The 72,089-nt window shown below is 31.3% G+C and overlaps 4 long non-coding RNA genes and 2 pseudogenes across 10 annotated transcripts; 2 read left to right on the top strand and 4 right to left on the bottom strand.

The window, feature by feature from the left end:
• The window catches only part of LOC114180614, a 10,903-nt pseudogene extending 9,801 nt beyond the window's left edge, over nucleotides 1–1,102 (top strand).
• Nucleotides 1,103–21,911: 20,809 nt separating this feature from the next.
• Nucleotides 21,912–32,303, bottom strand: LOC114180613 (annotated as a pseudogene).
• A 2,665-nt stretch (nucleotides 32,304–34,968) lies between these two features.
• On the top strand, nucleotides 34,969–40,090 carry LOC114181679. Of its 6 annotated transcripts, none has more exons than XR_003603893.1 (12): nucleotides 34,969–35,116; nucleotides 35,194–35,275; nucleotides 36,529–36,630; nucleotides 37,066–37,163; nucleotides 37,305–37,526; nucleotides 37,690–37,787; nucleotides 38,197–38,274; nucleotides 38,374–38,521; nucleotides 39,148–39,258; nucleotides 39,357–39,398; nucleotides 39,654–39,808; nucleotides 39,921–40,090. It is a non-coding gene; the product is annotated as an uncharacterized LOC114181679 (long non-coding RNA). The 6 variants fall into 6 exon arrangements; XR_003603896.1 differs by having other exon boundaries at nucleotides 36,514–36,630; nucleotides 37,120–37,163; XR_003603892.1 differs by having other exon boundaries at nucleotides 36,514–36,630.
• A 17,074-nt stretch (nucleotides 40,091–57,164) lies between these two features.
• On the bottom strand, nucleotides 57,165–58,078 carry LOC114180382. Its single transcript, XR_003603684.1, has 4 exons — nucleotides 57,982–58,078; nucleotides 57,523–57,903; nucleotides 57,354–57,421; nucleotides 57,165–57,258 (listed from the first exon to the last, which is right to left on the bottom strand). It is a non-coding gene; the product is annotated as an uncharacterized LOC114180382 (long non-coding RNA).
• A 3,999-nt stretch (nucleotides 58,079–62,077) lies between these two features.
• LOC114181666 lies at nucleotides 62,078–65,357 on the bottom strand. Of its 2 annotated transcripts, XR_003603890.1 has the most exons (3): nucleotides 65,168–65,357; nucleotides 62,649–63,024; nucleotides 62,078–62,554 (listed from the first exon to the last, which is right to left on the bottom strand). It is a non-coding gene; the product is annotated as an uncharacterized LOC114181666 (long non-coding RNA). The 2 variants fall into 2 exon arrangements; XR_003603889.1 differs by lacking the exon at nucleotides 65,168–65,357 and having other exon boundaries at nucleotides 62,649–64,738.
• A 3,091-nt stretch (nucleotides 65,358–68,448) lies between these two features.
• LOC114180302 lies at nucleotides 68,449–68,778 on the bottom strand. The gene is made up of 2 exons (XR_003603664.1): nucleotides 68,733–68,778; nucleotides 68,449–68,655 (listed from the first exon to the last, which is right to left on the bottom strand). It is a non-coding gene; the product is annotated as an uncharacterized LOC114180302 (long non-coding RNA).
• Nucleotides 68,779–72,089: the final 3,311 nt, after the last annotated feature.

Below are 72,089 nucleotides of genomic sequence, written 5' to 3'. Positions count from 1 at the left end.
ATATGTCAGGAGAAATTGGTACAAGCAGCCTGGATACACTTCTTGATAATGGAATCCGCGGACAACCGATGAGGGACGGTCATAATAAGGTTTACAAATCTTTTTCTGATATAATCGAGGGTAAAGAGGGAAGATTTCGCGAGACCCAACTTGGGAAACGGGTTGATTATTCAGGTCGTTCTGTCATTATTGTAGGTCCATCACTTTCATTACATAGATGTGGATTGCCCGGCGAAATAACAATAGAACTTTTCCAGACATTTCTAATTCGTGGTCTAATTCGAAAACATTTTGCTTCCAACATAGGAATTGCTAAGAGTAAAATTCGGCAAAAAGAACAGATTGTATGGGAAATACTTCAAGAAGTTATGCACAGACATCCCGTATTGCTAAATAGAGCACCTACTCTGCATAGATTAGGTATACATGCATTCCAACCCATTTTAGTAGAGGGGCGTGCTATTTGTTTGCATCCATTAGTTTGTAAGGGATTCAATGCAGACTTTGATGGCGATCAAATGGCTGTTCATATGCCTTTATCTTTAGAAGCTCAAGCAGAAGCACGTTTACTTATGTTTTCTCATACAAACCTCTTGTCTCCAGTTATCGCGGATCCAATTTCTGTACCAACTCAAGATATGCTTATTGGACTTTACATATTAACGAATGGGAATCGTCGGGGTATTTCTTCAAATAGGTATAATCCACGTAATTGCAGAAATTTGAAAAATGAAAGAATTCCCCCAAAAAGCTATAGGTATACGAAAAAAAAGAACCTTTTTTTTGGAATTCCTATGATGCAATTGGAGCTTATCAACAGAAAAGAATAACCTTCGATAGTCCTTTGTGGCTCCGGTGGCGACTAGATCTACGCATTATTTCGTCAAGAGAAGTTCCTATCGAAGTTCACTATGAATCTTTAGGCACCTATCATGAAATTTATGGGCATTATCTAGTAGTAAGAAGTACAAAAAAACAAATTCGTTCTATCTACATTCAAACCAACGTAGGTCATATTTCTTTTTATCGAGAAATCGAAGAAGCTGTACAAGGTTTTTGCCGAGCCTATTCATATGGTATCTAATCATATAGATGGTTGTATCTAAGATAAACAAATTTATGATACTGGTGTAAATTCAAATCTTCATGATTTAACATTTAACAAGGATCTTAGTTTTTTAATTTCTCAATTTCTACACAAATTAAGATAAAGAAAAGGCAGTTTTTCAATCATTGACTCAAATCCATTGTTGAACTGAATGAATCCCACTGAGTGGAATAGGGAGGTACTTATGGCAGAACGGACCAATCTAATGCTTCACAATAAAGTGATAGGTGGAACTGCCATTAAACGACTTATTAGCAGATTAATAGATCACTTCGGAATGGCATATACATCACATATCCTGGATCAAGTCAAGACTCTGGGATTCCGCCAAGCTACGGCTACATCCATTTCATTAGGAATTGATGACCTTTTAACAATACCTTCAAAAGGATGGCTAGTCCGAGATGCTGAACACCAAAATTTGATTTTGGAAAAACAACATCATTATGGAAATGTACATGCAGTAGAAAAATTATGCCAATCCATTGAGATATGGTATGCTACAAGTGAATATTTTCGACAAGAAATGAATCCTAATTTTAGAATGACCGATCCTTTTAATCCAGTCCATATAATGTCCTTTTCGGGAGCTAGAGGAAATGCATCTCAAGTACACCAATTAGTAGGTATGAGAGGATTAATGTCGGATCCACATAGACAAATGATTGATTTACCTATTCAAAGTAATTTACGCGAAGGGCTATCTTTAACAAAATATATAATTTCTTGCTACGGAGCTCGTAAAGGGGTTGTAGATACTGTTGTACGAACATCAGATGCTGGATATCTTACACGTAGACTTGTTGAAGTGGTTTAACATATTGTTATACGTCGAACAAATTGTGGTACCATTCGAGGAATTTTAGTAAATACCCAGAATGATACGATGCCGGAAAGTAGTTGGACACAAACATTAATTGGTTGTGTATTAGCAGACGATATATACAGAGGTTCACGATGCATTGCCATTAGAAATCAAGATATTGGAATTGGACTTTTCAATCGATTGAAAACCTTTCAAACACAACTAATATCTATACGAACTCCTTTTACCTGTAGGAATACATCTTGGATCTCTCGATTATGTTATGGTCAAAGTCCTACTCAAGGTCACTTGGTGGAATTAGGAGAAGCTGTAGGTATTATTGCGGGCCAATCCATTGGAGAACCGGGCACTCAATTAACATTAAGAACTTTTCATACTGGCGGAGTATTCACAGGGTGGACTGCAGAACAGGTGCGAGCACCTTATAATGGAAAAATTAAATTCAATGAGCATTTGGTTCATCCTACACGTACACGTCACGGGCATCCTGCTTTTCTATGTTATATAGACTTGTATGTTAGTATTGAAAATGGTGACATTATACATAATGTGACTATTCCACCAAAAAGTTTTCTATTAGTTCAAAATAATCAATATGTAAAATCAGAACAAGTGATTGTCGAGATTCTCGCAGGAACATATACTTTGAATTTAAAAGAAAAAGTTCGAAAACATGTTTATTCTAACTTAGAAGGAGAAATGCATTGGAGTACGGATGTGTATCATGCATCAGAATTTAAATATAGTAATGTCCATATCTTACCAAAAACAAGTCATTTATGGATTTTATCAGGAAAATCAGACAGATCCGCTTCAGTCTCTTTTCTAACCCGAAAAGATCAAGATCAATTGAACATTCATTATCTTTCTACAGGAGAAAGAGATATTTGTAACCATTTAGCAAGTAATAATAAAGTAAGACATAATTTGTTTCGTTTCACTCCTTCTGAAAAAAAAGAAAGAAGGATTTCAGATTATTCAAAAAATAATCAAATCTTATGTAAAGATCATTGTCATTTTACACATCCTGCTATTTTTCACGATACTACAGATTTATTAGCAAAGAGGCGGAGAAATCGATTCATTATTCCATTTCAATTCCAATCGATTCAAGAACGAGACAAAGCATTAATGTTAGCTTCCATGGTATTTTTCGTAGAAATAGTATTTTTGCTTATTTCGATGATCCTCAATACCGAACACAGAGCTCAGGTATCACTAAATATAGGACTATTGATATAAATTACATTTTTAAAAAAGAGGATTTTTTAATCGAGTATCCAGGAATTCAAGAATTTAAGACAAAATACCAAATTAAAGTAGATCAATTTTTTTTCATTCCCGAAGAAGTGTATATTTTACCAGAATTTTCTTCCATAATGGTACTGAACAATAGTATTATTGAAGTAGATACACCAATCACTGTAAATATAAGAAGTCAAGTAAGCGGGTTGGTTCGATTGGAGAAAAAAAAAGATTCAATTAAAAATATTTTCCGGGAATATCTATTTTCTCGGAGAAATGGATAAGATATCCCGACACAGTGCCATGATGATACCACCGAGAACGGTAAAAAAAAATTCAAAAGGATAAAAAAAAATGAAAAATTGGATCTATGCTCAATGGATCACAATTATGAAAAAAAAGTATTTTGTTTTGGTTCGACCAGTCATTTTATATGAAATAGAAGATAGGATCAATTTAATCCAATTTTTTTCCCAAGATATGTTACAAGAAAGAGATTCATTATATTCTTTCTGGAAATGGAAAATCAATTCGGGGAATTTATAATTCTAATACAAGTATTCAATTAGTTCGGACTTGTTTAGTCTTAAATTGGGATCAAGACAAAAAATTGTCTTCTATCGAAAAAGGGCATGCTTCTTTTGTTGAACTAAGTATAAAAGGTTTGGTTAGATATTTCTTAAAAATGGACTTAGGAAAATCCCATATTTCATATATAAGAAAAAGGAAAGATCCGCTCGGTTCAAGATTTATCTTGGATAATGAGTCGGACTGGACCAACATCAATCCATTTTGTTTTATAGATCCGAGGGAAAAAGTTCAACAATCACTTAGTCAAAATCATGGAACTATTCATATGTTTTTGAATAGAAATGAGAAATGCCGATCTTTAATAATTTTGTCATCAACGAATTGTTTTCAAATACGATCATTCCACGATGGAAAATATTACAATGGGATAAAAGAAGAAATCAATCCAATTCAAAGAGATCCTCTGATTCCAATTCAAAATTCGTTAGGTCCTTTAGGAATAGCCCTTCAAGTTGCCCATTTTTATTTTTACCTTTTAATTACTAATAATCAGATTTCGATAAATAAAAACGGGCAACTTGACAAATTAAAAGAAACATTTCAAGTATTAAAATATTATTTAATAGACGAAAACGAGATCATTTATAAATCTGATTTATCTAGTAACATCCTTTTAAATCCATTCTATTTGAATTGGCATTTTTTCCATCATAATTATTGTGAAAAAAAAAATGTTTCCCATAATAAGTCTTGGTCAATTTATTTGCGAAAATGTATGTATAGTTCAAACGAAAAATGAACCACACCTTAAATCGGGTCAAATTCTAACTGTTCAAATGGATTCTATAGGAATAAGATCGGCTAACCCTTATTTGGCGACTCATGGAACAACTCTTTATGGTCATTATGGAGAAATACTTTCTGAAGGAGATATATTAGTTACATTTATATATCAAAAATCGAGATCAGGTGATATAACACAAGGTCTTCCAAAAGTAGAACAGGTATTGGAAGTTCGTTCGATTGATTCAATATCCATAAACCTAGAAAAGAGAGTGGATACTTGGAATGGGCGTATAATAAGAATTCTTGGCATTCCTTGGGGATTCTTCATTAGTGCTGAGCTAACTATAGCGCAAAGTCGTATTTCTTTGGTTAATCAAATTCAAAAAGTTTATCGATCCCAGAGAGTTCACATTCATAATAGACATATAGAAATTATTGTGCGTCAAATAACATCAAAAGTATTGGTTTCAGAAGATGGAATGTCTAATGTTTTTTTGCCTGGCGAACTAATTAGATTGTTGCGGACCAAACGAGCTGGACGTTCCTTAGAAGAGTCGATCTGCTATCGAGTTCTATTATTGGGGATAACAAAAACATCTTTGAATACTCAAAGTTTCATATCTGAAGCAAGTTTTCAAGAAACTGCTAGAGTTTTATCAAAAGCCGCTCTCCGAGGTCGCATAGATTGGTTGAAAGGTCTGAAAGAGAACGTTGTTTTAGGGGGAATGATGCCAGTTGGTACTGGATTCAAAAGAATAATATACCGTTCAAAGCAAAGACAATATAACAAGATTACCCGTGAAACAAAAAAAAAGAATTTGTGATACATCAAAATAATTTAGGATTTAAGAATTCCTAAAATAATGATTCTTGAGGTCGTATTCATCTCCGTTCACTTTATTTTGTATATATTTTGTATAATAAAAGAAACATAATAAATAAACGAATCATATTAAATGAAATAGAAAAAATGGCCCGATCTTTTTTTTATCAACGACAATTTTTTAGTAGAAGAGAAGATTCCTTCGGAACACTTATTTTTTTCTATTTCAGTATACTGGGTCTCTTTCTTTCATTTCAAAAAATTGATCTAATTTCTATTTGGAAATGAAAGAAAAGTGTGGGGATAATTATAAATGACAAAAAGATATTGGAACATAATTTTGGAAGAGATGATGGAAGCTGGTGTTCATTTTGGCCACGGTACTAGAAAATGGAATCCTAAAATGTCACCTTATATTTCTGCAAAGCGTAAGGGTATTCATATTACAAATCTTATTAGAACTGCTCAATTTTTATCAGAATCTTGTGATTTAGTTTTTGATGCAACAAGTGGGGGAAAACAATTCTTAATTGTTGGTACAAAAAAAAAGCAGCTGATTCAGTAGTGCGGGCTGCAATAAGAGCTCGGTGTCATTATGTTAATAAAAAATGGCTCGGCGGTATGTTAACGAATTGGTATACTACAAAAACATGACTTCAAAAGTTCAGGGATTTGAGAATGCAACAAAAGACGGGGAGATTTCATAGTTTTCCAAAAAAAGATGTCGCTATATTGAAGATACAATTAGCTGAATTGGAAACATATCTTGGCGGCATTAAATATATGAAGGGCTTACCAGATATTGTAATAATCGTCGATCAACAAGAAGAATATACGGCTCTTCGAGAATGTATAACTTTGGAAATTCCAACAATTTGTTTAATTGATACAAATAGTGACCCGGACCTCGTTGATATTTCAATTCCAGCTAATGATGATGCTATAGCCTCAATTCGATTAATTCTTAACAAATTAGTTTTTGCAATTTGTGAGGGTCGGTCTAGATATATACGAAATTCTTGATTAATAATAAGATAAAAAATTCTTGAATTTTCTTTGAGGGGTTCATAGATTTATGGAATCGCTTACTATACTAGTAAGAAATTGCACAAAAATGAAAATAGAAAACAAACAAAAATTTTATGTAATTAGTATCGGTATTCAAAATAAAAAATGAAAGTAGACAAATCAAAAGGGAAAGGAGATGTTTGAATAAAAATAATTCCCTTTTTTCAACTTCTTTTTTTAGAGGATAGGACAATATGAATGTTTTATTCTGCTCTATCAACGCATTAAAAAGATTATACGATATATTTGTTGTGGAAGTAGGTCAACATTTCTATTGGCAAATAGGGGGTTTCCTAGTACATGCCTAAGTACTTATTACTTCTTGGGTTATAATTGCTATCTTATTGGTTTCAGCCATTCTAGTTATTCGAAATCTGCAAACCATTCCTACTTTCGGTTAGAATTTATTTGAATATGTTCTTGAATTCATTCGAGACGTGAGCAAAACTCAGATTGGAGAAGAATATGGTCCGTGGGTTCCTTTTATTGGAACTTTGTTTCTATTTATTTTTGTTTCTAATTGGTCAGGGGCTCTTTTACCTTGGAAAATCATCGAATTACCTCATGGGGAGTTAGCTGCACCCACAAATGATATAAATACTACCGTTGCATTAGCTTTACTTACATCAGTTGCATATTTCTATGCGGGTCTTTCAAAAAAAGGATTAGCTTATTTTAGTAAATACATCCAACCAACTCCAATCCTTTTACCGATTAACATATTAGAAGATTTCACAAAACCCTTATCCCTTAGTTTTCGACTTTCCAAAAATATATTAGCTGATGAATTAGTAGTTGTTGTTCTTGTTTCTTTAGTACCTTTAGTAGTTCCTATACCTGTCATGTTCCTTGGATTATTCACAAGCGGTATTCAAGCTCTCCTTTTTGCTACTTTAGCTGTGGCTTATATAGGTGAATCCATTGAAGGCCATCATTGACTAGTTTTCTCAAAAATAGTCTTTTTTGTTTAGCTTGCCACACATATATTGTGGCTCAATAGAATCTACAAAATAAAAATCTATCTATAGATATATAGATAGATATAGATAGATCTATTCGATTAGTATATATTAGTTTGGATATTCAAAAAAAAATGAATAGCTAAAATTAGAATTCTGTATGATATTTACGTTTACAATGTGTGATAAAAAGATACTATATAGAATGATAGTAGATTCTCGTTTGATTCACATTTAATTCAACGATTGATCAAAATATAATTAAAAACATTTAGATCACCCAATTTCCTATATTATTTTGAAACATTAATGAAATCGAATGAATTTATTTAGATTGATTGTATCCATATGGGATAAGAGAATAAGAAAAGAGGGAAGGGGAGCTTAAAAAAAACATGATAAAAAAAATAGAAGTGAGGGGATCAGTCAAGGTTTTTTAGGTTTCAAAGAATGAATTTCAATTTCGATTGAATCTAAAACACAAAGAAAATTAGTTTACAGCATAGAAGAAACCTATGTATATGTGATATGATATTATAGATGAACTAGTTTTATATGAACTAACCATATATCTGAAATAACTAATCTTTTCTATATAAAAAAGGCCTCGCTATTATTGTCAATTTCTATAGGGATTGAAAAGCAAAGTCCTTGCGTTTAAGCTCTAATTGTGAATTGAAAATTAAAAAACTAAAGAAATTGTATAAAAAAATGAAGAATTCAAAGAATGATTCCAAAATTAAGGTAAGAGAAGAACAAAGATTATACAGATTCACCCCCAAAACTATGTAGTTCGAGACAAAAAAAGAAATCTCGAAGTAATTCGTTTAATAACTATTATTTTCAATTTTTAATTCTTATTTTTATTAATTACTTTAACTGAAAAAGTCTTGGTAATTGAAAAATGAAGTCAGAATTTATTAGTCGATTATATCATTAACTATTTCTTTCTTTTATATGTAGGTTACAAGGAAATTCTCACGAATCCAATTTTTTCTGCCGCTTCTGTTATTGCTGCTGGATTGGCCGTAGGGCTTGCTTCTATTGGACCTGGGGTTGGTCAAGGCACTGCCGCAGGGCAAGCTGCAGAGGGGATTGCATGACAACCAGAGGCAAAGGGAAAAATACGGGGTACTTTATTACTTAGTCTGGCTTTTATGGAAGCTTTAACAATTTACAGTCTGGTTGTAGCATTAGCACTTTTATTTGCTAATCCTTTTGTTTAATCCTAAAAAGATAAAAATACATATGTGGACTTCCTTTTCGAATTATATTAATAATTCACTCCTACAATTCTTTATCTGTTCGGATAAGAACACAGGAGAAGGACTAATTGAAAGGTATTCACATACTTATTCACCATCTTTCTTCTTTTTGTTTAGTCCAATGAACCCCTCTTTTATTTCTTTTAAGATAATTTTTTGAAAGTGTTCAAACTAGATAGATTTTGCAATTGATAAAAGAATTGGTATCTAATTCTAAGAAGTATCATTCTTTTAGGGAATCTTCCAATTGATTGACCAATCCAAATTATATCAAATTCTATAATTATATATTCCAATTAGATTATTATATTATCTATCTAATAGGAATATTAGAAAGATAATTAGTCTATTCATAAGAGGAGATGAGATCATATGAAAAATATAACCGATTCTTTCCTTTGTTTGGGCTCCTGGCCATCCGCCGTGCCTTGAAAGTAAGTAGTATGTTATGAAAAAATTTGTCTGTGATCATTGTGCCTTAGTAGTAAAACATTATAGTACTGATTGGGGTCCCAAACCTTTTCGATATATAGATGCTAGGCATACTGATAGGGGTTTCTCAGATTTTGTTAAAAAATCATGGGATAAGCATAACGTAGAACGAAATAAAATTTGAAGTTTAAAGGAAAAACTCAAATCATTAAAACATGAGTTAAGAAAGAGTTTTTTGGATATGTTGATAGTACCAAGGAAAAGATCATGTTAACCATAAGTGAGCTTGACAAAAAGGATGAAGAGTTGGGCTTAGACGAAGAAGAATGAATAAAAAGAAAACATTTTTTTGCCCAATTAAAGTTGATGAATTTTAGATAGGAGATGATAGAAAAACAAAAATCAAGGTCAAAGTGGTTGCAAGAAGGGGATCTAAATACAAAGTATTTTCATAGGTTAATCAATTGGAGGATAATGCAAAATATGATCAAAGGCATTAAGATAGGAGGTGTATGGAATGAGGATCCAGTTAAAGTTAAGGAAGAAGTAAAAAATTTCTACAAAAATAGGTTTACAAAAAAAGGGGATATAAAAGTTAGGATAGACAATATTGACTTCTCATCAATTAGCAGGGAGGATAATGTTCTACTAATAAAGAGATTTTCATAGGATGAGATCAAGGTAGCAGTTTGGGATTGCAAAAATAATAAAAGTCCAAGGCCAGATGGTTTTAATTTTAACTTTGTTACATAATTTTGGGATACCATTAAAGTAGACATAATAAAGGCAGCTAATTTTTTCCATAGTTGTGGGAGGTGGCCAAAAGGATGTAATGCATCTTTCGTCACTTTAATACCTAAAGTACAACATCCACAAGGGTTGGAAGAAGGGTTGGAAGAATGCAGGCCTATATCTTTAGTGGGGTTGGTGTATAAGATAATATCAAAAATTCTATCTAAGAGATTGTTGCAACTTTTACACAAAGTAATTGATAATAAACAAGTTGCATTTTTAAAGGGGAGGGGTTTATTAGATAGTGTGGTGGTAGCAAATGAAGTTGTTGAGGAGGTGAGGAGGAAAAAAGGAAGATGCATCATAGTAAAAGTAGACTTTGAGAAAGCATATCATTCGGTCAACTAGGACTTCCTCATATACATGCTAGAAAGATTAGGTTTTTGTTCCAAATGGAATAAATGGATTAGGGCATGCTTAGAATCGTCATCTATCTCAATTTATAGTTAATGGTAGCCCAACAGACTAGTTTGTACCTAGCAAAGGATTAAGGCAAGGGGCTCCCCTATCTCCTTTTTTGTTTCTCATACTAGCAGAAGAATTAGCAGGGGCAGTTAGACAGGTTGAAAGTAAAGGTATGTTAGTAGGTATTAGCGTGGGAAACAAAAATATTGTGGTGAGTATGATCCAATTTGTTGATGACACTATTTATTTTTTTGCAAAGATGAAACTAAAAACATAGTGGCTATCAAGAGTATTCTCAAGTGTTTTGAGCTAGCATATGGACTTAAAGTGAATTTTTACAAAAGTAAGCTAGGGAGTATAGGAGTTTCTCTTGTCATGGTTAAAAGATTTTATGTAGTTCTTAATTGTAGAACTACGAACATACCATTTACATACTTGGGCTTACCAGCAAATCATAAGAAGAAAGAATTTTGGATGGGCACGATCATAAGTATTAGGAAGAGACTGGCAAGATGGAAAGGAAGATATATATCGTTCGCAATGAGGGTTAAATTAATAAAATTGGTGATATCTTCTATTTCATTGTATTATATGTCTTTATTCAAGATGCCAATGAGTGTGAACAATATTATTACAAGAATACAAAGAGAGATTTTATGGGGTTGGGGCCACGAAGGAAGGAGGATTGCATGGGTTAAGTGCGGAAATATATTTAAAACCAAGGAAGAAGGTGGGCTAGGTATAAAGGATTTGAAAATGTTTAACATGGCTTTATTGGGAAACGGGAAGTGGAGGTTAGGAAAGGATGAACTAGGATTATGGAAAGAAGTATTATTGTCAAAGTATGGTTCTTGGAGAGCACTAGACAAAGGAATAGATGGATGTTGACATGTGAAGTCAAGGTGGTTTGCTTCTTGAAGATTTGATGAAGATTTCTTCTGAACTATCTTAAAGCCATTACCATTGGAATAAAGTCTACATTGATGAAGAAAAGGAGATTTGATGATATCCATGTTGATCAAGGCTAGAACGTGTGCTCTCCATGTAGTTACATCAATAAGAAAGTGTATTTGTAGTTTGTAATTCATTTTGTAGACCATGTAGCATTAATTAGATGTAGTTTGGTTTTTGTTGTGTTTTTAATCTGTTGAATGGTTTTTCAACAGGTTAAAATGTCTCTTTTAATCTGTTAAATGGTTTTTCAATAGGTTAAAAGGTTGGCTGTAGTAGTCTTAAACTGCAACAAATTCAATAAGTTGATTTAGTTTTTAATCGAATGATTTCACTTAAGTCAAGTGAAATCAACCGATTGATTTGAAAATCAACCTGTTGAATTTCGTAACAGTTTGACTATAAAAGCTGTGATTTTCGAAAGAGAGGTAAGTTGATCATTTTAGAGCACGATTTGGTTTTGGAAACTTGTGGAAACTCTCTCCTTCGTGATCATAGGTGTTACTATTGTTGAAGATTGATCTTGGATCAATTCTTTGAGCTTTTGGCTTGGTTTGAAGCTTGGAGAAAGTGGTTTGTGGTAGGCTAGGTTGTGCTACCACTGAAGTTTGATCTTTCTCAAGCTTTATGTGTGTGCCTGGTGGTTTTCTAGGTCTGCAAGAGGGTTCTTGTTGTGCTGGTGTGATTCTTGTGTGATTCAAGAGTCTTTTGTTGTGTTTCTGCATATTTTGGAAGTGTAAGGGTGGATACTTTATAAGAGTCTTCAGTTTCAATCGATTGATTATACTAGAACAAAATCTGTTTAGTAAAATCAATTTGTTAACTCTTTTTTTGATCGATTGAAAGTGTATAGTTCAGTATTGTTTGCATCCTAACTTGGTGATCTATTTGAGTCAATTAAAGGTGGTTTTTATCTTGCAAAAATAGCCTAAATTTTTAACTAGCCAATTCAACCCCCCCTTCTTGGCTTTTCAACCATTTCAAAACTAACAATGGAAACTATGATTCATGGTGGTGGAGAGATATTAGAAAAATATGTGGGGGAAGACAAATAACAAGTTGGTTTGATAGGAACATAATATGGAAAACGGGAATAGGAAATAAAATAAAGTTTTGGGAAGATAGGTGGGTTGGTGAAACCCCTCTTAGAGATAGTTTTCCTAGGATGTACACAAATTCTATTCTAAAGGAAGCTGCTCTGGAGGAAATGGGTGTTTGGAATGGTGATCAATGGATTTGGAAACTTCTATGGAGAAGAGAGTGGTTTGAGTGGGAAAAACCTATGGTCACTACCTTGTTGCATAATATACAAAGGAATAGTCCATGTAAAGAGAGGGAGGATGAGTGGTTTTGGAAGGGAAAAGATAACCAAGTTGATAGTTGATAACGTTGTCGTCAAGCGATCAAATTAATACTACTTATCTATAACAACTTCAGTATTGTTAAGAAAGTAGCCAAAAAATTATTATGGGTTAAGCCAACCCTAAGTCGTCTCCCAACGAACACGGAATTGATTTCTAACAAATTAGTTCTTATTAAAAATTATATAAAAGAGTTAATCAAATGAAACAAGGAATAAAGAAATAAAATTTAAAAAAGATAAAAATAAAATAAGATAAAAATAATAGTAAAGAAAAATAGGTCGATTCCACTGCTTTTTCAAAATAGGATTCATCATTGGTTTCCTAAAGATTATTGTTATTGATTTCTTGTTTAAAACTTCAAATTAATCAATGTAACTTCTCAATTAATTTGTTGGCGTCCTTACTTTTAACCAAAGTAACTTCTCAATCAAAAGCAAGAACTTTGTAGATTAATCTTACTAAATTTAACCAAAGTAACTTCTTAATTAAATATTACTAATCCTAATCATGTCCATTCTTTTACCTCTTATATCTACTAATTAACCAAAGTAACTTCTTGATTAATTCTAATCTAAGTTTTCACCTTTAATCAAAGTAACTTCTCAATTATTAGCAAAAACTCATTCAATCATATGAAAGTTTCTAAATTAATCAAAGTAATTTCTCAATTAAAATTTAAAAACCTTTGGACTCATACGATTGTTATGTTATGTAGATTTAACATAGTGCTAACTTGCTACAATGTAAAAATCATTACTTTTACTAAATTAAGAACCAAAAGACATAGATGAAAATAAATCTCAACAAGAATCAAAAGTACAAACAAAGTAATTGATCTAACTTCAGAATCCAATTAAGAAATTGCAATGGAATCAACCCAAGAAGTTTAGAACTCCATGAATGCAAAAGTAAAATACACTAGTGCAGTTTTGGCTTTTTAACTCTCGTTATAGGCCTCGGTTGTCGCTTAACTGAAGCATAAAATGGCACGGTGGCATTTTTGTAATTTTTCCAAGTTTTATGCCTCAGTTCAGCATATACCTGAAGCAGAAAACACCTTTCTGCTTCGGTTATAAGAAAATCGGTGCCAAAAAGTTTACCAGTATTTCAAAAATGCTACTATGGTTATATTTGGCCTCGGGTGAAATTGTATTGATGCCAAAAGGGTTTTTTGCCTCGGTTAAAATTTGAACTGAGGCCAAAAAGTTGGCCAGTATTTCAAAAATGCCACTATGGTTATATTTGGCCTCGGGTGAAATTGAACCGGTGCCAAAAAAGGTTTTCTGCCTCAGTTAGAAATTGAATCGAGGCCATATCCTTTAATTAGAGTTCAAATTGTGAACCTATTTCACTCTTCTTCTTCTTCCCCGCACCTCCAACCTCCATTCTCTCTTCTCTCTCTCTCTCTCTCTCAGAAATGAGCATCCACCACAATGCCACCATTCTACTCCGACGAATGCAACCATTACTTCAACGAGCCTCTACGATGCCTTCTTCCCACTTCCACCCACCATCATGCCGCCATTTCTCGCAAGGGGTAAGTTGAAAATGCGTTCCCCTTTTTTTTCATTTTAAAAATACGTTCCACTTCTCTATTTCTTCCATCATCGGTTGCCAACTCCTGCACGTCGTCATTTTGGGTCGAACCATGATCTGACCGGCGCACATCACTTTGGGGGAGGTTTGTTCCATGATTTTCGAGCCCATTGAATTGGTTTTGGACAATAATAAAGGATTGGCTTGGCCTTTGGCGCTGCCTCTATTGAAGGATTTCTTACGGTGGTGATGGCTGTTATGGTGGCGTTACGATAGCAAAATGAGGCAATATATGGTCTCGGTTCTCTGTAGAACCGAGGCAGAAAGAGATAGTAAGAAAAAGGATTTTCTACCTCGGGTAACACCTGAGGCCAAAAGCTTACTCTTTTTTGCCTCGACCTTATATGCCTCGGTTCTGGAACCGGGGCAGAATAGTAAAAATAACCGTTGTCAAATACCCTTTCTGCATTAATGATAAAAAGAATAGAAGAATGGAGAGAGAGAGAGAAAGGAAACGAAATTAGGTCCCCCTAAGGGTTCCTAAACTCTGAAGTCCCGAACTTCTCTTTTCTACTTCTCCCTTGGTCTCTTTATATAGGACTTGGACTGGGCTTTTCGGTTGCTAAAACCTCTCAAATATCTTTTGAAACAAAGATAAAGATAAATATTCAAAAATATTTGGAGAGATATAGACTATTTGACAAATATAGTTGGTTGATAATACCAATATCTAATATAATTAAATAAATTAATTACTTAAAGATATATGATAAATTATCACCAACTAATATTTGTATTAATTTTATAAATCAGTCCTTTTGAAATTTTATAGTCTAAATTTGCAGAGACATCCAAAAATACCAATATTTCAAATTCAACCCCTCTTATTTAACCAACTTTGACCAGTCTTTGCCCAAAGTTGACTGTTTGACCAGTTTTGACTCTTTGACTGTCCATTGAGAAGCTGCCACGTGCCAGAGTACTCTCTCTCTCCCAAAATCATATTTCTCTTTCCTTCATTAGGGTTTTGCGATTCTGATGGTAGCTTCGAGGTGTACGTTCATAATTGAACCAGGCAGCAATGTGAAGGCACGAGAATGGTGCATCTTGCACGTTCTAGATTGATGGCGCTGTAACACGGTGCTGTTCGGACATGAACTGGTGGAAGGGATGTTAGCTGACGGTGTTGCAGTGCTGAAGTCGCATTTTCTTCTCCGACGAGGGCTATAGTAGTGAGTGTGGTATAGATGTAGGTTCACGTAGATCAGTGGTACTGTTTTTCAGGTTTTCTAGGTGAGTGGTGGCCTTGTGCTTTCTCTGACCTGCATCATGGTGGTGCTATGATGGTCCGATGATGTGCGGTGCAATGGTTCAGGCGAGGTTATGCTCCTGCGTGATAGTGTAGTTTCCATGGCTGCTACTACAATGGTGATTGCTGGTGGGACTCGTGCGTTTCTAATACTCACGGTGCTACAACAATTTCTGTTGACGATGACAGCGCAATGGCTGCCGACGACGGGCCTAACGTTGGATCCATGGTGAGGTGCGTGAAGGATGGTGGGAGAGAAGAAAAATTAGGGTTTCTTTTGGGGAAGGAGATGATGACGTGACAAAAAGTTGATTGGTCAATTTAGTGCGTGGAGGATCATTAAACGTTTCATCATGTGGTTGGACAAATTTAGTTAGTGGAGGATTGCCACATGGCATGATCTAGTTGAGTGGAGTTTAAGTGGTTGAAAGGGTGCATCTTAGTAGAAACCTACAAGAGATAGTGGAGAGCATATGGTAAGCGAGTCAATATATTAGATACAAGTTGGTTGGGCAGGTATGTAGGAGCATTCCAATTTTAAGGTTGCAGGTTGCAAGTTACTTCGAGTGTAGGGACTAAACCAATCTACTCAGTTGAACACATATCGCTTAGCACAGAGGCAAAGTTTCCAGTGACTATGGGTGTCAGAGTCATTGTATTAGTCATGTCTAAGTGGTAGTTGTCGGAGAAAATGAGGAAACAATAGTTTTCTTCCTATCCCATCGACGAATTTTTGAGGTTGAAAATTTTTGTTGTTGGGGAGAATGTAAGGCCCTCTTTATTTTTTGCATAATATGTTGTTAAGTTGGATTGCTATGTTAAAGCATGAGATGAATGAATATGCATGAGTAAAATGGTTTATGGGTTGTGAATGATGAGTTTGGCATGATGGTTGGTTATAAAAGTGACATGAAATTGGTATGAGTAATAATGTTATATTAATTGATGGAACATGATGTTGGTGTGGTCAAGACGTAATTCCATGATAGTTTCGTGGTGGTGCCTCATTGGTTAGGGCATAATTCCATGGAACTCTAGGTGAGATCTCATGGTGGTGCCTCATTGGTCAGGACATAATTCCACGTTGGTTGCATAGTGGTGCCTCATTGGTCAGGGCGTAATTCCATGACCCCTGTTACTGGGAGTTTCGTGGTGGTGCCTCATTATATAATTTAGTAAGGATTCCAAGTAAGGATTGCATCCTAACACTCTGAAAAGTCAATTAGTCTCACATAGAGCGTACTGACTCAAGTGGTGAGAGTAGCATGAGGCCTGGAACACTTTAAGGCTAACCTTGTGCATGGGGATTAAACACTATAACAATTAGCTCGGTAGCAGCTCGGTAGAGCAGTAAAGGCCACCACAAGTGCAAGCATCCGCTGAATCTGACTAATTATATGTATCTGAATAAGTCGTCTCTTAAGTCTTAATGTATTGTTTGCGAGTCATCACATGATTGGTGAATGCATGTATCTTTAACTATGAAAATGTGTTAATTGTATGATAAAACGTTTTTCTACGCTAGCTTACCCTTTCTGCTTATTTATATGTTCTATGTATGGTTTTCTCTTTTTGCGATGATCATCAATTTATTGATGTGAGCAGATGCGAGAACTCCTCATGGTCAACAGGATAATGGAGATTTCGCTGCCTAGTTCATCTTGGGTCAGATCCTGCTTGTCTGAGTTTTCTTTAGGGCTGTAACCCATGTATTTGTCTGCCTCTTGGGCAATTATTTTAAATATTGTTATCATTGAACTCTATTTTGTGTTGGCATCATGGTGTGCTTCAGTATCTCATTTTTTAGTACCTTGGATATTTTTAATGAGTGACGTTATACTCCTTGACTCAACTTCTTATATTATTATGTGTAATGTTTTTATTTAATTATTTTTATTACTTAAATGGAACGTTACAGTGACTATTCGAGTATTTATTAATTTCCTTTAATGATGTGTGATGTTATGTAGAACATTAAGGATAAATGAATAATCATAAAATGATATAAAAAAGGCTGATAATATTAATAAACATAATCAATCCACCTTTAAAATTTATAAATAAGAAATAATTCATACAGATTCACGTAATAAAACTATTTATTTTGAACAATTTTTATAAATATTTTTTTATATTTTTAATAATGGATTATATGGTTAAGGAAAATAGCAAAAGTTAGTCTTCTTAAGTAAAATTCTACATCACTAAATTGGTCAAGACAAAAGATCTAAAATTATTTATTAAATTGTAACTTTTACAAATATACAGAATACATACATATGACTAGTTAAATAAAAAAAAACATAACTATAAATAGAAATTAAATTAGAAAAAAAAATAAAAAAGAAAAATTAAAATGATTCACCCAAAAGTCCTGCGAATTTGAACCACTCCAAACCACGTGAGAAACCTTGTGGCTCTTAAGTATTTTTTGCCCATCAATTGATTGTTGTGGCTTAGTCTACAAATATAATGTGCCAAAATGTAACATCCGAATATCACGTTAAAAATTGTACATCAAAGTTCTTAGAAAATATCACATTATCATTACATATAGATCTTTAAGTATCTTAGAATCCAATTTAATATTTCATTATACTTCTTTATTAACAGATAAAAATTGATCATTAGTAAAATGAATGAAAGGGCGACCATTTTTCTCTCAAAACATATTAAACACATGAAGCCTTATCATGTTCATCGACAAAATATAAAGAATGTAAACTTTGAAATATAATGTAAAGTATCTGAAACTATAGAACAATCCTCTTAAATTTAAGAAAATAACTCACCTTGAAGAAATATATTTAGCAACCTCATCCTTCTCTACATGACTACAAATATAAGCTTTCATGAGGCACTACAAAAAAAGTGAACATTTGTGACAGTTAAAATTACAAGTTGTAGTGGTTAAAAATTGTCACAAATGAAATTTCTGACGGTTTAAAAAATCGTCAAAATTACATATGTCAAAAATGGTTTCTGACAAAAAAATCTAACCGTTGGTATTGTTGTAAAAAAAGAAAATACATTACTAGCAATTAAAAACCGCTACAAAATTTACTTTTATTTTTTTATATTTTATCATATTTTGACAGCTAAAAACCGCCATAAAATATATCATATTTTAACGGTTAAAAACTGCCACAAAATATATCGTTTTTTGACGGTTAAAAACTACTACAAAATATATCGTATTTTGATAATTAAAAACCGCTACAAAATATATTATATTTTAACGGTTAAAAACCGCCCCAAAATATAGATTTTGTCAATTAAAAACTGTCAAAAAGGTAGTAAGTCTCTATTTTCATTAAATTTCTCAATCTTTTTCATTATTTGATTAATTTCCAAGATTACTAAGTTTTTGTAATTTCCAAAATTTTGTAACCAAAATTTTAAATCTTATTTCAAATGAAATCCAATCAAATATATAATTAAGGCAAAAAAAAGAGAAGTATCATTATACTAACATCAACAAGATTTCAAGAAAAAGAATGTAAACATATGTTATAATGTATTACAACCCAAAATAGACATACCAAATGTCATTCTTTTACCATCATAGGTTATGATGACCATAATTCTTTTACTCTTTTGGTCTAGTTTAACCTCTTAAAAGCTAACAAGCTCAGTCCAGCAGCTACAACAACAATCCTAAGAGTAACAACAACACCATCAGATGAATCTTACAGTGATCCTCCATTAATTAGAAACACAAAGAAATACACACACAAGATCATGAACAAAAATATATTTATTTTAAAATTAGGCACGTATAAATGGATCAATCACCGTATTCTTGAAAAAAAATATCCATTCTCATCTTCATTTTCATATCAGCAAGTCCAGTTAATAATTCATTCTTCATTTTCTCAGATTGGCCAGTTTCCTTTCTTGTAAACTAGAATTCTCAATTTGAGAGATCAAACTTTTACTTCTCTAAAAGAACAATTTAAATACCATATTTGTATTATTAAATTAAACAATGAAATGCATACTAATTTACAATATGAAAAGCAATAATAGTCTTTGCTTGTGCTTCAACATTGACAAAAATAATTACATTTAGATAAAACCAAGATACTTACTCCAATTACTTCACATATAGCATTTGTTAGATTACCCAAACCCAATGTCTTCTTTGGTGCTAACCAAGGAAGACCACTACTCTGCATAATTCCATTTTGTGTCAGAACACTAATCAATAGAAAATAACTGACATTTTAAATGCAAAAAAAATTATAAATATAATACAGCAAAAACCTACATTTCATCCTCTTGGTCCTTTTACACCATCCTTAATGTAATGTGTTCAAAATCAACTAGAGGTGCAACCAGTTTGACAAACAATGCAGTGAAACCATCACAATTATTAATGTAATGTGTGTCAAAGTATGGGCTTACATTATCAGTGTCAACTTCAGATATAATTTCCCTAATTATGGCCTCGTCACCCATACCATTCTCCTTCATGGTTGTTTCCAATTCATCCCTTGTGATATACCTATGATGGAATCACACAAAGAATCCAGGGTACATGTGTCATTTATCTTCAAATTCTAAATAGAGACATTCATTCATTAATTAATGAAATGATTGGTAATGATTGGTATATTGCCGAGGCAAGCTTTCTATAGTCATCCCTGTCCATTTTTTGAAGGCTTGCAACTCCAAAAGTTTGCTGAATATTTCATTAGGAGAGTCAATACAAGCCACTACAAGAAAATTAGCTATTATCTTCGAAAAATTATGTACGAAATATTTTTCGTAGATAATTTTATTTTATCTACAAAAACTGATCGTAAATAAAGTAAAAGTCCATGGATAAAACAAAAAATAAATTACATACGAAAATTTCGTAGATAAACATGAACAAAATTTTTCATACAAAAAGTTATCTATGAAAATAAGTGTAGATAATAAATATAATAAAAAAAATTTTAAAAATGATTACCTACGATAAAGTTTCATATGTAAAATTGATATAACTTTTTTAATTAAAAATAATGCAACCTAAATTACTTCCTGGCCTAAATTACTTCTTGATTCTTCCTCTTCAGCCCACCCTCTTTCCTGAACTGCAAAAAATCACTCTCAACTCTCACCCACATCTCAATTTCTTTCTCACCAACATTTTATCGTCTGCTTCGTTTGCGTCATCAGCAGCGTCTGCCTCGCTGTTTATGTCATCAGTGTCGTCCGCCTCGCCGTTTGCATCATCAATGTCGTCTACTATGTGGTTTGTTTTGTCGTCTGCGTCATCAGCGTCGAATGTGTCACTGTCGTCTGGGTCGTCATCGTTTGCAGTGTTCGTGTCGTTTGGGTCGGTTGTACTGTCTAACCCATTGTCATTGAAGGCAGTGAAATTACAAGGTATTTTCTACAAACCTGAGAACGCTGAGTGGTCCCTGACTGATGGGTCATAATATCCATCTTTTATTCATATATATAACATCCATCTGTAGAGTGGCTGATAGCACGAAGACATGAAGGAGAACTGAACTTTGTTAGAACTGATGGCACCAATTGATTGTTCTGATTGTTCCACATCCTATTGCAGATCCAGTCTGGAGGTAAGAAATTTGTTTTTTACCCTTTGAGAAGCAGATAGTTTTTCTAGCTTTTATGATGAACCGTTATCTAAAGTTAAATTTCTAGCAAATAGGGGAAGATTGTACCTTTCCTGCCCTGGTATTCATACCATTCTTGGGCTTTTAGCCCATATGTCAACTTTAGCATGCTCCAAAGTTATGGAGGAGACAAAACTTTTCCCTGATGTGCTTTGCTCGGACTTGCTCTCAAGAATAACGGTGTGGCCGAAGTCCTTCATGAATTGTGGTCCAAATGATGATAGCATTGCTCTTTATTTTATCCTGACACCGAAAGGTGGTCTTAAAGATAAACTAACATGATCTCATTCTTCTCTCTTTAATTCAATATTAACTATTCAATCTTTCATGGTTTTGCAGTGTTGAGAGGTCCTATGACAAGTTGATTGATCACATGATGTCCAGTGACCTCGCCATAAGAGTTGTGGTTGAAATTATAGATCTTCTAATTTTTCCTTTTGCATTACTCCCTATCCAATGCTGAAGTGAGTTATATTATATTTCATAGAACTCTTTTCAGTGGCACTGTCCAAATTTATTGTCCGTAAAACAAAATTGTATAGTGATTCTATTGAATTTCTTGTTTTACAAGATTTCAAGAAAAGTACTACTTGTGGGGGCGTCTTTAGAGCAAAAAAAATCTTCACACAACATGAGTTCACTGTGGACTAACCACAAGGGGGTATTTTGTTATGAGCAAGGAATGAATGGTGTGGAAATGGAATTGAGGTAAGTGTTGCAGTAGACATATAGTTCAAGATAGTGGCGGATCTTGACCAACATTGTTGGGGGAGCCCAAATAATACATCCAATATTTATACATTTCATTATTATCACCAACACAATAAAAATGAATACATAACTTAGTATAACGATAACTAAAAAAAAATCACAAATATCTAAAAGATTGCCCTTCGTTCCTTTAGATCCCTTAACTCATCAATAATTAAATCAGAACTAAAATTTTAGCTATTTCTTTTTCAATGTAATAATTATATTGTCGGCAAGAAACTCATCTTCCATTTTATTCTGCAATCTTGTTTTGATAATCTTCATTGTAGAAAATGATCTTTCTGTTGTAGCTGTAGAGACAGGAAGAGTTAAAATAAGACGAATTAAACGATCAATCAAGTAGAATGTCCTTGACTTTCCTGTTCTTGCCAAAGATTAACATAATTCAAGCATGGTTGATAAATTCTTCAAATCTGGATGGTTAGGAGCATCAATAATAAAATGTTGAAGCTAAAATTTTAAACTAATCTTCTCTTGCTCACTAAAATCTAAAGGATAATATTTGTTCACAAGAGTGCATCCTTAGGAACTAAAGCATTGCTTAGAGTTAAAAGTTCCATTGTTTGCTCATTAAACCTGTCATTTAATTCTTGCAACTGCTTGTCCACTGTAACAAGAAATATATTCACCCTAAAATGATGTTCCATAGTGACATGATCTTTTTGATGTCGAGAATGGCCATGACGTGCAACATAAGTAGAATTAAAATCAGGAATATCAATGTCATGTTGTTCACAAAAGAATACCACACCTTTCAATAGATTTTTCCAAACATCCTCTCTCAACTTTTGAATCAAAATTTTAGTAGAACAAACCAATTGCATAACATTCAGTATATCTTGAGATTGTTTCTGCAAAGCTTGGCAAAGACCGTCAGTAATTCCCATAATCTCTTTCATCATGTGTAAAATTAATATGAACTCAAATAAAGACAACATATTCAATGCAGCATCAGCATCACCTCTTTGAGAATAAGTTGATCCATCAACAATAATTTTTTGAAGAACCAGACAAGATGCATTATATAGCTTCATCATACTACAAATGGAATAAAAATGCGAGCTCCAACGAGTATCACCAACTCGTTTTAAAGTGCCAATTTGATTTTTTGCTTTACCAGTTTCAAGTTCACCCATTTCTAACAATTGAGTTATTCCATATAATTCAATAGCTTGTAACAAATGATGATGTTTACTAGAGGAACACACAACATTTACAATAAAAGCCAAATTTGAAAAAAATTGATGAACTGGAATGACCTCTCTTAAAGCAGCCACCAAAGCAAGTTGTAGTATGTGAGCAAAACAATGCACATAATAAGCATAAGGATTATCATTGAGAAATAATGCTTGCAACCCATTCCATTCTCCCTTCATATTACTAGCAGCATCATACCCTTGACTGCGGATATTGGAAACATCAAGATTATGCCTAGAGAGAACGACACTCAATTCTTTTTTTAGAGTGGCGGCTGTTGTATCCTTAACATGCACAATATCAAAAAAATGTTCTTTTATATTACCATCCTTATCTACGAATCTCAAAACAATAGCCATTTGCTCTTTTTTAGATTCATCACGTGCTTCATCAACAATTATGCAAAATTTAGAATCTCCAATTTCTTCTCGAATGTGCAAGATTTCTTTCTGAATATGATGAGAAGTATACTTAGCATTATATGGAGCACTTTCTAACACAACTTGTGCCACTTTATCATTATATGATGCTAGAAGTTTAATCATTTCAAGAAAGTTACCTCCATTACTTGACTCTGGTGTTTCCTCATGGCCTCTAAATGCACAAGCTTGAAATGCTAGCCAACGAATTGTGTCAATAAAGGTTTTGAGCCGTAAACGATTCTTGCATACTTGTTCTAAACTTTGAATATTTATAATGTTATTAATGTGCATAGATTGATTCAACAAGTCTCCACAAGCTTTCATTGCATTGTTATGCGGTGAGCTAGGACTATCTCTAATGTGGTTGAGAAATGCACATATTTTTCCATGATCTATGATCTAAAACCTTGTTTAGTAAACACATCTGACCCAAAACGACCATCTGGCTTTGAACTAAATAGATAACATGTCAAACAATAAGCTCCATCATTAGCCAGGGAATACTCTTGCCAAGAAGGAAACATTTTAAACCAACTAGATTGAAATCTCCTTGGATGTTTTTCCTTAGAATAAGGATAATTTTCAAGTTTCATTTGATATGGACCCCATTTTAAATAAGCTTTTCGAATCTCATCTCTTTGACTCATTGGATATTCCCATATTTGAAAACGCTTTCCTAGATCACGTTCCAAAGAATTAATATGAAACTCCTCACCTATAATTTTTTGAACCTTAAAAGGGGGCTCCTCTAATTGAACAATTGGAACATTAGTATCATGCTTCAGAATATCTGGAAGAGTTGAATTTGTCCTGTTTTCATCTTCACGGGTAGCTTCCCTTTAATCGCTTTTAAAAAATGAATCTATTCTTTTATTCTTCATCAATATACCTATTTAAAAGAAATACTAAAAAATGATTTATCATAATCTAATAAAAAATTGAGAGACATAAATACCAAAAGAAAATTCGGTGATAATCAAACCACACTTAAAATTCAATTATAAAAAACACACAGTACAATCATTTTTTCTTCTATGTTGATAAAATAAAAAATTAATATAAAAGAGGCTCATTAAATAAATTATTAAACTAATATTTCACTATCAAGTGAGACAAAAGAGAATTACCTTCTCCTTTATTTCTTTGAGGATGGAAGAGAACAGTTAAGAGATGAAAGCAAAAATAATTGATCTTTTTCTCTTCAGAAACAAAAGAAAATAGGCAAGAATGGAAGATGAGAACAATTTGTAAGAAACTCAAGGCATAAACATATAAAAGAGGCTCATTAAATAAATTATTGAACTAATATTTCACTATTAAGTGAGATGAAAGAATTACCTTCTTCTTTTCTTCCTCGAGGATGGAAGAGAATAAAGGAGAAATAAGAGAAAAAATAGTAGATCCTTTTCTTTTCAGAAACAAAAGAAAACAGATGAGAATGAAATATGAAAACAATTTATGAAGAACACAACCTATAATGAAAACAAATAACAAAAAATATCTTGATAAATCTTTTTAATCTTTATTCTTTATTATATTTGATTTTATATTTTATTATTTATTAGTATTAATTATTATGTTTATAAAAGAAATAAAATATTTGATTTAATATTTATAACAAAATAAAATCAAAATACCTAATATCTATAATAAAAAAAATTAAAATATCTATTGTAAAAAAAAAATTCAAAATTTTTGGGGGGGCCTATGTTGTGTTGTTTTGGTGTTAAGGTTTTGAGTCAAACTTATTGCAAAGGAGATAGCTATGTCTTGGAATGATCATAAACAACCTACTGTGAAAAATAAATTTTCTCTTGTTGAATCTAGTGGAAAGGTTGATTTGTGGGGGTGTATTGGACATCCAGTTTTTTACAAATTTATTTTATGTTATATATAGATTGTTAGATCTATCTTGGTGGGAGATGACCCTACGATACAATTGTATACATATATTCTTTGTAATATTTTGGGTCTATATAGATGATAAGATGCATCTCATTTGTGTTTTGTCATATGTGGGGTTTGGGTGTTGCTTGAGGGTTTGTATGTTGAAAAGGAGATTTAGTATTATAGGTTCATTTTTTATCTCCTTTGTTTCTTTAGTTTTGCACATGGGTTGAGGCATCCATAATGTCTCATTCTTTTATTTATATATTAGTTATTGCTGATAAAAAGAACCATCCAAGGTTTCAAAGATAATAGTGTTAGCTACTGAACCTTCACCTTTTTTACATTTGAATCTCAATATAGTTAATCTAATTTTCTGAGGCAAACAAATCAAAGGTTAGTTTTACTTAAGGTATAGGAGTTTCAAGAATGCTGACAGAGTTGTTCATAAATCAAAGTGGACTTTGATGTTGTTTCATAAATTGTTCTGATCAACATGTACTTTCTTATTGGCTTTACTAAATCAATATAACTTTATTTTCGGCAAGCCATGCCAATAGTCAAAAATGTCAGGATGGCCGAGTGGTCTAAGGCGACAGACTCAAGTTCTGGTATTTGAAAGAGGGCATGGGTTCAAATCCCTTTTCTGACACTTTGCTCGTAATATTTTGTTTTCTTTTTTATACTCTTTTTAATTTATAAAATATTATTTACTTAAAAATCTTCTCTCAGTTGAAGAAGTAGAACCCCCATTTTCAGTCATGCATGGACTCTCATGTAGTATGTTGTGCATACAAGGGATTTACTCATGTAGTATGTTGTGCATGCAAGGGATTTTTTAATAAATACAGTAGAGAAAACATATTCGTCTGCATGAAAATGAAAGATAATTGTTCATTCATAGTGTGCCATGCTAGTTGTATACATAGTAAATTGTTTCATTATTAGTTTTATATGAGTATTCCAATTAATGCATGAGAGAATCCATGGGAAGATTGTTAGAATATGAATCAAACCAAATCAATTTAAAAGAGAAATAAACCTAACAATATTTAAGCAGTTCTGAATATCCCAAAACAATAGAATGTGGAAGCGTACCTGACCAATACAAACAACCTATGATGCACCGATACTTCAATCTAGATCACCTATCCGTATTCGGCACATATCCGTATCAATACTTTAGGATATTTTACCAATGCATATCAATGAAGTATCTAATCTATTAAACAATAATACTTTTATGATGACAATAATTTATAACTTTTTATATTGAGAACTTTGATATATATGATTTAATTTGGATTAACAGAATAACAATCATATATTTATCATATTTTTTTGGAATAATTGGACACTTTTCAAGTTGCATATATTACGTATCGTATCCTATTATTTTCAAAAAAAATGTATCGACGTTTCGGATACATGTCCTATTGGATACACGTATCGTATCTATGCATCATAGGGAACAACAAATAAAAATGGTATCTGATCTTCCAATTGTAGAGCACCTGAAGGTTCCCTCTTCACTTCCCTTCTGATGGGGAGGAAGAGAAATGTACAAGAATAGTACGTATTGTGCTCACAAATTGGGTCCATAATCTTATATGTAACTTCTGTCAATTACTCACTTAAATTTCAATATTTCTAATTTGTCCTCTTCAACAAATTAGAATATTGCTAGTATTTTCACATTTAATATTTCATGACATATTTATTCTCTTAATCATAGATTTAATTTTTTTTATCACTTTAATACGTTGGCTAATAATAATATAATGGCCTTAACACATTTAATTATTCATTGAATATATATATATATATATATATATATATATATATATCCTTATAAGTGTTAGACTTTATAAGCTCAAATTTGTCATTATATGCCATGAAAATACTAAAAAGATTTTGTCCATTGATTACATTATAAACCCGAAACAGTTTTAGTTGCATTAATTGCAGCTAAACCTCACAATGATCACTAATGCTGACAGAACCAAGTACATTAGCTTATCATGACATGTGTAGCATGAAAATTATGTGAAGGTGACTTACACACGTCTATTTTCAAGTGGTCCTTACTTTATCTCAATGAGATCAATATAATAACCTTAATATACAGATTGTAATTTTTGAATAATATTTAAAGTATTTCCAAAGACAATGCATGCATACATAAAACCAAATATAAAACACAAAAACACATAAAAGTGACTAACTCCCATTAAACCAACGATTCCTCAAAATGTAAAAAATTCAGATAAGCAACATGTTCATTAAGAACCTTGGTGGAAGTCCCTTAGCAAGAGGATTTCTCATCATGGAATTTGTCCCTTATTGTTCTATTGGTAAATGTTTTACCGACAAATTTATTATCATTGGTAAATTTTCTTGGTAATTAAAGAATTTCTTGTAGAGGCTAAGAAAATTTTTTAATCTCTCTTTGTTTGTAATGATCACTTTTGTGGAATGAGAAAAAGATAGTGTAGAAGTTGATGCATCTCTGGATGATAAAGAACCTGAGTTTAAGTTCATAAGATAACATTTCCTTTTGTCATGTTTAATTTTGGGATAATTCTATGTTTTGAAAGTTTCGATGTATATATTATGTTAATATGATTATTTTCTTTTTAGATAATTGTACAAATATATTATATATCGAGAGATGGTAGTGGTGGTGGTGGTGGTGGTGGTGATTTTTTAAAGTAGGATATCATTTTTTCTTTAAGTGTCGACAAAATGTAAAAATACATAATTTAATTAATTATAATTTATATTAAATAAATAATATTTTATCTATCAAAAATATTAAGTGATCACTTACTATATTAAATATATTTTATAATATAATACTTTCTTTGGTGGCTAAATTGGTGGCTAAAGTATTAGATTCTGGATAATGTTTTAGCGACCGAAAATAGTCGGTGGCTAATTATCATCTTAAATATATTTTATAAAATAATATTTCTTTCGGTCGCTAAATCGGTGACTAAAACATTACATATTAAATATTGTTTTACCAACCAAAAATATTCAGTGTCTATTGGCATATTAAATATATTTTACAAAAATAAAATGTATTTTGGTCGCTAAATCGGTGGCTAAAATATTAGATATTAAATAATATTTTAGCAACCAAAAATATGTGGTGGCTAATTACCATATTAAATATATTTTACAAAATAAAATTTATTTCGGTCGCTAGATCGGTGACTAAAACATTACATATTAAATAATGTTTAGCGACCGAAAATATTCGATGACTAATTACCATATTAAATATATTTTGCAAAATAAGATTTATTTTGGTCACTAAATCGGTGGTTAAAACATAATATTTAGAGACTAAAAGTTTTCTATGGCTATTTCAGTCGCTATAGTAATGAATATTATTATACATGTATTCAGTCACTAGATCAGTGGCTACTTGCGACTACTATGAATCGATAGCTATTTCAGTCACAATTTGTAACTAAATTATTTCAATAGTTAATATCCGTGGCTAAATTATATTTTTCTATTAGTGTTTTGTCTTTATTATATATATTTCGTAGGGGATATTACAAAATTAATTATGTTATTGAAATAAAATAAGATTAAAGTGTTATATTGTAATTTATTGTAAAAATGTGAAATAAAAGTAATTTTACAAACATATTTATTATTTATTTCAAAAACTTATACTACTACAAGCATTTTTTCTTAAAACCAACCCGATATTATTTATAAAGAAATAGAAAATATTTTTTTATAAATTGTTTTTACAATCTCAAATGTTTCTCATTATAAATTATTATCACAAGTTACAAATAGGTAAATATTAGATTAAACTAAATAACCTTTCAATACTAATAATATCATTATTATTATTATTAAATTATTATTATTATTATTATTATTATTATTATTATTACATTACAATTTCCTATAAATATATATTATACCAGTTGAGAAATTAGTGGTGAATGTAACTAATGTGAAACAGAAAAAAGACAATATATTTTATAATCATATATGAAAATGCTCTTTACGGGGGCAAATCGGAAAGTTTGGGTACATATGGTTACTTTATATCTTACTAGCTTTAAAGTTTATGCTATTTATCGTAAGAGTTGACATTTGTTTTTCTAGTCTAAAGAGAAAAGAGGATGTAATGTCACGAGAAGGGACTGACACTTGGAAGGAAGATTGTTAGGCCAAGTATGAATTTAAGTTTCACATTGACTAAAAATGAAAAAGTAGAGCATTATATAAGGATAAAGACTCATAAATCAATTGTGTTAAGGTTTTTGATTGAGAGTGGTGTCAATAACTTATGTGATTAGACTTAAGTCTCATGGTGTTGTATATCTAATGACATATATCTAGATAATTGAGTTTAATGATAACTATTTGGTGTGTGTATATATATTCTGAATAGTTCCTTAGCCTCTGGTAATTATTTTGTCGAAAGGATAGTTCTTTTGAAAAATTTGTCTATAATTGGTTTGCATATATGTTTTCTTTTTGAATAACTATATATTAATACTTCATAAACTAGGTCTATTCAATTTTATAATATTTTATTTAATAATTCTATAAATGTTATGTTTAATAATAAAATATTATAAATGAGTCTTCATTTTAAAAGACTTGTTTTAAGATCCAATAATTTATTTATAAAATAGTATAAATTTTTAAAAATATTAATATCTTTATACTTTCTTATAGTTGTAGAATCTTTCAGAATTTTATGGCACAACCTGTTATTTAAACTAAAGAAACAAGGAAGAGATCATTGAATCTTACCAAATTTATCTAAAACAGTGTAAAAGTTTAAATATATTAATATGTATACTTTTCTTATAATTTCTGTCTCCAACATGAAATTTAAACATTTAAAATCTCCATATTTTTTTTCTTTTTAAAAAGTTTATAAAAAATAGTTCATATATTATATTATATATAATTTAAATGTAACAAAATCTTCATCTCATCATAAATTATATAAATGTAACAAAATAATTTAACATCATTACTTCTATGTTTTTATATTTAAATTATACTCTTTTAAGATGTGATAAAGTTATATTTCTTTTATCTTGCGTGTGAACAGGGGAATAACGGATTATTTTTGCACATAATCCATGAATGGTGAAAAATCTTATCTCTTGGTGGCAAAGAGTTACATGCAAATGCAAACTACTTTATTATATATTTAATAGTTCTGTACAAGTTAGTTTTCACCGAATGGTTCTCACATGAACACTAAAATCTGTTGCGCAGGTTTCTCATTGTAACCCTAACCCTCCTCCTGCTATCCCCACACTTTTTTTCTTCTTTTTCTTCTTTTCTTTCTCTTAAGAGGTATTGTTTTGGTGGTGCAGTTCTATAAAGTTCTACAAAGATAAATGCATACTATGAATAATTTCACTCCTCTCATTCTTGTGGCTAAAAGTCACTTGAGATTGGTGGAGTTTAAGTTGTTTCAGATCGGAGAAGTGTCCTTAGTATTCTGACTTGGTGAACTTTCTATTCATGGAACGAGATGACTACTTTATTTCATTTCAGATTTAGAAGCTGTTAACTAGTTTTTTCTTTTTTGTATTTAACAAATTTTTTCTCATTTTATGTTTATAATTCTTTTTACCTAATAAACCGTAAATTCTAAGTTGATCCTATAAATTTAAAATCTTATCTTCAAGAGACAGAATTTTTAATACTTTGACAAATATATTATTTAATTTAATTTTTTAATTTATTCTTTAGAAAAATCACAAATTGTAGAAAAAAAAAATATATTTATACTCATATTTTTATTCTTTGTTAGCTACTGTAAGAGTGAATACTTGTTTTAAATTTAGTATTTGGAAAATAAAATGATTTTGGACTTGCCATATAGAAATAAAATAGACAAAATTTTAGAAATGTACTCGAAAGGTTTTTCAGAACAAAGATCTTGCGTTAAAAATTATCTTATTACATAGTTGTAATAAGTTGAATAATACCAAGAGCCCAAAATATCTGTGGCGAAGAAGACGATGCCTCTATCCAAGAAATTACAAAATATCCTCTGCTAATCGCTTCCGTTGTCCTTTGTTTCTTCTTAAGTATACTTGTCATCACGTAATATAAACATATTAAATTGATAAAAATGATATTTTTTAAAATAAAAAGTTATGTACTTTTCATTTAATTTAATAAATTTTCAAAAAATTACTAAACAAAATTTTAATTAATTGTATGTTTCAAATAGTTTTAGAAAAAAAAAGAATAGTAAGAGAACAATTTAAAAAATAGAAATAAAATAATTAATGAATAAATTAAAAGTTTGTGAACTAACATCAATATTCAAAACAAAAACAAGAGACTGTTGTTGTTGTAGTGCAGGTCAGTCACGCGTATAGACAGAGGTGGTCCAACATGGGGTTAAAGGTTAAGGTCTTTGAAAACCCTAACTCATAAGAGAATGAGAAAAAATAATTTCTAACCAATAGAGAAGAAAACCTAAATATAGAGAAGAAAAAACTACTACGAACCCAGGCACACCATACAAGTACTTGACCATTGATCCAGGATATATCATGCTTCCACTAACCTACCCGCTCGTGGTCCAACCTCTACGAATCTCTCTACTCGTAGTCTAACTCTACTAACCTCCTTGCTTGTAGTCCATTTAGCTACGAATCTCCTGCTCGTAGTAACTCTCAAGTGTGAGCATGGAACATATGAACCTTCCCACTCATATCTTCACACGAGAGTATCATTAATATAAACATCCCCGCTCATATTAATCACATGCTCCAACACTAGTCACGAACTTATCCACTCGTGACAAGTCAAACATCTTTTGGTCCATGTCCGACATCTCAAGCATACAAAACACAATAAAATTCGCACACTGCCCCTTGCATTATCACCTGACGCTACTTTAACGTCATCAGGTGAAATCCCAGCATAGACCGCCGGGCGGAAACCTCCCGCCGCCAGGTGCCAAGCTAGACCCATTGTTTATATGTTAATATGTAATCTATCCTGATAATGATATAAAAATAAAATAAAAAACAAAATAAAATAAACTAAAAAGTAAAAATATAATGGAAAAAATATAAAAATATTAAATTGAGAAAATGTATGATTTTTTTAAAATAAAAAGATATATATTTTCCATTTAATTAAATAAAATTTTAAAAAATTACTAAATAGAATTTTAATTTATTGTATATTTCAAATAGTATTATAAAATAAAGTAATAATAAAATGATTAGTAAAATAATAATTTAAAAAGAATGAAAATAAAATAATGAGATAAAAAACTATTGATTTTAAAATCTAAAAGTAACATAAAATATAAAAAAATATGATGAATAAAATAAAAGTATGTAACCTGAACACATAGGTAGAGGTGGTCCAACATAAAGAGAAGAGAGGGTCAGGTTACTACTGCCTTTGACAAATCTAATTCATAAGAGAAAGAAATTATAATTTCTAACCTAAAGAGGGGGAAAACCTTGGTAAAGAGAGAAGAAAACGAGATCATTGTTTGCGGTTGAAGGTCAAAACTTGCTGCAAAACCAAAATATATGACATATTAATAATTTATGTAAACACACAAAATATGCGATTTTAACATAAAATACATAATTATCGGAATATTTTGCCATAACAAGTTATTTTTTGTCTCTTCAATCTCATTTCATGAGTTAACCAAAATTGAAATATGGTGTTTAGATATAATACCCACATAGCTACTAAACTTAGTATCATATTGGCCAATGTCTGAATCTCTATTGATCAATGTCTTTGTTTGCATGGTCGAATTGTTTTGATGTTATATCTAAGTACAGAAAGGGGGCACTTTGTGAGTTGAGAGGCTTTTTGACTTTTTGGGTTGCTGAGAAACTTTGCTAATGTAAAGAAAGCAAGCCAGTCTTTAATTGTTTTGTAGTGTTCTTACTAATTTGATCAATGATGATTGATTTCACACTAGGAATGAACTTTAATTGTTTTTGATGAATTTGATTTGTGATGAGCATAGATGTTTTGAATTGTATGCTGAGTGTTTGATTCATTAATTTTTACTAGTTTGGACTTGGTTTTGTGTGATTGAGAGAGTTTAGAATATGAGTAATTGAACAAATTGGTACAAGTTTCCATGTTTAAAACTGTTTTCAACCAATGCAGTAAACGGAGTTCCAATTTGATCAATTGAACAAGTTTAAGTTCCCTAAAAAACAAAAAATGCAGTTCTTGATATCTGATACAATGCTGAGCTATAATCGATTGACGCTCACTGAAGTTGTTTGGTCCTAGGCGCTAAGAGGATTATCCTTGTGAGTAGTAGGGTGATAAATCCTTTGTCTATAGCTCTACATAGCATAAATAGTACTATAAGTGCATGCCTCTAGTGAATTCTGTTAGGAATTCAAGTGTGAATCTAAGTCACACATCGGCTAGAAATGACAAAGTAAAACACAATAAAAGGATAAAGACCCATAAACTCATTGCTTTAAAGTTTTGAGTTGAGAGTACTCTCAATGCCTTATGTGGTTGGACTCATGAATGCTTATGCTGAAGGGGGATCCAAGTGTGAGTCTAAATTTCACATATATCTAGATAATTGAGTTTAATGTTAACTATTTGGTGTGTACATATATGATGTACTATATTTTATTCATTCTTAGCTTATATTTAATATGATTTAATTGTCTTATATAATTCTTTGCACACCAGCTTACATTACCATGTTGTTTCTTTTGTTTTGTTTGTCTGATCATTTTATGGTATGAATAGATGAGGAGTTAGGTGATAATACACCTATGATGAAAGGAGAAAATGATTCTCAACAGTACCTTAGGCTCTTAATAATTATTTTGTCAAGGGATAGTTCTTTTGAAAAAACTTATGTTATCTATAATTGATTTGTATATATTTTATTGTTATAGTTATTTTCTTTTGGAATAACTATATATTAATACCTTATAAACCATATCTATTCAATTTTATAATATTTTATTTAATAATTCTATAAATGTTACATTTAATAATAAAGTATTATAAATGGGGCCTTCATTTTAAAAGACTTGTTCTAAGATCAATAATTTATTATATAAAACAGTATAAATTTTTTTAAATATTAATATCTCTATACTTTCTTATAGTTGTAGAATCAAACAGAATTTTATGGCACAACCTGTTATTTAAGCCACATAAATAAGGAAGAGACCATTGAATCTTACAAAATTGATCTAAAACAGTATGAAAATTTAAATATATTTTATGTATATTTTTCTTATAATTTCTGTCTCCAACATGAAATTTAAAAACATTTAAAATCTCCACAGTATTTAAGATTTTTTTTCTTTTTAAAAAGTTTATAAAAATAGTACATATATTATATTATATATAATTTAAAATAACAAAATCTTCATCTCATCATAGATCATATAAATAATTTAACATCATAACTTCTATATTTTTTATTTAAATTATACTTTTTTAAGATGTGATAAAGTTATTTCTTTTGTCTTACGTGTGAATAGAAGAATGGCAGATTATCTTGGCACGTAACCGATGAATGGTGGAAAATCTTATCTCTGGTGATGGCAGAGAGTTACATGCAAATGCAAACTACTTTATTATGTATTTAATAGATATTTTCAAGTTAGTTTCCAATGGTTCTCACATGAACACTAAAATCTGCTGCGCAGGTTTCTCACAGTAACCCCAACCCTCCTTCTTCTGCTATACCCACACTTTTTTTTTTCTTCTTTTCTTTCTCTTAAGAGGTATTGTTTTGGTGGTGCAGTTCTTCTATAAAGGTGAATGCATACTATGAATAATTTCACTCCATTCATTTTTGTGCCTGATTCTAAAAGTTGCGCATGTTTTCTCACAGTTGCTCTAACCTAAAAGTCACTTGAGTTTGGTGGAGTTAAAGCTATTTCAGATCAGAGGAGCATTTTCAGTATTCTGACTTGGTGAGCTTTCTATTCATGAGACAAGATGATTGCTTTATTTTATTTCAAATTTAGAAGCTGTTAACTAGTTTTTTTTTTTTTGACAATTTTTTTCTCATTATATGTTTTTAATTCTTTTACCTAATAAACCTTAAATTCTAAGTTCATGCTATAAATTTAAAATCTTATCTTCAAGAGACAGAATTTGTAATACTATGACAAATATATTCTTTTAATTTCACTTTTTTAATTTATATTTTAGAAAAATCACAAAATTGTAAAAAAATAAAAATATATATTTATACTCATATTGTTTATTCTTTGTTCCCTATTGTAAGAGTGAATACTTGTTTTAAATTTAGTATTTAGAAAATAAAATGATTTTGGACTTGCTACGTAAAAATACGACAGACAACACTTTAGAAATGTACTTGGAAGTTTTCTCATAACAAAGATCTTGCGTTAAAAATTATCTTATCACATAGTTGTAATGAGTTGAATAATGCTGAAGAACCCAAAATATCTATGGCGGAGAAGACGATGTCTCTATCCCAAAAATTACAAAATATCCTCTGATTGCTTCCGCTGTCCTTTGTTTTTTCTTATATATAATTTTCATCACATAATATAAAAATATTAAATTGATAAAAATGATTCTTTTTAAAATAAAAAAATATGTACTTTTCATTTAATTTAATAAATTTTCAAAAAATTACTAAACAGAATTTTAATTTATTTTATGTTTCAAATAGTTAAAGAAAAAAGAATAGTAAAAGAATAATTTAAAAAATAGAAATAAAATAATTAATGAATAAATTAAAAGTTTGTGAATAAAACAAAAGACTGTTGCTGTAACGCAGGTAAGTCACGCGTATAGACAGAGGTAGTCCAACATGGGTTAAAGGTTACGGTCTTTGAAATTCCTAACTCATAAGAGAATGAGAAAAAATAGTTTCTAACCTATAGAGAAGAAAACCTAAATATAGAGAATAAAAAAAAGAAAGACAGTCGTTTGCGGTGTGTATTCTGGGAGGTGTTATGAATATGTTTGGCTCTGCATAAGGAAGTATGTTGTTGATGGTAAACTTCTTTTCTTTTCTTTTTTTTTTTTATTTATTTTGTTCCTTCGTTCTTTTGTTGGAAAAATTTGGTGAAGCCAGTGGTAAGGTTTAGTTTTGCTCTAATGCATGCCACTTATCGCCATATTCATTTTACCTCTTAGAACTTTCTAACACTGTCTATCATTTATTTTATTTTAGCTTTCCTTTGTGAAGGTACTGGTACTGTGAAGGAATGATTCACTTCATCTCAGTTTATTTTCACTGGAATGAAATTCTATCACGCCTCCTGTTGGTTCAAAGAACTTCTCTGCAGAGGTATTCTTCTTTTTCAACTCCTTTTTCATCTTTACATTTTATAAACACTCTGCATGCTTTACTTGGTCACATTATGCATATTTTTGTTTTCTTGTCTTGTACCAGGTCATTGGTATCCCTCATGAGATACTTTATCTTGTTTAAAATTGTTTATCATGCTGGATACGTGTGCCTTAGTACAGAAAAAACTCGCTGATTTTTGTATGTTTCAACTATAGTTAGAAAGCAATGGAATTTTTGACACACTTGCAATGCAAGAAAAACTTAAATTTTTTTTAAAAACTATGACTACTATTGTTTTTGTAAATGTGAAATGTTCCAAATGTCAGCTGAGACATCCATGGTACAAAATGAAAGAATGAGAGAGTATAAAATACAGTACTTGTATATATGTATATGTTTTCTTTAATGATGGTTATCCTGTGATGAATACAGCACTCGTTTCTTATATCGTAATGTCAAGGAATATGGTTTCGTCCAAACATGTAGGGAATGCGGTGCAACTCTTAGAGTTTTGGGGAGTGTTTGGAAAGGTATGGTTTCGCCATGTATACAGTTTTTAATTTTAATGCTCTGTTTGGATGTTACATTTTAGTTATTGTAGTTTTCTGTTCAATAATGGATGCTGCACAGGTGCAAGCAATAAAAATGTTTCTTTTCTACAATTGTTGCAGGGCTAAAAGACTTAAAAGCCACAAGGTGCCTGGAATTCAAGGGTTACTGTGCTCGTATCACCAGCCTTCTTTCCTTTTTGCTGCTCCCTTCAACTCAGCATTCAACGAGGGAATTCCTTTCTCCTACTCCAAGTGGACGCGAGATTATCTTCTACTCAGAATAAGAACTCCGAGGATGCTGCGGCCAGTTCTCCAAAGGGAACTGGAAAATCTTGTCATCAAGTACTTTATTCATTTTTTTTCTTTATTTTTGTGATGTCCAATTTTTCATTTTGCTCGTTGGAGTCTGATGATTATCCAATTACTCTTTGTTGTTCGGTTTGTTTCTTGATTTTGTGGTGCATTTGGATGATAACATTTTTGTTTTGTTGGGTTTCCACTGTAGTGCCGGCAAAAAAAGGAAAATTTTACTGCAACATGCAAGAACCTCAAGAATGGAAAATATTGTCCAATTAAGTTCTGCAACAAGTGCCTCTTGATCAGGTCAGTCAGCATTATAAATTTTAGGTTTTCTTTTTAGATGCTTTTATTTTTCAAAATTATTCTATCCTTCTTTCATAAAAGTGTGATATGCAGCATATCAAAGATGTGGGAACAGTGGAAGGGCACAGAGGAGCTCAAGGCCTTGTTTTTGGGCATGTTTATGGCAAAGCCTTTTTTAATTTGCAACACCATCCAAAGATCCACTTTTTTGCAACGAGTATACAAAGAAATCACAAAAATATGACTAATATTCTAAAAACTATGACTAATATTGATTTTTGTAAATGGGAAATGTTCCAAATTGTCAGCTGAGATATCTGTATATGTTTTGTTTGATGAGGATTTTGCTGTGGTGATTTGTTGTCTTAATATCATTTAAAGTGGTTGGAAACTTGCTTAATATGTCCAGGAAACTCAGGAGATATATTTAACATATGCAAAAGGAGTGAAAGAAGCAAAACTTAAGATTGCTGCAACTAAGAAAAAGGTAATAGAAAATAAGGTGTTATGGTTTTTTTATATGGATTACCATTGCCGTGACATTGTGTTCATAATAATTCTGTGTGCTTAATATGTACATGTAAAGTGTGAAGTTGCGGAATTAGAAGGCAAAAGTTGTTCCTTCAACTGTGTCCCCTTTACAATGGAGGACCATGATGCTCTTATAAAATGAAGAACTGAGGTTGATGAAGCACACGCTGACACGGTCATGTTAAAGAGGACAAATAAAAAAGGTATCTCATGATTAATTGATTATGAATTATGCATCATTCATGTTATCCTAAATTTCTCCACTTTCAGTTTTTAGTCAAAATATTTTCATGTGGTACAAAATTTCTTGGTTCAAAGTTTTCCAAGTAGTAAACAAATAATTATTAGCACAAGATCTGAAAGCAAAATAAAAGGTTGGTTTTGTTTTATGATCACACTAGGACGAAAAAGAACTAATATGTATTATGGCAAACAACTGTTGGTACATAGGTTTAGTATTATGTTTTGCTATAATTTCGTTTGCATTATATACTCTTCAATGCTTTTATAATATCTTGTTTCTTTTCTTGCACAATAGCATTCGCTTACAACATCCCGTAAGATGTTTAATTTCTTAGTTTAAATTCATCAATTTTTGTATTTTCTAAACATCTAGCTAGGTCTTGGTTTGATAGAGAAACAAATGTTCTTAATGTGGTAAAAACAGAAAATAGAGTATGTGTATGTAATTTTGTTTGGTAAATAATTTAATGCTCTTAACGAGGCCAAATTTGGAAAGTTTGGTTACATATTGTTACTTTATATCTTACTAGCTTTAAAGTTTATGGTATTTATTGTAAGGGTTGACATTTGTTTTTCTAATATAAAGAGAAATTAGGATGCGATGCCACGAGAATCAATCCAGAGTTTGTGGACAATAATGGGATGATATTTTAGAACTTGCAACATGACAATGATGAACCTGTTATTCTGTTGTAAGGTAATTCTCAAAATTCATGAGCTCAATTTTTCTGATCGATGATACATTTTGACTTGGGCTTTAGCAAGTTTTCTAAACGAAAGTTGGTCTGTTTATAGTCCTGCAGAGAAGGATGAGGTTGATAAATATATTTCTTCAAGGTGAATTCTTTTCTTAATTTACATTATATTTCAAAGTTTGCATCCTTTATATTTTGTCAATGAACACGATCAGGCTTCATGTGTTGAAAATGTTGAGAGAAAATATTAATTTGGATTCTAAGAAGTCATTTAAGATACTTAAAGATTTATAATGTAATGATAATGTGACACTTTCTAAGAACTTCGATATATAATTTTTAATGTCCTATTCGGATGTTACATTTTATTGACTGAGCCACAACTATTGAATTGCAGGACTACAAGACTTAATAGCCGCAAGGATTCTCACCTGCTTGTGAGCGAATCAAGTTCGCAGGACTTTTGAGTGAATAATGTTATTATTGTTAAGAGGATATATATTGGCCAAAATACTTATTTCATACGGCTCTTCTTTCAGTGATGGAGTATTGGTATTATATTTTCTAAGAACTTTTTTAAATTTATCTAATAATAATAATAATATTATTATTATTATGTTGCTAACATTATTATTAACATGTTATACATTTTTTGTTTTTGTAGGTTTTGGTAGAAATCTTTCTCTGGTGATGGCCCTTTTAGTGGAACACAAAATGAAATGTCTTTTTTTTATTCTGTATATTTCCAATTTAATAAAGAATTTTAGATCTTTTATCTTGATCGATTATTAGTAATGTAGACTTTTATTTAATAAGAATTTTATGATTACTTTTCTTTTTTATTGACTTTTCTAGTATCATCACACATCATTAAAAGAAATTAATAAATACACAAATAATCATGCATAGGTAAAAAAATGTAAAAATAAAATATTTAATTTAGAAGGGAACGTTGAAAAAAACATTAATGGAACTAAAAGGGTAAAAATGATACACATATTAAGAACATAAAAGTATGTAAATCTACTTTTTAACTAAAAATGTTCCTGGTAAAAAAAATAATGTTTGTGTTAAAAATAATTGCTAATTGAATTAGTGACAGCAAAAATCTTTGTATAAAAGTTGTTTTGAAATCTGTTTTGGGTCTGAAAATTTAGGGAGATCACGCAGTCTTCATCTGAGACAGAGCCAACTGAGAGACAGAAAAGCTTCAGAAGATTCTACAATAACTCAAGCACAGATCCAAGAAGAATTGATGGTTGATTCTACTATGATGGATCTTGCTTGATTCAAGGAGCATCAAGTCAAATCTGCACAACTTAGGTGTTTTCGTTTCTTGTTTTGTTTTCTGTATTTCTGATTACAGTAGCTTCAGTGTTTGAAGTGTGGACCTAGGTGCAATTGTGTGGATGCATTGCTCCTAGGGGAAGTTCTTGATTGTTGAATCAAGTTCTTGGGTTTTGGGGTTAGAATTACATAGGTGTGCTTGTAATTCTTGGAACCTTTCTGTTTAGTGGAATCCTCCTAAGTGTATTACTTAGGAGAAGACTGGATGTAGATTCGCCTTGAATCGAACCAGTATAAATTGTGTGTTTTGATTCCTCTTCTCTCTTTTAATTCTTCTTGATTGATTTAAACAGTCCATTAACCCAAAACTGTGTAATTGATTAATTGAGCTTTAAAACCTAAAGATCTTTCCAAGATTCATCTCAAATTAGTAAAAACACATTAATCAATTCAGATCCCTTTGTGGTTAGGAGTATTAGACAGATCTGATTTTTAACAATTGGCACCAGAGCTGGTTAATCGCACGCTAATCGATTAGAAAGATCCTGTTATGTCTAATACATCTCAAACCTTTGCTGAAGGGGCATCCATCAACAGGCCCCCTCTGTTTGCTAGGGAAAACTATCCCTTCTGGAAAATTCGAATGAAAATCTTTCTTGAGTCAGTAGACAAAGGGGTATGGGATGCAGTGGTAAATGGACCTTTTAAACCAATTAAAATAGTGGATGGAGAGACTTTTCCTAAAGAATTCTCACAATGGACCGCTGATGAGAATAAGAGGGCACACTATGATGTTAGAGCCAAAAATATTATATCTTCTGCACTAACTTTGGATGAATTTTACAGGGTATCTGTGTGTGAATCAGCCAAAGAAATGTGGGATGTCTTGGAAGTAACCCATGAGGGCACAAGTGAAGTCAAAAGGGCAAGGAAGAATACTCTCATTCAAGAGTATGAAATGTTCAGAATGAAGACTGGAGAAAGTATCTGTGATGTGCAGAAAAGATTTACACATATAGTAAATCATCTTCTAGCTCTTGGCAAGACTTTTGACAAAGAGGAACTAAATATCAAAATCTTGAAGAGTTTAAATAGGACATGGCAGCCCAAAGTGACAGCAATTTCTGAATCTAGAGACCTCACTAGCATGAGCATAGCCACTCTCTTTGGAAAATTGAGGGAACATGAATTAGAGCTTGGAAGACTCAAGGAAGAAGAGGATGGAGAAAAGAGGCACACTATAGCCTTGAAGAGTGCAGTGAAATCTGCAGTAAAACAGAAAAAGGCAGATTCTGCAGATGACTCCAATGATGGAAACTCTGACAGTGAAGCTTTGAGCTTAATGGTGAAAAAGTTTTCAAAATTTTTGAAGTATAAGAACAAGACCAACAACAGTTTTGCAGGAAACAAGAGGCAGACCAGATCTGGAACTCAAACCTGCTATGAATGTGGTAAGACAGGACACATCAAAGCTGATTGTCCAGTGCTGAAGATGAAGCAGAAACTGGATGAGAAAAATGAGGCAGAGAAGCACATGAAGAAAAAGAGAGCCTACATTGCATGGGAGGAAAATGACTCCAGCACATCCAGTGATTCAGATGACAGCACTGAAGAGGAGAATAATCTGTGTCTGATGGCTAAAGCTGAAACATCCATTAAAGCAGAATCATCCAAAAACAGTGTAAGTAATTTCACATCTGACCATGAGGAAAATGACTATTATGAACTGCTTGATGCCTTTAATGAACTGCATAAGGAAGCTACAAAACTACAAAAGTCAAATAGCAGACGTAAAGGAGAGATTAAGTGGCTGGAGGGTAGAATAAAGCAGTTAGAAGAGGAAAATGAGAATCTAACAACTTGCTTGGAAAAATTAGAACAATCTGAAAACCACTCCAGGTCTAGATGTAGGAACTGTCCAGGACAACTAGAGAAGATAGAGTACTTAATGAAAACACTATCAAAATTCACTCTAGGAAGATCCAACCTAGATGCTGTTTTAGGATCCCAAAGGAGTGTGCTGAATAAAGAGGGAATTGGTTATAGTGGCAACCCTAATCGATTATCGTGCAGAAACTTTCTCAACATCAGCAAACCATCCTCCATTATCTGCACCTATTGTTCTGAACCTGGTCATTTCTCCACGTCCTGCTACTTTAAAAACAGTGGGGTTCCTAGAGGGAAATTCAAATGGGTGCCTAAGAGAACTGCAACACAGTCTAACACAAGAGGACCCAAGTTTGTTTGGGTACCTGCTTCATCAAAATAATCTGTTTTGCAGGACAATGCTGAAGTTAAGGAGGCTATGTGGTATCTGGACAGTGGCTGCTCTAGACACATGACAGGTGATAGCTCTAAATTCAACAAAATTTCATACAAAGCAAGTGGACATGTCACATATGGTGACAACAACAGAGGTAGGATTCTTGGTTCTGGAAAGGTAAAGTCATCTTCAGCTGTGGAAATTGAGGATGTTTTGTTGGTGGATGGGCTTAAGCACAACTTACTTAGCATTAGCCAACTTTGTGATAAAAATCTGAAAGTAATCTTTAAAGCTCATCACTGTTTAATTTGTCATGCATCCACAAATGAACTGGTTTTTGTTGGAAAAAGGATTCAGAACATATACATGGTGGACTTTGAAAACACTTCTTTTGATTCAATTGCATGCCTCTTTGCTAAAAATAATGAACCTTGGATTTGGCATAAAAGACTTGCACACATACATATGGGTCACCTAAATAAACTTGTGTCAAAGAAGTTAGTCATTGGATTGCCTGATATAAAGTTTAAGACAGACAAGCTGTGTGATGCATGCCAAAAAGGTAAACAAGTAAAAACATCCTTTAAGTCAAAACTGCATATCTCCACTTCTAATCCATTAGAACTGTTACACATGGACTTGTTTGGACCTTCTAGAACCAGAAGCCTAGGAGGAAATTACTATGCGCTTGTTCTTATGGATGACTATTCTCGCTTTACTTGGACTTTCTTTATCTCATCTGAGAGTGACACCTTCTCAGTTTTTAGGAAATTTGCCAAAATTGTTCAAAATGAGAAAGACTTGAAAATCAAAGCAATTCGAAGTGACCATGGGGGTGAGTTTCAAAATGAGTCTTTTGAAAAGTTTTGTGAAAATCATGGTATCTCACATAATTTCTCAGCCCCTAGAACGCCACAACAGAATGGCGTGGTTGAGAGAAAAAATCGATCTTTGGAAGAGTTGGCAAGGACAATGCTCAATGACAACTCTCTCCCAAAGTACTTTTGGGCAGATGCTGTAAGTACAGCCTGCCACGTACTGAACAGGGTGTTAATCAGGCCTATTTTGAAACTTACTCCCTATGAGATCTACAAAGGTAGAAAACCTAACGTATCTTACTTCAAAGCTTTTGGTTGCAAATGTTTCATACTAAATAATGAAAAATCAAACATTGGCAAGTTTGATCCTAAGGCTGATGAAGGCATCTTCTTAGGTTATTCCTCCTCTAGTAAAGCCTATTGTCTATAACAAAAGAACATTAACCATAGAGGAATCCATTCATGTTGCATTTGATGAAAATATTGATAATCACGCAGCTAATTCCTCTGAGTCAAGAAATAGTGCAGAATTAAATGATACAGGTGCAGATTTGACACACCATAAGCCTGAAGCAGCAGCAGAATCATCACCTGGAGCAGCTGAGGCTTCCACCTCTGCAGCAGATTTACCCGCTGACTGGACAGTGCCCAGAGATATGTCTCTTGACAACATCATAGGGGATATTTCTAAAGGCGTTTCCACACGCAGGCAGCTAGGCCAGTTCTGTCTAAACGTAGCATTTGTCTCCCAACTTGAGCCAAAATTAGTGAATGATGCTTTCAAGGATGAACACTGGTTTTTAGCAATGCAGGACGAACTGGATCAATTCAAGAGAAATGATGTTTGGGATCTTGTTCCAAGAACTCAATCACAGCAAATCATAGGCACTAAGTGGGTCTTTCGCAACAAGTTGGATGACTCTGGTGTGATTATTAAGAATAAGGCTAGATTGGTAGCCAAAGGATACTGTCAAGAAGAAGGGATTGATTATGATGAGACCTATGCTCCTGTAGCACGCCTTGAGGCCATCCGAATTCTTCTTCCCATCTCATCCTTACTCAAATTCAAGCTCTTTCAAATGGATGTGAAGAGCGCCTTCCTAAATGGCTTCATTAAGGAAGAAGTCTATGTGGCACAACCCCCTGGATTCACAGACTATGAGTTTACAGATCATGTGTATAAGTTAAAAAAAGCTCTCTATGGACTTAAGCAAGCCCCTCGCTCATGGTATGAGAGGCTAAGTGAATTTCTGATTCAAAACAGTTTTCGAAGAGGGCAGGTGGATTCTACTCTCTTCATTAAGAAAGCCAACAATGATCTACTATTTGTTCAAATTTATGTGGATGACATCATTTTTGGCTCAACAAATCCTCGTCTTTGCAAAGATTTCTCAAAAACCATGCAAGATGAGTTTGAAATGTCCATGATGGGGGAGCTGCACTTCTTTCTAGGACTCCAAATTAAGCAGGGAAGGCATGGACTCTTTATTCATCAATCTAAATACTGCACTGAGCTACTAAAAAAATTTCACATGGAAGCTTGCAAGGAATCATCAACCCCTATGGCTACAAATTGCTATCTAGACTGTGATGAAACAGGGCCTGCAGTGGATCAGACTAAATATCGTGAAATGATCGGATCACTTCTCTATCTCACAGCTAGCCATCCAGATATTATGCATAGTGTGTGTGTATGTGCCAGATTCCAGTCCTGTCCTAAAGAATCACACCTAACTGCTGTCAAACGCATCTTTAAATACCTTAAGGGCACTAGAAATCTGGGTCTGTGGTATCCTCATGGCTCAAATATCTCCTTCGTAGGGTACAACGATTCAGATTTTGGTGGTTGCAAAACTGACAGGAAGAGCACCAGTGGCACCTGCCATCTCTTAGGTGGTTCTCTAATCTCATGGCACTCAAAAAAACAGGCCTGTGTTGCTCTGTCCACTACTGAAGCAGAATATATAGCTGCTGGCAGCTGCTGCGCTCAATCTATTTGGATTAAGAACCAGCTTGAGGATTATGGCATTTACCTCAATCACATTCCGTTAAAATGTGACAACACCAGTGCAATTAACCTTACAAAAAATCCAGTACTGCATTCCAAGACCAAACATATTGAAATCCGCCACCACTTTATCAGAGATCATGTATCCAAGGGAGAGTGCAAGGTCGAGTACATTGACACACAACATCAACTAGCAGACATCTTCACTAAACCTCTGGCCAGAGAGAGGTTTTACACTCTTCGAAATGAATTGGGTATTTTGGACATCACTTGCTCTAATTAATTCTGTCTCCTTAACTGCTGTTTGTGTGTGTGTGTCATTCTTATGTTTCTGCTGTATGTATATTACCTGTCACACTCAACCTTTCTACTAAAATTCAGTCCAATCTTAAGTCACATGCATTCTGTTTCTGGTTTCTGCATCTACCTGTATGTCTAATTTGTTCAAACTGTATAGCTGCTTGCCTAATCTTGGTCCTAATTCATTATCGTGCTTTGTCTGAAGCCTAATTTTAAGTTAAGTTCTGCATCACATAGTTACTACTTAATTTCGTAAAAAGAAGTCCGCTAATCCATTAGGTAAGTATATTCCCTGCTCTTAATAGCAGCCTTAACTTCGGATTTTGAAAGTTCATAATATTCTGCAGTTTCAAAGAATGTTTTTGAATGGTAGCCTTTATTTTATTTTATTATACAACGAATAGTTTAAATTAAATTTTTGTTTACATGGATAGTTAGTTTTTTATTTAGTTAATTACCATGTTTTCTGATTTTTTTAAATGTATTAAAAATTAAATAGTAAATTAATTATAAAATATAAAATATGAGTATTTGGTATCATTAGGAATGTCAAAAAAACCTGTATTTGTGAGTATTCGCAGAAAAAACTTGCAACAGGTAGGAAACGAATATCAAAAATGGATATCCGCATGTACGAGTATTTTTAATAACCGCATGTTAATGGTGCGGGTACGGCTATCATAGTACCTGTAACCGTGGATACATGTATCTGCTAAATTTTAATTCACAAAAATACTCTCATATATACAATGGCGGATGTAGGAAGGGACAAGGGGAGCCACGGCTCCCCCAACCATTTTTTTTTAATTTTTTTTTCTATATATTTAAAAAATAATTTTTATAAATTATTATTTTATTTATATTAATTGATTTTTATTTTATTTTATTTTCTATATATTTTAAAAAAATATTTATATATTATTACTTTATTTATATATTATTACTTATTTATATATCATTACCTTAATTTAGTTTGAAAAATCTTTTTTAAAATTTAAAAATTATGTTTTTTTTTTCTAATATAATTTTTAAAAATTTTTTATTTGGTTTCTTTCTTCCGTGCCTTCATCTCTTTCTCCCATTTTATTTTCATCTCAATTTTCACCATCAATTTCTTATTATTTTCAAAATCAAATTGCACTACGACAAAATTGAAGAGTTAAGGAACATTTTGGACCGAACAATTTCTTCTTTTGAGTAAGTTCATCTTTTCCTTTTTTATTTTTTGAAGCAATATGTTTCTCTATTGTATGTGGCTTTTCTACGCTCTAGGCATATCTCTATCTGTTAGAGATCATAAAATCATGCTTTAATTGTTGATCAAACTCTTCTTTGTGTAGATAGAGTTATTTTAGGCTTTGAAGTTGTGTAAGGGAAGAACAAGATTAGGAATCTACTCTAAGGTAAGGGAAGCTAATCATTTAGAAGTTATTAATTTTCTTAAAATATTGAGTCTTGCTTTTAAGATTTAATTATTCATAATTTTATCTTTTTGTAAATAGGTGAGAGGTGAAAATTTTATATTAGAAAAATTATGATAAAGAGTAAAAGAATTGATTCTTTTTTCAAGAGGAAGGCTTGTGATGAAGATGAAAAAAATGCATCTGTCATCTAAAATTGAGAAACTTCATGAGAATCCAAATATTGAAGAAAACGAAAAATAACTCTCTAAGGTTCCTAAAGTTACATATAATGAATTTGAAAATACTTTAGAACGTGATCCGGGAAAGCGTCTTCAAATTTAACAATACCCACCAAATTAATTTGATGAGGTACGAAAGGCTTATCCAAAATGGGATCCATATCAAATGTGTTTAGAAAATTATCCATTGTTATATTGTTTAGATTCTATTGTCATGAGTGCTTATTTTGAATAAAAAAAATAATATAAAGAAATTGATTTTTTTTTAATTAAAAGAAATTAATTTTTTTTAATTAAAAAAATAATTTATATATAACAAATATAATTTGGCCCCCCTAGAATTTTTGGTCAAGTTCCGCCACTGCATATATATATATATATATATATATATTAGTAAAAAACATTCTGATCTAATTTTTTCTAAGCTACACATTTGTCTTATCTTCTGTCTTCATTCCTCGCGTCTCAAGTATTGGTACTTTGTCTTCTTCCAAGTACATCCCTTGACATTCTTCTCTTTCCTTTCTTTGAAATTAGGCATATACACCAAACCCTATAGACAGTGACGTTTATGGTATGTTTGTTGTCAAAATAAGAATATTACATGGCAGTTGAGGTTTATTAACTTTTAAGAATTGAATTTTATTAACTACTAAGAATTGAAATTTATGGTTTCGTATGGGTTTTCTTATTTAATTGATTTTCTGGTTTATTATTTTAATGTTGCATGAATTTCGTATGAATTGAAAATTACTATCTATGACTTCTATCATTTTAATAAAATTTTTGTTTTTTATTTTATTATTTCATGAGTTTCGTATGCATCAAAAACCACTAACGTATGAGTTTTATTATTTTAATAGCAGAGGACACAAATTTATGTATACTCACTTTATAAATTGTTTTTACAATGAATTCTTTATAGTAGAAACATTAAAAAGTCACGTGATTTTGTGATTTTGTAATATTCTAAATTAACAATATCTATGAATTTATATAAATTATCTAAATATGTATTGGTTTGTTGCGTGAAGAATAAGTGAAAAATGTCTCTAATGTTGGTGAATCAATTGTAGGGGAATCAAATAATGTTCCTATAAGTGATGAAGTTAATAATTTCTTTAATATTTCAATAAAAAATAAACTACAATATAAATTGTTAGTGATTTTTTATTTGCTTATTTTTAAGGAATCAATCGGAGAAAGGGGACTTGTTGATTGAAGCACTAATCAAAGAATTTCTATTGTGTTGAACGTCATTTTAGATGTATTTTATTTTATTTTATTTCAATTTATGATTAAATATTTGGTTTTTAAATAATTTTGTAAATACTCGCGAGTACCCGTGGATACACAAAAATAGACGAGTACTCACATAACGGATGCCCGACATATATAGGTACAAATATGAGACGGATAATAGAGTATGTGGAGCTACTATCTTACCTTACCAGTCCGAATTCCTAGATATCACTCTCAAATGATGGAGATTCACTACAAAGAAGTATCTCATGAATATACCATTTTCAACGTTTTTACTTGATAAGTGAGTCAAATATATCCAAATTTAATGAAACATTTCTCTCTTCTCTTTTAGAAATTATTATATGCTTCACTGCATTTTTAATATATTTTATAGGTTTTAATAAATTTAAGATCCACTATATATGATTAATTTATATTTGGAGTACCTAATATTTTTACGACATAAAACGTTTTGTTCAGTGTTCTGCCAATATTTGAACTATATTTAGTCAAGTAACATATTTTTTTATTATAGAAATGAATGTGTTTTCAATATTCTTGAAATGGTTTGTCATCACATATGTTAAGATATAAAAAATTCAGCATTATTTTTTTTTCAGAAGAAGAAACAAAGGATCAGCGAACCACTGTCTTTTTCGATGCAGGTTTAGGTTTTCAATGAATCTTTGTCTCTTCTCTGAACCAATGAGCTTAATTACGATGGGACCATAGGCGACTATGCAATAACCATTGTCTTCTTCGACGCAACAGGTTTAGCGTTTCAATGAATCTTGTTTTTGTTGAAAGTAGTTTTTCTTTGTCTCTTATCTGAACCAATGAGCTCAACTGGGATCATAGAAAGCAATGCATCGTGCTCTGTTCATATCGTAAAAACTTAGCAATTTCTCTGCAACGTCTCCTATCAGAGGTTTTTGTGCAGTGATTCCAACTTAGCAATTTCGTCATGTACCTGGAATCTATATTCATGCAGAATGACGCAGCAGGTTTCAGGTTTTCAATGAATTTTGTTTTTGTTGAAAATCGTTTTTCTTTGCCTCTTTTCTCAACCAATAAGTTCAACTGGGACCGGCCGAAAGCAATTACAGATTCAGACAACATGTAATGATAGTAAATATTGCATTATTGCTAAGTTTTTTAATCTGAATTTTGTTTGTGTTTTTTATAATGTATACTTCGATACTTCAATTCATTGGCAACACCAAATTTAACCTTTCGTTTCTATTTTTTTTTTATATTTAAAGTTTAAAACAATAAAAATTTAATTATATTAATTATGTTAGTTTGATTATATCTCTTGAAAACTTATCACAAAAAAAATTATCACCAAAAAATAATAGAAGATTTGTTACAATTTTATATGAAAGCGCAAAAGAAGAAACAAAATTTGGTGACTGTTGCTTCAGTCGGGATTGCATTTGTGCATAATGGCTATTGGCAACGGTTTTCAGCCTTTCAATATATAGCATTTTTTTTTCATTGAAAACTGCAATCTTTCTGAATCATTAAATGAAGCAATTTACTGCTGTGTTTGTTTCAATATGTATTTATTTATTTATGCACAATAACGGAGCAGGTTTAGTTTTAAGTTTCCAATGAATCTTTGTTTTTGTTGAAAACGGGTTTTCTTTGCCTTGTTTTCTGAACCAATGAGCAGAATTACGATGGGACCATAGGAATCAAATCACTGTGTTCTGTTGATATCTAAGGTGAATTGAACGTGCAGACTTAGACGTTGGTTCTTTGCCTCTTTTCTCAACCATTGATCTCAAGTGGGACCATAGGCTGAAAGTAAATACAGATTCAGACTACATGTAATTATAGTAAATATGTATCATTAATGCTAAGTTTTTAAATCTGAATTTTTTTGTATTTTTTATGCACACAAGGAATCACATGCATGCAATTATTAAAGATATTATGTTTTCTTAAAGTATATAATTCATTATTAGTAATATGTGAAGTTATTTATAAAAATTATTATAATAAATAATTTAATAGTTCAATTCATTGAGTCAATTTGTATGGCAAAACATATATTCTAGTATTTCAAACTTATACCTTTGTCACGGTTTAAGATTAAAAGGGGACAATTTGTATTGCAAAACATATATTCTAGTATTTTAAACTTATACCTTTGTCACGGTTTAAGATTAAAAGGGGAATATATATTTAAGTTGTCTTTGATATCAACTTCTAAAATAATGTAGATTATTACCGGAACATCAAATTTAACTTTTTCGTATCTATTTTTTATTTAATTTTAAAGTTAAAAATAATATTACATATATTTGTTAGCTTGAATATCTCTCGAAACTAATCGCCGATCAATAATAGAATATCGGTTACAATTTTATATGAAAGACAAATTTGAGTATCAATATTTATTTTCTTTAAGAATATAATTCGTTATCCATTAAGAGACTGTTATGCTCGATCACTCCTTTCAGAGTATTGTCTATTTTTTTGGAGTTTGAAATTTCCTTAAATTTTGTCATTAAAAAACAGTGTATTGGATGTAAAATATATTTAAATTGTTTTTAATCTCAACTCTCAAACAATATAAAATTATTGAATGTATTGAAACATTGAATTTCTTTTTTGTATTTTTCTTTTAATTTTAAAGTTTAAACAATTACTAATTCAAAGTAATGTTAGTTTGATTATATATCATGAAACTTATCACCAAATCTCTTACCATGTAATCTTACACTCTGTGAAGAAATTTAGTGAAGAAGACACAAAGTACAAAAGAAGAAACAAAATTTAGGAATATTTTTTTACTCTTTCACTCATTCCAACTTTGCAATTTGGTCACTGTTTTTTATTTTTATCAGCAAAAATATGTATAAATATATTATAGAGTATTTAGAGTACTCTAACCCTTATACATATATACTTACAAAATTTTCTAAATACATAATATGTATATAATATACTTAAATTTGTACTTTAAGGAAAAAGTCTACGAAAATTATAACAAAACTAACACAAACTCGGCAATTTGGTCACCCTTGCTTCACTTAGGATTCGTAGAATGGCTATTGTCAACTGTATTCAGCTTTTTAGTGGCATTTTTTTATTGAAAACTGTATTTTTTTTAACTAATGAAGAAACAATTAATTTGAATGTGCATGTTCACTAAAAAAACTCCTAATTAATATTACTAAAAAAAATCATATTTCTTGTTAATTTTGTTTTGAAACTTTTTTTTTTTCAGGAAATACTTACAAATTTTGTTGTGAAAAAAATTTGCAAGAAATTGCTACCAATTTTCTTTCAAAATATTTTGTATAAAACACTTTTCGTAACAAACTTTGTAGGAAATACTTGTAAAGTTTATAATTTTGTAGGAAATGATTTCCCACGAAGGAATTACCTGCCAATTAAAATTCTTAGAAGAAATGACAGAAAAAAGTCTTTTCTTGCAAATTTTTTAATAAATTTGCAAGAAAAATCTCATGTAATACGAGAATTTCTAGTAGTAAATAATCAATTTTAGTGACTAGGAATTGTTAGTAGCTATAGTTACCAAATTCGATAGGTAGTAAGGGTTGGTGGAGGGCAGGGTATTAGTGATTCACGCATGCCTCCTCCTAAACCATTAACTAGTTTGTAGCCAAGTTAGGTTTAAGAGGTGGTTTTGTGATTTTTAAGTTTTTAATTTAGTTTCAAAATTCACTTAGTCAAGTTTATCATATTTAAGCAAATTTTAGGTCATTTGCATGACATAATTTTTATGTTACTTTATTCAAGCATTTCATCAAGCACTTGGTGAAACCATACTCTTCATTGAGGCATTTTGTCAAACAGTTTTTGATTTTGTATTTAGGCTTAAAATTATGACAACCTAGTACCTAGAAAACATTCGTGGCATGTTTTAAGGATAGAATTTGTTTTAAATTGTTGTTAAAGATTGAATAGGTATAGTTCTGGTTTTGTGGTTTGCATCTACCTAGATTACCGCATTTTAGGTTGAAAGAGTCTTTATACTTGTGGTAATTCAGCCATGCATACATAGTTTGAATAGGTTTTCATAAAGAGTTAGTGTTGATCACTTTTTTACATTTTACCTTGTTTAGACTTGTGCTATAATTGAAATTCTTCTTTGTGTGATACACTCATGAAAATGCTCTTACTCTTAAATTTAAACATTTGACCTTAGTGTTAACTTTCACTTTGGAGGTTCAAAACCATGCACAAGTTGTTGGAAACCTCTGAAGACAATTAAATACACTTGTGCATAGTTGATTGAAGGAGAATTAGGGTAATTTTCTGCAGCTAATCAAACTACTGCAGAAAAGAATCATTGAAGAGTTTAAGTTTGACTGCATAGTTGACTTTTTGTCTTGAAGCTCAAATGCAAGTTGTACATGTTGGAGACCTTTAAAAGAGATATCAAGTGAAGTGTTGAAGGCAAAAAGAACCATTGGATTGTACTTAACAAATGCACATGGCAATGAAAAAAAAATGGTAGCCTAGAATCGTGAAATGCACATCAATCACAAAAGAACAAACAAGAAACAAACTACATCAATTCAATACTACATGACCCATTCTCTAGCATCAAAGTACATACTACCCATACTGCCCCTTACTTGCTTATTTCTCCTCCGATATGCGTTCACCTTGCACTATCAACCTTTACTCCACCACTTTGTCTCTGGACCCAGACCGGTGCAGCAACAACCGTCAACCAACTTCACAAAAAAATAATTCTTCAAGTCTAGCTTTAAATTCAAACCAATTGGAAACAAAATTAAACAAATTCAACAAATTGAACACTGATTCTCAATTAAAACACGTCCAATTGGATTGAATATCCCGTGAAAACAACACTCGCCCAAAACGCACCTGTTTGATCCTACCGAGAGAGGTGGTGGTTGCGGCGAGCTCGAGGGGAAGTAACTGGCCAAGGAGAAATGAAACTCCTCTTCCACGAGCTGGAGGGTACGTGTGCCTTCTACTTTCTTATGGTGGCTCACTGGCGAACAGAGTGGTAGGGCAGCGGATTGGCAAGGCTTAGATGAAGAATTGACAGAGGGCTTAGTGGCGGAGTGAAATTGGGGCAAATGAAAGGGAAAATGGAGGACAGAAATTAGGGCTTAGATGAACGATTGTGGTAGAGAGAAAAGGGAAAATGGTAAAGAAAGCAAACGAAAGTGAAATTGGGGGAGGGAATGTCAATTGAAATTCTGATTTAATTGACAACATTACCGATGACCAAGATCTGTCGGTTAATCCGTCGATAAACCTACTTTACCGACAGATAATTCTGTCGGTAAACCTACTTTATCGATGGATAATTCCGTCGGCACATTCAAAACCAAAATTTGTCGGTAATTTCGTCGATAAAGTAAGTCACCAATATCATTCACGCCTTTACCGACGGATTTAAGCCGTCGGTAAAATCAAGAGTATGATCCATCGATAAATCCGTCGGAAAGTTATCATTACTGATGGAAGAAAATCTGTCAGGAAAAGCCCGTTGGCAATAAGATTGTTTCTTGTAGTGACGTATGTTGTCTCATTTTTTAAAAATTGTATTGGAAATCTATCACCACATTAGATGCAACCTTGTCCAACCATCGTTGTCAATTGTAATAGTTAAAAAAAATATCAAAATTAGAGGAATAACCTATGAGCTCGCCCATTGGCAGGTTAGATTGGCTACCTCAGCCCGCTTCCTCTAAACGGGTTGGCCCAACCTGGTCCATTTTCATAGGGTCTAAATTGGATTGGGTTAAAATTGGTCGGACCAGTTCATTTTGCCATCCCTAATTTGATATTTGAAATGACCTAAGTTAGACAGGAAATCATGTGTAGAAAAAATGTTGAAACTAATGTAATATTGAAGGGATGAATTAGATATTAAGTGTAGAACTGTCAAAATGGGTAACTCAGCCCAACTCGACTCAACCCACCATGGGTTAATCATTTAGTGAGCCAACCCAACTCGACTCACTTATTAGCGAGTGTGAAAAAAATTCGAACCCAGTCCGATCCACATGAGTTAGTGGATTAAATAGGTTGACTCATGAGCTCGCTTAATTAAAAAAAATACAATTATTTATTTATTTTTATTTCAGTCAAAACTAAGTTATAATTAAAATTAAAATTTAAATAAACTTTAATACAATCCAAATACAAACCAAAATTACAAAAATACAAGTTATCTATGTGTTCAAAAAAACAACTTTAGATGACCTAAATACAAAACCCAACTTAAAAAAAAAAATACTTGTGTGACTCTTTATGTGTGGGTTAGTGAGCCAACCCAGTTTACCACGGGTTCAACTCGGGTGAGCCGGGTATTAGATGGACTGGATCAAAAATCAACCTGTATCAAAGTTTGTAAAAGAATTTCAACTCAACCTGAAATCTTGGTGGGCCGAGTTGGCTCGAAGGTTCCAACAAATTTTGATAACTCTAATTAAGTGATTTAAATGAATATTTCTAGGAATAGATTATTTGTTTAGTATATATTTTTTTTTATAAAAAGATAGAAATAGAATTTGACGAAGATTATTCGGCTAGTTAATTGTATGCATTAAATTTACTCCTCCTTTTCCTTTTCTTTAAGAAGAATATTACTAAATAAATAATCTATTTCTAAATTAGTAATTTTAAACATTTAATATTAAATTATCCATAATGTTAATATTTGAGAAAAAATAAATCTATTAGTTTCATAAAATTTCTTGTTTCAAATATAATCTTAGAAAATAAAATTAAAAAAGTTATAAAATAATGTTTAAAAATAAAAATAAAATAATATGAAATAAGAAAAAAATCTTAAATTAGTGTCATGTCAGAAAAAAAAAATGTTAATTGTATATTCTTATAATGACCGGAGAAGACGATGCCCATACCTAGAGACATTTCAAAGTAATTCTCTCTTAATTGCTTCTAATGTCATTTGTTTCTTCTTCTTTTTTTCACATATAATTGTCATCACATCAAATAAATGGATATATAACTTTGACAGAATAGCTAAATATCAGTTATATTTCATATTTTTATTATTTTAACTTCAATGTTTTTAAACTATTGGAAATCACAATTCTTACTAATTGTATTTACTTTCATTCCTGTATTTACACCTAATAAATAAAAAAAATACACTATAAGTCTCATGTTAATGTGCATATTTGTGCATAATTAAACAAATTTTAATATTTAAAAAAAATTAAAAAAAGGATAGATATATTTTTTAACTATATTAGAATATATATGTTACATGACATTTAAAAAAATATCAAAACATTAGATAGAATTATATTTAATTTAGCACCCAAATATACAATTTTAAATTAAATTAATTAATTATATAAAAAAATAAAATAAAAGATAATTATTCATGAACTTCTTCAAACCGTAAAATATTATAATATAAAAAACTAAAACATACACTCTTTTTTTTACTTTAATAGGTATCTTTATAAAAAAAAATATATTAAACACCGGAAAAAGTCATATATTTGAGACTAAAAATTTCTTTAAGCCTAATAATGTATTAAAATAAAATAAATACGTAACAAATATTTTCATACAACAATATTTAAATAATAAAATTTTGCATATAAGTTCCCAAAATTTTCTTTAATTAACAAATTTATCTTTTACATGTACCATAATAATGTATATATATATATATATATATATATATATATATATATATATATATTAAAAAAAAGATAAGTTTGAATGAATTTATATTAGATACTAGTCTACTAGATTTTCAAAAATTATATCTCCGATAAATATATTTATTAACAAGTTATGAGACTTAATTATAGGCATTACTTTATCCGGATAATTATATAAATAAAAACTAAATAAAACTAACTAAGAATAAATAGGCTTATATCATCTTGAAAATCAAATTGAATGTTTTGTATTAAATTATTATTCAAAGAAAAACAATGCTTTAACCTTCAGAACTGATTCAATTGGATAGCTTTCTTCAAGGCTTGGATCCACTAGTTTGTGAATACCTTCTAAAGGATTACCATGTGAATTCAACACATAAACTAAAATCAACACAAAAATTTGTCTGTTTAAATATTCATGACTTAACCCCTAACACACATCAAACAATATATTCAATACACACATAAAGCAATATATTCAATTTCAATCTCAACAGGAAAATACACTAAAAACTGAACAATACAAGAAGGGAAAATGATTAAATATATATGAATTATGTCTTGAAGTATGAACAATACATGCAAAGGAAAATAATTAACTAAGAAATGAATAATAAGGGAAGGGGAAAACATGCAGAAACAAGTATTACTATCATATGTAAAGAAACAAAAAAAAATTACCATATTGGGAGACATAGTGGGAGAATGCTCGGGCACATTTAAATCTTTTAAAACTTTGGCCTTCTTTGCTTTAGATTCTTTTGATTTACTATAAAATTTATAAAATGATAATTAACATCAATTTTAAAAATTCATTAACAAACTAAAAATTCAACTAATTGATGTTAGATGTGATGAATTTACCTTTCAACATGCTTCCTTTGAGCTTTTTCCTCCTTCCGCTTTTTCTTCCTATGAGAGTTAATTTTGTCCTAAATTTGAAGAGAAAAAAATGAAACAAATTTACAATGATGCATATATTTACAATAAGCGAACAAACAATGACCTAAAATGATGTTGAATAAAACCATACATTCATATCTCTTTCATTTATATTTGGATTCCACATGCTAGAAAATTCTGGAATTGCTACTGTTGGAAAGCATGTCTACAGCTGAGCCAAAAATGTTTTAAAACCAGTAAACATTTCAGTTTTGATGGCTTCCACTTGTTCTTGTAATTTTACTTGCATCTCCTCTTGCATCTCTACTCTAGCATTCCTCTTTACTTCATCTATTATTTTCTGGATTTCAATTGTAGACTTAGTTCCCCATAAATCTATAGGTGCAACCCCTTTTCCATATGTGCGTACAAAGTCAGGTCTCTCTTTACCCAAGACTTGGGAAAATAAATCATCCTGAGTTGTGCTTTCCTCTGCTTCAGGGTGTAATGTAATGGCCTCCTCAAGCTCTGACTGAAAATCAAAGCACATCTACTTAATTTGAAAGAAGTGTCAAACAAAATTAAGTATAAATGATAGAGATGTTCATACAACAATTCTACTTGTTCCATCCTATGTCTTATTTCCATCCTTTGGCTTATGTGTCAAAAGGAACATTTCTACACGGGAGGGCTCTTTAACATCAACATTCTTCATCCTCTATTAAAATTAAAATATGTAAGATTAGTTCAACCAATTTTCCAACAAAAGCACAAGGAAAATTGTCCTTAACTAGTTTTCTTACCTCTTCTTCACGAATTTCTACAGAAGTTTTTGATCTAATGGTATGGAAAAATGTATACTTTGCTCTGTTAATTTTATTCTTCTCACTACGTTCCTTCAAAATAAAAACACTACATTAGCAAAGGAAAAATTTAATCACAAAGTAAGAAAGTAACCCAGCCAAAAGGTAGAAAAAAAGATCAAATATGTACAATTCAACATCTAATTAATATGAAAATTAACATCCAATACCAACAAACAGAAAAAAATAGCACCTTTATCGCATAAGGAGGAAATAACATAGCTAAAAATAAACTATAAATTACTATTACCTTAGCCATGTTAGATTTCCAAAACTTGAGAAGTATTTTCCACTGTTCAAGTGGAATAATGGATGGTCGATTCTTTAAATTGTACTCCTCCTTCATGTTTGGCTTAAAGAACTTCTTTTTCAAGCGACATTTGTGAGTCCTCCAACTTGAACCAATACTTTGCAAGACCCACTTTTTACCACATTCTTCTATATCAAACTTTGACTACACCAAAATATATTTGAATTAACATTAATATCAATTCAGAAATAACTTGTGTGTTCAAAATAAAATCATAAAGTCACTCCAAATGGAAATAAACAACATTTAAAAAGTCTGAAGTCCAAAGTCCAAACCTTGTTTTGACTATCCCACAAAGTCACAAGAATTGATTTCGTCTAATTAACATTTCAACATGGTTACACCATTGTCCCATCATTAACCAAAATGAAGAAGTATTCCAGACATTGCTTGTAGTAAGGTTTTCTAAAATTTAAAGGTAAATGCCATTTCACATTCATTAAACAGACGGTACTCATACTCAAAAACAAGTAAACAAAGTATCTTACGAGAAACATACTCATAACTACTAGAGAAACATTCATTTTTCAAGGAAATTAACGAATACATTGCCATGCACCCAACAATTAATAAAGATTTTGAAATCATGTTGGCTTGTCGATTGTCACATGTAATTCAAAAATCATGAAATTTCAATACAAAGGCAGATTTAAATCTAAGTGGCCCCTATAAAGAATTGCCTTCCGACAAAATGCAAGGACCTCATTTGATGATAGCACAAATCTTACCCAATGAGAAATGACTTCAACTATTGTCCCTACTACAATATCTAAATATAAAGATGTCACTATGGTGATATCCAAATATTATATGTTGTCAATTTATAAAAAAAATAATATCATAAATATCACCGATTGAAGATTTAAATATTTTAAAAATATTTTCAATATACAGTTACGAAAGAAAAAAAATGCTGTAAAGAATGATGTGGCATTATCATAACTTCTAATGAGTTTGATTATAAATTAAATGACTTTTCAAAGATTTACTTGACCTTTCACAATTTTTATGTATGTATTACTTTAATTTTTGCTGTTATAAGCATTTAACTCCATTAAGTAAAACCACAAATTTATAGCTAGAGTGATGATTTGTAGTAATTTAACAACCATCAGAAAATTTGTGAAACTTCTATACACAAATTATATTTTGTAGCAGTTTTACTTCATTAGATTGAAGACACATTTAATCACTCATCTGCAGAGTATCAAAACAGAACTAAAATACATTTGTAATGTAAGGAACCTAACTCATACAGTTTCTACACAAAAGGGCCTAAATGTAAAGATAATATGAGGAGGCACTTTATCTTGTTTGATATACAGAGAGAGGAATGAAGTTACCATAATCTTAAAGAAGAGCATACTATAGAGGTGAGGGGAAACTTTAGCAAGAATCAAAATACACACAATACATACAAAACAAGATGTGTCAAACTTTATAAAATAAAAGAATTACTCGTATTTGCATCTTGAAACAAACAAAGCAAGTATGAGTTGCTTTGTCTTCATCATAAAAAATAAATAATGTTATCTTATCTTGAAACTGATCCAAAAATAGTGACAAATTTGTGTAGCTCTTAACACTAATATATTGACATTTAATGTTCAATCTTGGTCCAAAATCAATTCAGAAATAAATAGAAAGCATATATCAATGATAAGAAAAAAATGATCCTTGACTATTTGCCACATATCCTTCCAATTATCTTTCAACTCTCTCCAAGTTGTTATGTCAAAGGAGCAATGTGTGCATTCCTAGCCAATGTTCCCAAATAAGAGCTCAAGGCAGCCCTATATTGACCAATATGTTGGCCAAGAATATTTAGTGTAACTTGATGCGATCTTCATGACTCAAACCATGAGTCTTAAGACACTTTGTTGAACCCATTTTCTTCTTGATAACAAGACCTGTTTTAATAAATGACAAAAGAATAATCTTGTTTTTGTATTTTTTTTCTAAAGAATATATATTATCAAGTACTTTACACTTACTATAGCGTTAATCAAATAGGGTGCAAAGGGTGTTAGGCAAGGACTTGATGCTGTCTCCTCTAGCTCATTAAGAATTCCAGCCATTGATTCACTTGGCCATAAAGCCTTACGCTTTGAACTTCTTGATAATTAAGTGTATCTTCCATTGAGCTGGTAGCCCATGAAACTTTACCTCTTGCCCTTATTGTACCACTGTAAAAAAATAAAAACTGATGAAGGATTGACCCCAACCAAGGATGGAGGCACATGCTTAAGAAGACTAAGAATGTTTAGAAAGTAAGTTCACTAATCCTTCATCCCTTTCATTTGTGTTTGTTACTTTTGATTCCCTAAGTAGACTTAGTTGAATCAACTTTAGTTGACTTGTTGACCTTAGACTAGGTTTGACTTGTTGACTATAGTTGACTTTACTTAAGCCAACATGCTAATCTATGTTTATTTGCTTTGTAGGTTAATTAGGAGTAAGAAAGCAATGCTAGGTGGTGCATGGTGATTGGGGAGCATAAATGATATGGAGGAGAGAGTAAAGCAAAGGCATAAAGCATAAAGTAAAAGGCATAAAACTAGTGTACCTATGTACCTTTGGTCTCCTTTGTTTTTTGCACATTTTGGCCACTTTTTGGAGACATATGAGACATATTCTTTGTCTCCTTTTGTGCTAGAACGAAATTAGCCTTGCACACACCATAGTTAGCTCTTTTGTCTCTCATTTTTGTAACCTTATTTGACCTAGTTTCTAGAAGTTAGGGTTAGGTTTTTGTAGAGACATCCTTAGGTATCTTTTATTTGCTTAGAGGCCCCTAAACTCTTCTATATAAGGGGTGCTCCTAGACATGTAAAAGGGTTTTAAATTTTGAATTAAAAACAGTCTTGTGTCTCAACCATTTGTGAGAGTTTCCTCCCTTGGGAGTGAATACTTTTAAGCCTTATCTTGCATAGCAAGTGGCGGCACACATCCACTCATCTTCAAGGTTGCCATGGCTTCTAGCCTAGCCTTGTAGTGGCGTGCTTCTCACATTTTTACCATTTCTTTCCTTTCCATTTTATGTTTTCTTCTTCCTTTAATTGTTCTTGGTTTTCTATGGTTTATGTGTCTTCCATTTCCTTTTTGTTTTGAATCAATCCATCATGTTTTTCTCTTGAGCTTTGTGAAAGGAACCTTGACATCTAGATAGCATGCTATCTTAATGTCCAGTGGGGATTTCACTTAGCTTTCTTAATCAACTCACACCATATTCAATAATCTTAAAAAGGAACAAGATAATCCTTCATAAAAAACATAAGCAATTTAAATAGTGAACTCAATCATCAAGTGACTCTTGTCTAGGTTCTTCTCTTGTTTCTTCATCATCTGTTAAACTTGCATCAACGGTTGTTACAGGTACATCATCCCTAAACCAAATATTTTCATTTTCATTAACTGTAAATTGATCAAACATTAGACTTCTTAATTGATCATCCAAGTGCTTTTCCACATCTACATTCTCTAGATCACCATATATATCAAACAAATCTTTAGGGGTGGTGTTAGTAACAACATGGCAATCATCATTTGGGTCTTTTGTATAATACACTTGCTTTACTTGAGATGCAAATACAAAAGGATCATTCATAGATCAACCTATGAAAATTTATGAGTACCAATCCAAAACCATCTTGTTTAATTTGAAACCAATGACATTTGAACAACATAAACTTGAAATGTCCATAGTAATCCAATTCAATTGTATCTTTTAAAACTCCCTAGTAGGAACATTTTATACCACTGGATTTTCATCTTTCTTGCTTCTTTCACGACTTTCAATGACAAACTTGTAGCCATTTATTGCATATGCAGAAAATCTTCTTGCAACTGTATTTGGCCCTTTAGACAACCATTTAACATCTTCATTAACATCTAAATTCCTTACTCGATCTTCAAATCATTCATGAAAAGTAAGACATTGATCTTTAGCCTTATTCCATTTTCTTGTTGAACCTTGACGATTGTGACTGAAAACAAATTCTTCATGTTGGCTACATAAAAAAAATTGAATATGTTATATATGTTAAGTAAACTATAATAAAGTGTAGTAATAATATGTATTCTTGAGTATGCATATCTTCTTACTTGAGAAATGGTTTGATAGCTTCAGAATTGAATAACACATATTGATGAGCTTGCTCCTATGTAAGAGGATCCAAACTTGTCATGACTCCATCTCCTATAGGACCATCTAAACTCCTTACTGGTTTATTGAATTTTGTTTGGATATCGTCATCTAAGTACCTTGAACAAAATGTCAAACATTCATATGCTATATACCCTTCTGCAGTAGAACCCTTTGGATAACGTCTATTACACACATAGTTCTTTAAATTAAGAAGAAACTTATAAGCATAAAAGTATAAAACTTAAGTACGAATTAAGAAGAAACCTACAAAAGGACAAAAATATAAATCAAATTACCTCTCAATTGGATACATCCAACGATAATGCATGGGTCCTGCAATTCTAGCTTTGTATGTTAAATGTATTAATAGATGAACCATTATAACAAAAAAAGATGGAGGGAAAATTCTTTCCAATTCGCAAAGAATCAATGCAATTTCAACATCCAAACATTCAAATAATTCAATCTTGATAACTTTGGAGCATAAAATCTTGAAGAATGAGCTTAACTTAATTAAAACTCTTGTGACTTCTTTTGGTAAAACTCTTCGTACTGCTATTTTAAGTAAGTCTTGCATCAACATATGAAAATCATGACTTTTAAGCCCAAGAAGTTTTTGCTGCTCAAGTTGAACACAATTAGAAATATTAGACCCATAATTTTCTGGAAGCTTCACTCCTTTCAAAATGCCACAAAAGATATCCTTTTCTTTTGATGAAAGAGTAAATCGTGCAGGTGGTAACTAATATTTATTTGGTTCTATTTCTATTGGTTGAATGTCCTGCCTTATACCCATGTTTACCAAGTCAAGGCAAGCTTTGATATGATCCTTTGATTTCCCATCTACATTCAATAGTGTTCCAATTACATTTTCACAAATGTTCTTTTCGATGTGCATTACATCGAGATTGTGACGGTGCAAATTAGTATCCCAATATGCCAACCCAAATAATATACCTTTTTTGTCCATAGATCAACATTATTTATTTTCCTCTTTTGAGGGTTTCCAAATAAATTCTGTCTTTCGCCAATTTTTTCCAATAAAGTAGAACCTAATAATGGAACTGAAGTAACTTTAAATTCTTCATAGCCATAAAAACACTTCTTATTTTTCTGCCATTTATGATTAGAGTCCAAAAATCTACGATGACCCATGTAGCACATCTTTTTACTTTTCGACAAGTACTTGGACCATGTATCATAGTTACGCACAAGGCACACCAACTTTCCACTAGTATGCCAACCTGATAGCATAGCGTAGGCAGGGAAATCACTTAGAGTCCAAAGTAATGCAGTTTGAACAATAAAATATTGCTTACTAGAGGCATCATAGGTTTCAAATCCTTTCTCCCATAACTCCTTTATCTCATCAACTAGAGGTTTTAAATAGACATCAACTAGGGGAAGAAGGACCTGAAATAAGTAAAGATAACATCAAATAAGGTTGCTTCATGCAAGCCCATGGAGGTAGGTTTTATGACATTAGAAAAACCGGCCAAATACTATATTTTCTACTCATTGTCTTATATGGATTAAATCCATCACTTGCTAACCCAAGCCTCACGTTTCGTGGATCCAATGCAAAATCAGGATGTAGTGAATCAAAAGTTTTCCAAGCAAGTGAATTTGCAGGATGCCTTAATTTTCCATCATTAGGACGACCCTTCTCATGCCATTTCATTGAATCAACAATTTTTGATGACATATATAACTTCTTGATCCTCGGTTTAAGAGGAAAATACCTCAATACTTTGGCTAGAACCGGAGGAGAAATTACCTTGCAAGAAACTTTCTTCTTAAGATTTAGACACACTCTCTCTTTATATTTAGAAGCGCCACAGTTGGGGCATGTATCTTCATTCTCATGCTCTTTCCAAAATAGGATACAGTCATTAGGACAAGCATGGATTTTTTCATAACTACAACCTAACTCTTTGATTAACTATTTGCAATCTTGGAATGTTACTGACAAAGAAGAGTTTTCAGGAAGAAATTCTTTGAGCAATAGTAGTAGCGCACTAAATGATACATTGCTCCACCCATATAGGTTCTTAATATGGAGTAAACAAACAATGATTGATAGTTTTGAGAATTTTTTACAACCCGGGTATGCTTCTTGACGAGAATCACCTACTAAATTGTAAATCCTCACCATTTCTACATCAAACTCTTCATCTTCATCCAAGATGTCATCAAAATCACACTTAGGCATCATGAAAGTATCCTCTAGAAGTTCATCCAAATTATCATGCATATTAGCCTTTCCTTTATCCACTTTTGAAGATCCACCTTCCCCATGAAAAATGCATTTATCATATCTTTTATCAAATCCATCACAAATTAAGTGTTCATACACTTCTGCTCGGTTACTCCAACAACAATTATTACAATTCTTCCACGGACATAAAATTTGATAACCTTGTGCTGCATTACTAAATGCAAAGAGTTGAGAATTTTGTTTAAACCATCTAAGTACCTACTAGAAGATCTTGGTTGACACATCCAACTCTTGTCCATGACTTTGTTTTTCTCGTTAATTTTCCTTGATAATTGTTTCAGCTACTGTTAAGATAATTGCTGTAAAAGACATAATTGAATTAGATAACTTTTTCAACTTTATGGTCCAAAAAATATATCACTCAAAAAATCATATTTGTGGTCCAAGTTTAAATGCCACGAAGCAATAAAATCCAAGAAATGAATACATAAGCGCTGTGAATTGCAATAATTTTTGACAAAAACTAATTACTTAAATCATACATGTTACTAGTCACAACATCATAAAGACTGAAGAACCAGATAAAGATTCTTTTCAACTTGATGAAAGATCAAGAGATCCTCTAAAAAAATATACAAGGTAAACCAAGATGGTGGGAATGTATAAGATGTGTGGGAATCAATTAAGTTCCTAATCAGCTGGATGCAGACAAAGGAGTGGCACTACAATACGAAAAATGGAAATCTCGTAGAACAACAAAGTTTGGTTAAAATATATTGATCTGCCTCTGTCTGCCATCCTATTCCATTGTAGGTACAAAGAGATCTGTATAACTATCAATTGAAATGATAAAATTGTTAATAACATATTCGACTATGCTTACCTCTTTTTCTGTCTCATTAGATAGGGAAATAACATTGTTTGGTTGTGTCTCCAGCAAAACAATGCAAGGGTCTAGCAGTGTTAGAGCAAGCCTGATGGATTTGACTCTCTCTATATCATATACACTAATGAACATTATCTATTCTCTGATCTTCAATCTAATTTGATGCAATTCAACAAATTACATACTTGAAACACAACTTGTCTATTTCACAAATTTACTAAATTACAAATTTTTGCAATTTGTATTTCTATTTTAAAGAATTTCACTCATAATTTTTTAAAAATATGATCAATGGTGAAAAGTGTATTGTTAGCACCTCTAAAAAAAAAGAGAAAGAATTTAGGCAACCAAAGAAATTGTGCTTAAATAAGTAATAATCATGAGATCATTAATTCATACACATATTTTAGACCCCATAAAAGGAATCATGATATACATTTATGCCAAGTTCTGTAAGCATTGATCCATTGATCCAGCATCAATAAAATCCAACTAACAAAAGGAATACATGACCAAACTAACAAATTGTATTAAATAGATAATATTTCAAAACTAACAAAGCAAATTTCACTCTTCTTGAAATTGTCTGAACTTCGAAAGCGTGTACGTATGTTCATTGAACTCCAACGTAACAGATATTTACATTCCTCTTCCCTATAAAATGACCGAATACACTATAGAACTGTACATGCACACAATTGATTCACAAACATCAATCACATGTTCTAATAAAATTGTTTCACAGGAACATATTTGAAAGAGAAAAATGAAATGACTATAAAAACTTATGATACATAGCAATCTACAGTCAAATGAAAATATGAAAACTCTATAAACAACATCAGAATCATGCATTCTAGTGTGCAGCGTAAAAACCCAATACTATCAGCATTGCTTGCATAGAGGATTAATTTAAAGAAGAAACTGAAACACTATAATTTAAATGGTCATATCTTAATTTAATGGTTTTTAAATAAATTAAAATATTACTCTAAAATGTTAATTTTTAAATTAATTTTAACTATTTTAATGTTATAATAAAATTTATTAATTAATAAATTTATTGTTATTATTTTAAATTATTTTATAAAGTTACAATTTAAAAAAGTGAAAACTTAATTACTTATCGTAATATTTATTTAAAAGTGTTACTTGTAACGTTTTTTAAAAAGTATGACTAGGTATACATAGGATAACATTTTTAAGAAATGTAAAAAAAAATGTTGTTAAAACTAATAAATCATGTGATGATGCTATAGAGATCTAAAAACTATTATTTTAAATTTATCTTTAAATGAATTAAAATATTAATTTAAAATTGATCTGAAACCACATAGAATTTAAATATCTGAAAAGGTTTTTAAATTTATTATTAAATAAATTAAAATATTACTTTAAAATATTAAATATTTAATTCATATTAAATATTTCAATATTATAATAAAATTAATTAATTATAAATTTATTGTTATCATTTTAAAATTTTACAATTAAGGTAAAAAATGAAAATTATTTATTTATTTATAGTAACATTTATTTAAAAATGTTACAATATCATAGTAACAATATTTATAGTAACATTTTTAATTACTTATGATAACATTTTCTAAAAAGTATTACTATAACTATTCATAAGGTAACATTTAAGATAAATGTAATAGAAAAATGTTACTAAATCTAATAATTTCTGTAGTGGAAGGAACTGTGAAGGAAGGAATGGTTCACTTCATCTCAAGTTATATTCAGTATGTTGTTTGTTGTTGCTACTGCAACCTCTTTTCACTGGAACGAAATTTTATCACGTCTCTGTTGGTTCAAGCAACTTTTCAGAGGTATCCTTCTTTTTCATCTTTTTCTTTAGGTATTTTATAAAGACTTTTAACAAAATATAATTTTGTTTATAATATCTTCAAGCATATCAAAATTTAACAATTTCTTTTTCTATTTTTTCTATTTGTTTTTTGAGTATTCTATCCATAGATTCATTCTCATAGAGAAATTATGTTTGTAGGAAGGAGTCATGCACTACAAGAAAAAATATTTTTAACGGAGGTTTATTTTTACATTACCCAGGGTTAAAACTTCTACTAAGTTCTCTACCCGGGGTTTCGATTTCCCCCACTAAACCATCCCTAGAGAATGTGTTAGCCGGGCTTTTGAGGAACCCCAGGAAGTACCAATCAATAACGGAGGTTTTTTATCCTCTTGTATTTAACATAAGTTTTAAAACTTCAGTTAAGTTTTGTGGGTTTAAAACCCCCGGTTAATTATCATGAATTTTGAAACCTTCGTAAAATATCGTGGAATTAGAAACATCCATAAAATACTATAGGTTTTAGAACCTCCATAAAATAACATAGGTTTCAGAACCCCCATAAAATACCATGGGTTTCAAAACCCCCTAAAATACCCTGGGCTTCAAAACCTCCATAAAATACTATAGGTTTCAAAACCTCCGTAAAGTACCATAGATTTTTAAATTATTATTATTATATTTTTTTTACTCATTTATCATTTATGTATTCATATATATTTTTTCAATCACAATTATTTACATTTATTCTATTTTTTTAATCTATATTTAATGAAATTATACCTAAATAGATATAAACTCATCAAATTGACAAATTATTTATAGATGACTAAATTTTAATCAAAGTATAACAAATATACGAATTCAAATTCAAATTCAAGTACAATATTAGTCAGCAAAAACTATCATGAAGTACTGCAATGGTTCTCAAAACATAAAATGATTCAATTAACTTCCACATTATATTATATTCTTCAACTATCACATATGATTTTCCTCATGTCCAGAACTTGTTGTATTAGTTGGCACACTTCCTTGATCAGAAACCTATAATATAAATGTGAATCATAATTACAAATGTAAACTCTAAAAAATAAAAGAAGTTATGCAATATTAAACATTACCGGTGCAGGATTGAACATAGTCAACTCAGAAGGCAATTGACCTTGACAATTTTGAGAAAAGAAGTTCATGATTGCATCAAGTCTTTTGTCACGTTCTTCATTTTGTTTATTTTGTTCATCCAATTGTGACTTTGATGTAATGACCTATATTGAACACAATCTATTATTAAAATCGTAAAAAACACATAAACATTATAAAACACTCAATCTATCAACAAAAAATATACTACATTTCTTACTCCTACTTATAGAAAACAATCCAAAGCAACACAACAACAACATTAATAGTGTCCAATAATATTCAACACAACAACATTTACAACCTTGGCATGACAATCCAAAGCAAACAACATCATATTGTTACACATGACAATCTAAATCAATAACCTGATTTTGCAATTCTGAATAAGAAGGACAAGATGAGGATGTCCCAAAATGAAAATTCCTAGTATATCCAAACACACGAGAAGGGCAAGGTCCCAATCCCATTCCTCGGACACGACCACAATGTTCTTTACTTCCTAGAACATGAGCTAGTGAATCTTCAATTGATATATCTTGTGAAAGGGAAGATGTATTTGTCTCATGCTTTAATTTTTTCCTACAAATAATAAAAAATGTTAACAATGAAGGTAACATTCAATTTGATTCAGTATTTGTCTTTAGACAACTTATACTTACTCCAATCTCTCTTGCTCCATCATTCACAAATTCCCCATTAGCATTTTCGAACATGGACAAATTATCTTACCCTCAACGCTCTTATTAGCAAATGCAAAGTCCAAAAATTTATTCAATCCATCCGTGTATTGTTGTGTATTTTGAGGCAAATCAATCCAAGACTTATCCAAATCCATTAAGAATAGTCTATTAATGAGAACAAAAATAAATTTAATAAAGAAAAAAATGTAACTAATGATATAAGAATAGAAAAATGTATTGATTTTTCCACCCACGATCAAAGGAGAATAAGGGTCAAAAAAATTTTACAGTGGATAATAAATAACAATTTTGAGGGAAATGGTGTTCCTTGAATAACTTCTGTCATTCAAATTCAGGCTTGGATGGTTTGAGATTATAAGGAGCAACTACAAGAGTTTCATCTATTTTGAAAGATGGGTCAATTGACTTATAATGAGATACTGATATATATTACTTTTAAAATCTTATTTCATTTTCAAAGAATGAACTAAAACATTACTAAATGTTTTAAATTTATGTTTTTATATTTCTCTATATAGAAATATTTGTATGAAATTCTAATCATTTTACCATATTCTAATTGATGCAACCAAGGGACAAACAAAAACTATTGATGCCAAAAAGCAGAAGTATCCAGAAAACAATAAATGATCCAAATTCAATGTATATACCCCACACCTCTTTCTGCGCTCTAAATAAAAATAATTAAACTACAATATTCCTAACAAAATAGAATACCAAGAAAGTTACTCACATCACAAATATCCTAACCAGGTTGTCCCCTATGAAAATATGATACATCTTTGTGCCCAATTATAAACTTCACATTAAAGTATTCATTTCCCTTCATTTTTTTTCGGGCACCCCAAAATTTTCAAGGGACAAACATGACTTTATTTTTTCAATGGGAAAACCTACAAGCAAGCCCATGTTATCTTGTTCTTTTCCTTCATCATGTTTTTCTTTTATGAAATCTCTTTCTTATTTAAAAGATGAAGCAAACAAACCGAATCCTCTCTTTTGATCTTGGTTTCATTCCTCATCAAATCATTTCTCCTCCCTTTATAGAAATCTTAGATATGCTTTTAACACAAGGTGGTGGTGGAATCTCTTCACCAAGTTTAGATTAGACACAAATAAAATATATAACATCACCTTCTTTTCCAACTCTCACCACCACATGACTACAATTCCTTCTACAGATTACAACGTTACTTCCCCCTTTCACTAACTTTTACATTGTTAAAAGATACCAAAAAAGTTAATCTATAAAATTACAACAAGGATTGTTGTGTAAAGGATTAGAATATGTCTGCGAGAGAGTTACACAAAAAGAAATACAATTAAACCACATCTGAAAATGAAAATCAAAGAAAAAGTGAGAAAACCTACCTATGAAAATAGTAGAACCTTTCGGTAAATTTTAGTTACTGGCGCTTCTATTTAAATTTTCAAATTTAATACTCTGTTGTTCAGCATCACCAGCCTTTTCCCCTTGTCCAGTTTTTATGAATGTCTCAACCTACTCATGTTTAGAATGCTAAAATACAATACAATACCAAAATGATAGAGTATCTAAACTTGTCTAGAGTTTCTCAAAATCTTGTATTGAGTTTGATAAACTCGTCTAACCTCACAAACTATTAGAGAAAGTAAACTTCAATTTTAACATGGTACTAAGAAAATGATAAAACTTTATTTTGTCATCTACATGATGTGGTTGAATAAAAGGGTTGACAAGGCACATTTAATAAAGTTACTCACAACAACCTATTATTCCTCATTAAGTTACTATGACTCCCACAGATCCATAAACATGCTTCCTGTTATATTGTTAAAAGAGAACTAAAACTCTAATTTCTCCTACTTTTTATATTGTTACTGTTGAAACATTTTGAGACATGCATCATGGGATTCCCCTAACAAGTTTAAAAGGCTGCTAGACTTAAATTGGAAATCTGCAAGGTTCATAGAATGAATTTCATTAACCAACATTTATAAAAATTACTTTGCTTCTCAATGAAAATGTAATTACATGATTAAGACTTTAGTGAACTTAATTTAAATCACATGAGGGATGAACACATACTAGTAGCATAATGAGATGAGGTATTCAAACTTACAAGTAATCGAATCCACTTTATGTTTCTAAAATCTCGTCAGAGCCAATCTACATTCTTTCCTTCATGTATATAGTCAATTTCTTGACACACAATACTGCAAAGTAGCATGTGAAACACTATAAATTATAGAAAGCATTGAAATAATAGAGTAATGAAGAGAAGGTGAAATTACTGATATGAAAGAACATAATTATAAGATGAATTATAATTTATTGGACAAATGAATTATAAGACTAATGAAAAAACTTCGAGCTTCAAATAAAAAAATGAGAAATCCACTCATGATGTGTTAAGATAATAACTACACTATAATGTAAACTACAAAGAGTAACATCAAGCTTTCAAGGATTCACATGTCCACATCCATGATTCACACTTGAGGGGGTATGTGACTTCTTTCATCATGGTGTGATTTTTTAAGACTTTAGAAACACCATAATAGCTAGAAATGAAGATTAATCATAGTTTTGGTGGCTTGTTGAGTTCTCTGGAAAAAACTCAATGCAAGTTTGTTTCAAAACAAGCACAGGAT

The sequence above is a fragment of the Vigna unguiculata genome, chromosome 4 (genome assembly GCF_004118075.2).
Source record: "Vigna unguiculata cultivar IT97K-499-35 chromosome 4, ASM411807v1, whole genome shotgun sequence".
In the NCBI taxonomy this organism is placed as follows: domain Eukaryota; kingdom Viridiplantae; phylum Streptophyta; class Magnoliopsida; order Fabales; family Fabaceae; genus Vigna; species Vigna unguiculata.
Note: the sequence above shows the minus strand (reverse complement) of the source record. Positions and strands in the feature narration are given on the sequence as shown.